This window comes from Anabrus simplex, chromosome 5, assembly GCF_040414725.1.
Source record: "Anabrus simplex isolate iqAnaSimp1 chromosome 5, ASM4041472v1, whole genome shotgun sequence".
In the NCBI taxonomy this organism is placed as follows: domain Eukaryota; kingdom Metazoa; phylum Arthropoda; class Insecta; order Orthoptera; family Tettigoniidae; genus Anabrus; species Anabrus simplex.
The window spans coordinates 332951711-333023799 of NC_090269.1; positions in this window are offsets into that span (position 1 = coordinate 332951711).

Sequence of the window (72089 nt, forward strand, 5' to 3'; positions counted from 1 at the left end):
CAATATGAAGGTGAAATATGGAATTCAAGAGGACAAATTGGGGAAAACATTAATTTATAGGAAGGGTAGTTAGGGATTGGTATAACTCCAAGGGAGATGTTCAGTAAATTTCCAATCTCATTGAAAGCATTTTAGCAAAGGCTGGGAAAACAACAGATAGGGAATCTGCCACCTGGTTGACTGCCCTAAATGCAGATCAGTATTGATTGTTTGATTGATTGACAAATGTTTTTCCTAATGAAGACTGAACCATCTCGATACAGTTTTCATACTCCCTCACACGAAATACCCGAATGTGTTTTTCTCATTGTAGCTCACCATTACGAGCTTGTTCGTGAACAATATCAAGTCCATAAATCGCGTACAGTGAGCACAGTGATACGAGTTGTAATTAGATTCCTTAATATTTATTATTATTGCATTCATAAAAGGAAATTTGTTAATAGGCGTAGCATATTTCCATATTACTGATATAATAAAATAGGTCGAAATTATCTATGTTACTGGTATTCAGCCGATATAAATAAGGCTGTCATTCACGCTCAGTTTGCTCATTACAAAATGAAGTTCTTCATTGCTGTCGTATTGCTAGCTGCTGTCGTCTCCAGCTCAGATGCTTGTAAGTAAAACAGTGTCTAATTTGAAAAATAATACCTAATGTTTTAAACTAACGTTGGGTATCATTTACATAGATAGAATCAATTGTGGTCAACGAATGCACAAGCAACATAACATTTTTTGTACTCAGATTTACACCTGTTTATTACATGCACGCCAAAGTATTTTAAACCTCAGTTTTCTCACTTGTCGTCCTTCTGCCGAGATTATCCTTCTAGGGATTATCACTCACTTCTAAAAATTTCTTTCATAGAAACAATTCTGTCTTGAATTCACTCACCCCGAGGAAAAATCAGATGTCATTTCCTCGTTTTATTTATATTTTTGCGGTAACCTACTATAGCTACTCTCTATTCTTTGACACTAACAACAGTACTCATTTCGTCATAATATTGAAGACATTGCCAAAATTTAATTCCTGATTATATATAAAAGGCTAACTCCGACTGACTGTGATCAACGCCCAGCCTAAACTACTCGATATAGGGAAATGAAATTTTGGGGATACATTTTTGTTAAGTGTAGTTGCTCACTAAGGGGGGATTTGGGGGCATTCCGTCGCTAATGGGGTAAAAAGGGGTCTGAATTGTTAAAATGATTAGGCTACTTGTATATCTGAAATACTAACAGTTTACAGACGTAATAGTTGTTATTTGGAACCTTATTTAAAAATATAGAAAATTCTTTTAAGAGCTACGAAAACTGTTGAAAAAGGGGTGAATTATTTTTATTAGGATACTGATATCTAAAAAACTGAAGGTTTCAGGCGTCAAAAATTGGACTTTGGCATCTCCTTTAAAAATAAATTAACACGTATTCCTTTGTTTTCAGAAAAGCCACTTGCAGGGGTGGGTTAAGGAAAGTAAAAATTGACTTGACTATTTTTATTTTGAATCTTCTATAAAAATTCAGACACGTATTTTTGTATCGGAAAAATACGTTGATCGGTATGGAGTCTTGAAGAGAAGCGAAATATGGGCTTAAGTACCTTTAATACGATACGTATCTACATAAATAAAGTCGCGAAGACCATGTGTCTGTACGTTGACTATTTTGGCGAAATTTTCGTACCCTTACCCGTTTCAGGTGTAATAATGACCATCTGCATATATTTTAGCTTTCGTTTCCTGAAGGACCTCATTTTTTATCAATCTCTCCTAAACCATGATGGCGGCACGATCTGCCCGACGAGGTAGAAAATTTCAATTTGTCAGAATTATTAGTTTTAGCCTGTAACCGACGAAAAATTTCGGAGATGTTTATATTTTCCACTTTTCCCCGGGAAATTATTGAAATATGGAGGTAATTTTAGTGACGGTGCGGACCTTCGTTTCGATGTATTTTGTGGCTAAACGGTAAGCCGTACAACGAAACGGGTGGCACAATCTCGTTTTAATTTAGAGTGATCTAAAACTTTGGTCCTAAGGCATTTTGTCGTATCTCTATTAATTATGCATTAGACTTGTCTGTGTTTTTTGACTGTACGTAAATTTTGCAATTTTTACACGTATTTTTCATAGTTTGACACACCTATAGGAAAGAGAGAATCATCAAAATTTGGCATGAATATTGGTCCTCCCAGTAGCTGTATGTGAGCCAAATTCTATGTTTCTATCTGTCACAGAAGTATCCAGAAAGTAAAGCAGTAAAATTATCCCTGTTCAAAGTTTCTAACTGAAACTAAAATATAAACAGAGAAGATACGAGAAAATGTCATAGGATCAACCAATTAGACTGGTAAAAGAAGCGTCTTATGATGAAATCCGTTTGTCGATTTCATGTAGCCTATCGTTTAGCAGCAGTTAATCTGTAAATGAAGGTCTGGAATAATGTAATCGTGCATATACTTTTGGATGTCGATCTATTTTTATTAATTGAAGTCGATTTGTAGCGACGTAGAAGAGGTGTGTTTGCAATTATAATTTATACTTTGCAAATCGATAATGACTTTCAGCAGAAGGATGTCTGCTATTGCAATAAATACCTCCCCACATTGACTTGACTGGCAGTAGGAATGGGGCCCTTCACCAACTCCTGTGTAACTGACATTAGTAAGGAGGACCTACGATTGTAATGAATAATTCCCTTCTGGATTTAACTGGCATAAAGTAAGGGAGCATGCAGTTTCTTTCAAAACTTCCCTACACGATTGTATCTGGAAGGAGGAAGAGGGGGATTCAATAGTAACGAAAATTCCCCAATTCGATCCTGACCACACGGGGTGCAAGCGAGCCTGCCGCTATCGTCACAACTCCGAAACACGCACTTTACATTTAAAACAGCGCCAAGAGACGTGACCAATCAATCAATCAATCAATCAATCAATCAATCAATCAATCAATCAATCAATCAATCAATCGATCGATCGATCGATCGATCAATCAATCAATCAATCAATCAATCAATCAATCGATCAATCAATCAATTACTACTGATCTGCATTTAGGGCGGCCACCCAGGTGGCAGATTTCCTATCTGTTGTTTTCCTAGACTTTTCTAAAATGATCGCAAATAAATTGGAAATTTATTGAACATCTCCGTGGGCAAGGTATTTCAATCACTAACTCCCCTTTCTATAAACGAATATTTGCCCCATTTTTCCTCTTGAATTCCAACTTTACCTTCATATCCTGATCTTTCCTACTTTTAAAGACATCACTCAAACTTATTCGTCTACTGATGTCATTCCACGCCATCCCTCCACTGTCAGCTCGGAACACATCAGTTAGACGAGCTGCTCGTCTCCTTTCTCCCAAGTTTTCCCAGCCCAAACTTTGCAACATTTTTGTAACGCTACCCTTTTGTCGGAAATCACACAGAACAAATCGAGCTGCTTTTCTTTGGATTTCTTCCAGTTCTTGGATCAAGTAATCCTGGTGAGGGTCCCATGCACTGGAACCATGCTCTAGTTGGGGTCTTTCCAGAAACTTATATACCCTATCATTTAAATCCTTACTACAACCCCCAAATACCCTCACAACCATGTGCAGAGATCTGTACCCTTTATTTACAATCAGATTTTTGTGGTTACCCCCATGAAGATCTTTCCTGATATTAACACCTAGGTACTCACAATGATCCCCAAAGGGAACTTTCAACCCATCAACGCAGTAATTAAAACTGAGAGAACTTTTCCTATTTGTGAAACTCACAACCTGACTTTTAACCTCGTTTTTCACCATACCATTGCCTACTGTCCATCTCACGACATTACCGACGAGATTTTGCAGTTGTTCAAAATCTCGTAACGTATTTATTACTCTGTAGAGAATAACATCATCTGCAAAAAACTTATCGCTGATTCTACTTCTTTACACATATCATTCATATATACATATAAGAAAACATAAAGGTAAAATAATACTGCCTTGAGGAATTTATTCTCCTCTTAATTATTACAGGGTCAGATAAAGCTCGCCTACTCTAATTCTCTGGTATCTACTTTCTAGAAATAATGCAACTCATTCCGTCACTCTTTCATCTAGCCAAATAGCACTCATTTTTGCCAGTAGTCTCCCTTGATTCACCCTATCAAATGCATCAGGCCCATCAATCGCGATACAGTCCATTTGACCTCCTGAATCTAAGATATTTGCTATATCTTGCTGGATTTCCACAAGTTGAGCTTCAGTAGAACAACCTTTCCTAAAACCGAACTGCCTTCTATCGAACCAGTTATTAATTTCGCAAGCATGTCTAATATAATCAGAAAGAATGCTTTCCCAAACCTTACATACAATGCATTTGAAATTGACTGGTCTGAGCTTTATGTCTATCACCCTTTCCTTTACACACAGGGGCCACAGGCAACTCTCCATTCATTTGGTATTCTGCCCGGTTAAGCCACGACCAGTTACACAAGAAACACAAGGCACACTCAGGGGTGCTCCGTACGGGATTTGACATGTTCCAAAAAAATTGTGTGGATCAAAGGAAATGGGCAGATATCGGCAAATAACAAATCTTAAAGTGCAAATCAATGGTAGATGATTTATTACAAATGTTACGTCATCCTGAGCACTATGATTATGAACAATGATTACTAAAATTTTAAATTTCACTATCATTCTTGATGTACCGGTACATCCAAAACAAAAACAAATGGGATGGTGCATATTAATAAATACCTACTAATTCTGACAAAATTTTACGTTAAACTTCAATTTCGATTTCCATGACTGTTAAATTTTTAAGAGAATGATGCTCGTGCCCATATCATATCATGCCGGAAAATCTGGAACAAGACTTTTAATGTTTAAGTTACATGACTGGTCAAAATATAAAGAAACGAAAATACAAAGTTTTAAATTTATGTTCCACTCAATAATGCTTGATTAAACCACTCTCAATTTTAACTCGACATTTCAGTTATTATCTTTTCAGCGTAACCTCAGAATACACGTAACTTCAAGTGACAAAGGTAGAAAAGTAAAAATTGAAATAAATCTTTAACCATGTGTAATGACCTTGACACAACGCTGAAACTTAAGGCAACGATGGTGACACACACATCAAAAAATTTCAAAAAAAAAATAGCACTCAACCTGTGGAAGAAAAATAACAATAAAAATACGCAAGTAAGAAATATTCCGTTACCATCATCTACCGAGGAAAGGAATGCAACCAACTACGACGACAAAATACTATTTTACAAATATAGAACACGTGTCCACACGTGTTTCATCCACTTTGCTGGAGATAAATAATCCCAAAAATGATTACTTAATACTGCACCCGCTCACCTCCTGAGTCCCAGGCTAGCCTTAATCTCAGGGGTGATCAGTTCGTAAAAGATAAAAAAAATTAATAAAAACTATCAAAATATATATCGGCGCACCAAATGAACACAGGGATGAACGGGGCATGTAAATTAAGGTACCGGAGGACGGCTCATTCATGGATATAAATTATAGACTCCACAATAGGACTGGGAAGTGACAACTTAAATTTCATGGGCATACTGGACTAACAACAAAAAAAAGATATGGAAACTGTTTCGTATTGAAATTGCAATGAGGAGCAATTTATTGACTTATTTTGCAAACTGCACATTATGACAATTATTACATTGGAACACTTCCATCCTGAAAAAGAAATGACATAATACTTGGATTCACCTCACTACTCTGATAGTGTACAATATTTGGTGAATTCGCCCCATTGGTTATTGGGGATCGAATCCACATCCGTATGAGTGGACGTTTCATCGAGGCATGAGAGTAACTATTTACTGTCATTTCCTCGTTCCGTTTGGACATGAGACAATTCCGGTATGTACATTCTGTTGAGCCGGACCCCCACCGTGGAAATGTTGTCGTATTTAAATACGGGAACTTATGGTACGGACAAACTGTAGCCTATTATTTCCAGATTCACAAACATGCCAGGTATAGCCTATTGGCTCAAAGCTTAACTCAATATTTACTTTTGTCAATACGACAAGACGTACGGAAAGGTTCATTACTATGCTCTGACAATGAAGACATATGCCGTCCGTGGGTTATTTCGCATCTACCGCAAAAAATCTCCCACGTGGAAACCCAACATCTGGTTCGAACCCGTTCGACACATGACGACTATCCCGATCATATCTTCCTATGATTATTAAATAATATCATTATCATTCTTTACCTGATCATTATCATATTCTGTGATTACCATCAATTATTTTATTATTATCATTAATTTCAATTACAATCCTGTATTTGATTATTATCATTTGTCATCCGGGATGATAATATGCCAACCCTTGCCGACGTTTCAAATGAAGGGTCGTTCTTCCTCTTTATTTATCCGCACAAATTAATGATCAGTTTCCTAGTAAATTATGATGATGATGATGATTATTATTATTATTATTATTATTATTATTATTATTATTATTATTATTATTATTATTATTATTATTATTATTATTATAATATTCGTAACAATGAATCATCGTCCATAAAATATCTCAATTTCCTTTCATCAATTATTATTATTCTCAAAATACTATTGCAAGTTCTTCTTCTACTTCAATTTTTCATTATTATTATTATTATTATTATTATTATTATTATTATTATTATTATTATTATTATTATTTATTAATATCTATTATCAGTGGAGATTATCATAATCGTATCACTTATTCATCATGGATTTAATATTTTACATTGATCTCACCATAATTATTCTCAAATTACTATTGCAAGATCCTCCTCTTATTCCTCTTCTTTTTCCTATTGTTATTATTATTATTATGTAACTTTATTTCACGTGTTACACTACCGTTAGCGATATTTATGGTTAATGCATAAGCTTTTACAATTTCGGTCTACTTTGGCACTAAGCACTTGATTTAAGACCAGATTCACTTGGATTACTATTATTATTAAAAATGGAAAGTTTGATATTTTAATTTCCACTATTTAGAATTCGGTCACATATGTTAAATCCCGTTATGAACCACCAAGATCTGTTTTATATCGGTCGGGACAACACGGTATTCGGGATCGCACCTCCAGTTTCGTACTGCCGTTAATTTATATGGGGACACACGTCCTCCCAAGACACATTTCAGAACCTATGGCACATCGCGGCTGGGGAAATACCTCCAATGCCGGCGATTGCTAAACTATTCCTTCCAATTCATTTGAAGTCCTTCTTTTTTCCATTGGAACTCTTCAAACATTTAACTCGTAAATTAATCCTCGGTGCGTGGATTCTGCCACTCATAACACCAGAGTCGGCATTTTATATCATCTTAGGCCTTGAGATTCATCTATTTCATTATTACAAACAGTACGGCTCAATTTTATTGAAATATTTATTACAGGCTCTGAACACTGCCTTCAAAAAGTATTATCGTCGTTCCTGTCGGTCCTTTAAATTCCGACACATGAAATGTTGAGAAATATATTATTTTCACGTACAGTGATATTGATAATTTAAACTCGATATTCGGAATAATTATCAACGTTCGTCTTCACCTTCATAACTACTAACTTACTTTCAACTCTAACAGAATCTATAATGCGTTTTCTGGTACTGAGTTACAGTCACCGTGTCAGCGTATCAAATTATTTCAAACGACTGGTTGATGTGAAGCTCGACTGGTAACAACTGGTGACTGGTAACAACTGGTGGTTATTTATGGACGATATGTTTCCCCGCTGGGGTCATCCGTGGTCATATTAGAGGGAGGGGGTTGGTTATCCTAAATCGGCACTTGCAGGTGGATTTGGGTCAGTGAATTTATCCCACTTAATAAACTGGCGATACACATTCACGTGTCATATTCTGAACTCATATTGTTCAGCGATCACGGAGATATCACTTGATTTCTGTCCTCCACTTTTTGCGCGCTAAGTTGGCGGCCCTGATGGCGTGATCGTCTTGACCAATGGCGAACTAGCGTGGGGCATTTCAAAGAATTCTTTACTTTAATTTATTACAATTACAATTAATCAACATCGGGGTGATATCAAAAAATCCCATCTGTTCAATTCTGTGGTTGGAATAATTTAATTACTTTTATCGGAGAAGCTAACTGGAGTTAGCCTCGGTTTCTCTTAAGTTGGTGCGAGCCTCTGATAAATTTTGTCAATAGCTACCACCGTAGCGGTTAGTTTGAATATCTCTTTCTTGCAACCTGACGACAAAATGCCTCGAGGCGTTGGAAAACCTATTTCGTCATCTTCTTCGTATTTGGTGACAAACCGGCTGCAACTTGTTCAGAAATAAATGCTCTCTCACTTCCTTGCTTCAATTAGGACTGTTGTTGTGAGTTCTAGATTTAATCCTCTTAGCTTATGACCAAGAAATATTCTCCCCATTATGACCGGCTAAACTGTGACGACAGATTGTCGCGATCCCGTCTGACTATGTTGAAACATCTTCCTTCCACACAAAACTAACACTGTACATAATTTAAAATTCCCATATGTCTGCATTTATATTATAATCCTGGTACATTTTCCTGTTGCTCGGTAAAAAATCTTGTGATAATCATGAGATTTTTTGCTATATCCGCATCATACTTTCATCATGATTTGATTACTACTCCATTCCCTTTCGATGGTGACTGATCTCGTCCCGCAGATTCTGGTTATTGAGTCTCAATTCTCCATTCTCTCGTTGAATCAGTTGGATAATGTTAATAAAATCTTGGATATCGCTGTCAGGCTCTCCACATTCTGGGCATGGTCTTGCTTCTATTTGCCTATGGATCAGTTGAACTTCTTCTTCTCTTCCGTCTTCTTCTTCATCATCCTCTCCTTCGTCCTCATCTTCTACTTGGTCGTCCTCAGCCTCGTTTTGCGCATTCTCAGCCTCTCTCTGATCTGTCGGTGTGTGGTACAGCTTCAAATTGGCTGCGTTATACACGTTTTCTGTTCTACCATCCAAGCTCTGGACCTCATATGAATTATTCTCATAAGTATGTATGATCTTGTAAGGCCCCTACAAATAACTGGCAAAACTTGTGGTACACCTTGCGTTCAGGATTAGAAACGGCAGGTGTCTTAACTAGAACCAGCTCGCCAACTCTCAATGGACGGTGGAAATGCTTATTCCTGAGTCTCCTTAATCTGCGCTCGGCTTGTGCTTCCAGGTGTTCTCGCGTTTTCCTGACACAGATTTCGTTTGAATCCCGGGGGTCTGTGGGACTTGCAACCGCGTCATGCCATGGCCTGGTCAGATATCTATTGAAATATATCACTTCAGGATTCTGACCCGTCGCTTCGGGGATCGTGGTGTTAATGCACTCAGCTATGATAAGCGCCACGTCAATCCATCGCCAGTGTGCTTCTGAGAAATACATTCGGCAGAACTTAGCGATCTCTCTCATAATCCTTTCTGATGGGTTTCATTCGGGATGGCGATTAGAACTTAGCACGTGTTTAATGTCTAGTCGTTGCAACTGATTTGCAAACGCAGCAGATGTGAACTGACTTCCATGATCAGTGAGGATGAATTTGTGCTTCCCCATTCGCGGTATTATGTGTGACGTTATTCCTCTCAAAACGGTTTTGGAATTAGCTTTCTGCAGTGGATACAGTGCTACAAATTTCGAAAATAGTCTAAACTGACGAGAATGAACTGGTTTCCCCTGCAGGCTTTCGGTAAAGGCCCATATAGGTCCATTGCGAAGGTTTCCCGTGGCTCCATGGGTAGCAAAGGGCGTGGAGATTGCTTGAGTAGATACGGGTACGGTTTTATACTTTGACAGATATCACAAGTCCGTAGTTCATCTCGAACGGTTTGATTCATTTTGGTTCACACGGAAGTCTCCTGAAGGGTAGCCAAGACCTTCCCTATACCTCCATGTCCAATGACACGATGTACATGGCTTACTAACGGTACTTGCACGTCTGATTGTACTACGATCCGAAGTTTCGTGTGATCATCATCCAAGAACTTGTGTAGGATTCCGTTTAGGTAGTGGTAATTAGCTGACAACTTGTTCGCCCTCGCGAACTCTGGACTGTCTGGTGGTAATTTCTTGGTGAAGAAATCGATCATCATGTTGTCGAACCCATCTCTCTTTTGCATTTGCCCTATCTACCTCAGATTTCTTAAACTTCCTTTTCTCCCTCTATCAACTCAATCCGGTAGATCAGAATCTCCTCCGGGTTCGGATTTCGGCTCAATGTGTCTGCCAAGATAGTGAGCTTCCCGGGGCAGTGTTCAACTGTCAAGTCGAATTGTTGAACGAATAAAGCCCAACGGCTGACCATTTCGCTTGCCTTCTTAGTTTTTATTATAAATGTCAGCGCTTTGTGATCGGTGCGGATAATAATCTGAAAACCGTACACAATCTTCTACCAATATTGCAAAGCGCTGACGATAGACAACATCTCTAATTCAGTGATGGTATACTTCACTTCATTTTTCCGCAATTTCCGGCTCATGAACGCGATATACGTTTTCTTACTCGAGTCATTAGGATCTTCCTGGAGTAGGACGGCTCCTATGCCTATGGTAGAGGGGTCCGTTTGAATAATGAACTTGATGTTGAAGTCGGGATATCCTAGTTTTACATTTTGTAATAATCGCTGTTTTGTTTTCGCAAAGGCTTCTTCACATGACTGGTCCCACTTCTAGCGATTATTCTTTCTAAGGAGATCTTGTAACGGTGCGGCGACTGTAGTATAATCTGGACAATGGTCGGCAAAGAAGTGACACATTCCGAGAAATTGCCGAACATGTTTGATCTTCGTAGGCTTCGGAAACATCCTAATCGCCTCAATTTTCAACGGGTTTGGCCGCACACCCTCTCCATCTACGAGGTGACACAAAAACAAGACTTCTTTCTGACAGAAATTTGATTTCGGTAAGTTGACCTTAAAGTTATGGTTTCCTAAATCCGTGAGAACTTCATTGATGTTTTCCAGGTGTTCTGAAAGCGTCTCCGTAGCTACCAAGATATCGTCCACATATCTTATAGTTGCTTCTTTGACCTTCGGACTAAGATTCCTGTCGAGAGCTCGGATAAGTACTGATCCTGCATTTTTAATCCCGAACGGGAGCCGATTAAAAACGGAAGTTTGCTGGTCATATAAGAATCCAGTCAACAATTTCGACTTTTCCTCCAACAATATATGGTGAAAGGATGCTGTCAGATCGAAAGTTGAAAAATATTGCATCCTTCTGAATTTCTACAAGATTACTTTGATTGCCGGAGCTTGTTCATACTCCGGAACCAATCTCTCATTGATGGCCCGCGCATCTAGACAAATGCGCATGGAATCGTCAAGTTTCTTGATCACTACCAGTGGGTTTAAAATGGCGTCGGTAATTTTGAAATTAACCTACTCTCCTCCGTATCTCTAATGGCTTCTCTAACTTACGTATAAAATTTCTCAGCAATTGGATAAACTTTTTTCTTGTATGGAGACCAGTCATTTACATTTAATTCATAGGTAAAATTTTGAATTTTTCCCGGTTTTGTGCCGAACGTATCCCGATGTTTCTCTAAGATCTCGCTTAAGATTTTTTCTCATTTGGATCAATAATTGCTTCGTTAACCTTAGCTGCGATGACACTTTCACAACTTCGATCTTGTTCTTGCGAATCTGCGGCAAATAATTCGTGATCATCTGGCGTCGCATCAACTTCCAATTCCTTTATAGGGCTCAAGGGTTTCCCTCCCAGATTTTCTTTAATGACTTTGGTGTTTCAGACTTCTTCACCTTCTTCCCTTTCTATCTCTGGATTCATAATGGTATCCTCAACACCTTCTTCGTGCCTAAATCTAACGGAGTTATCTTCCATGTCGATTACAGCGTGGTATTCAGTCATGAAGTCAGCCCCTATGATCAGGTTATAATTTATTTTATTCATGATAATGAAAGAATGTGCGAAAGTAGATTGACCGATTTCTATATCCAACAAAGCCTGATTTTTGCACACCACGGATTTATCTGGGATTATACCACGAATTTTGAGGTTAGAAACCGGAATGATAGGAATATTTACAGTTGATTGTAATTCGTTTATCAGGATTTGCGAAACTAAAGATTCGCTCGCTCCAGTGTCAATGAGTGAGCGTACTCTTAAGTGGATAATCCTAGTGTAAATCACCGGTACGTGCTTCACTCCTTTACAACTCCGGGTTTCAGGGTCATTGATCAATTCATCGGAAGTCACGATCATTGTACCGACTTCTGCGATGGTCCAATTATCGGTTAAAATTTGTCGTTTTTTCGCCCCAAGCACTCGTTCTGAATTGAACGTAGGTCATTCGGGTTCAAATTCCCACCATCATTCCTTGCCTGTTGCAGTGGCAAGCTTTCTGCGCCGGCAACTTCCTCTTCACGGCTTCGATTCTGGATGGCGTCCTTCCATCTTCTCTTGTTTAATTCCGCGAGGTACTGCTGGGTTTCTTGGTGCCGATCCTCCATAGCCCTACCGGATTCCTCCGAGTAACGCCTTCGATTATTCTGATTCCTTCCGTTGTATGGCTGAGTTTCGCTCCTTCCTCTTCGATATCCACGGTATCCCCTTTCGCCTCAGAATTTATCATGATTCGTTAGCCGGTTGCCTTCCACAAATCGTCCTCGATTATTCCATTGTCGAGGTCTCCATCCCTGATCACACAACCTCTTGGGCTCTGGATCGATTATTGTTCCCTGATTTCTGGTACTGATGGTCCTGGATTCCGTCTCCCTTTCAACGTTATGATCTGTTGCTCTCTATGCCTGGGTTACCTTTGTTAGAGTGATACATGGTCTGATCTAACTGACGCAACAGAGCTTTTGCTTGTACTGCCGTCCGAATACTCGACGCAATCATCATCCGCAGGACCTCAAATGGCAGCTGTTTCCCAATAGCGCTAATGAGTTCTGTCTCACTGACCGGATTCTCTAGTTCGCACATCTTGTGAAATTGTACCACGAAATACTCTGAATATTTAGTTCGGGACGATGTTGAATAACGTCTGGAGTACAACTCCAACCTTAGATCTTATTGTTCCTCGATACTCCAATATTTCTGTAAAAACGCTTGTCGGAATCCCATAAAATCCTCGAATGTGTATAAGAAAGCCCTGAACGACATTGCAGGTGCTCCGTCCAAAAACTTCTCTACAGTTCGTAATTGCCGCTCCGCCGGAATCTTATTCTCACTAATATAGTTAGTGATCTCGCGGATGTAGCCTTTCGGGGTTATATGTCCTCGAGCGTCTTATCTAGGTTGTTTGTCGTCTGACATTTTGATGACGTGGACCACAGATGTCGGAAGGGCATTTGATGATGATGACGATCCGTCTCCTACTTCAAACTTAAGTCCGGTCGTATCAGCTTGTGACATCCCTTCCTTTTTATGAAATCCCTGATTGTCTATGTTCTCGAAATCTCGGTACTGGAGATGGAAGTCCTGAACTGACCCTGGCTGTTCTAACTTGGCCTTGACCTCTTCCAGATATTTTCTAATTTCATCCAGCTTTTCGATATTACTGTCTGACATTTGCTTGTACACTGAATTCTGCCCCGTGTGAACCTTAATTTGTTCCACTCTTCTGACCTCTGTGTAAGCGATCGTCTGGCTTTGTTCCGCCAACCCTCCAGTTTTTCTGAACAATGCTATATTTGCCTCCTCACACTGTGTGAGTCTCCGGCTACGATCTTCCGAATTCGTCTTTATATCCTCAATTTCATTTCTGAGACCGGCTACTAGTACTAGGGTACGAACAGTTTCACCCCGTAACTCATCGATTCCCTTTTCGTGCCTGTCCAAAGTACCTGCAGTATGTGCACCTTTACTTTCCACTTGGCTCGGATGATATCATTTTGCTTGCGACATTCATCCCTCACCTCTTCGATGTGCGCCTTCAAATCTTCGTGGTCTACCAACCTCTGAGCTGAGAGCTCCTGCATACTGGCCTTTAATTTCTCCTTAATTTCGTTACGTTCTTGTAACGCCTCATCCCTGAATCGATCAACTTTTGCATTGACACTAATAGTACAAGAGTCGATATGTCCTTTCAATTCGTTCTTAGCGAAATGACGCGTCTCCTGGACTTGGGTCATTTGGTTCCGTAATTCCTGTCCCAGTGAAATACTGGCGGCATGATCCTCGCCTATTTGTTCCGTGAGTTTCATTTTATTGACTTCACACGCGGCCTGTACCATATCGACTTTATTTTCTAACGAAATATTAGCGGCATGTATTTGTTCTGTCAGTTACTGTCTATTAGAAACACTAGCGGCATGAACTATAGACGTAAGTTCCTGTTTAGTAGAAACACTAGCGGCATGAACCTTGTCCACTTTATTTTCTAGGGCAACACTAGCGGCATAGACGGTTGATATTTGTTCGGTATTTATAGCCAAAGCTCGCGTTACATCTTCCAATGTGATAGCTTTCACTTCTCCCTGTCCTTCTAACTGTTCACCTTGGGGACGCTCCCCACCTTCGTTTGGCATCATATCAAATGAGAAAAGAGGGCTGATCAGCCTCTCATCCTATCGCACATGATTACGACAATTTTGGGTCTAGGCCCTATCGTACGGTTATATCCTCGTTAATATTTTCTAAAATTTAAATTTCCAAATTCAAAACCAAAACAATATTTTTCGCTTTCACATAGTGAATTTCTCAGATAATGTATATCAAATTTGCCTATTAATTGCCCTCACGTGCTTATTATACCTGAAATTCATATCATCATTCACTCCAGACTATAACAAAAACAACAATCGATAATACAACGATGAAGAACTTGAAGTCACCTGTCTTGAAATAATTTAAATTTCACTTACACAGTTCCACTATCCTTTTATTAATACTTGTATCTGGCGCGCAATCACATTTTTACCAAATATAGTATTTCTAACAAATTTTGCCTATATGAAATTCCTGCCCATCGATAGTTACATTTAGGTGGAGTCTCATTAAATCACAATAAAATTTTAGTTTCATAAAAAAGGAATTATTAAATTAATGAGCCTTTATAGCAATGAACTACTATTGTATAATTATCAAGTCTAGCCCCGTTCGGAACTAACCTTACTTTAACATGAATTACTACTTGACACATCAGATGTAAATCCACTATTGAACTTAACCGTGATGCGGTCAACATTTAATTAAATATTCCGATTTGGTTTACTTTTAAGTTAAATAACTGGGCCTATCTATAATGCAATCAGGCACTGAGTTGGTCGCTCCTGATATCGTCGCTAATACAACAAAGTTCGGTTTTTTGATGCGTCAAAATATAAAGTCACACGTTGCTCAAGCATGACGCAATCGGCCTTTTACTTTGGGCACCATGATGCACCCGTTCACCTTCTGAGTCCCAGACTAGCCTTAATCTCAGGGGTGATCAGTTCGTAAAAGATAAAAAAAATTAATAAAAACTAACAAAATATATATAGGCGCACCAAATGAACACAGGGATGAACGGGGCATACAAATTAAGGTAACGGTGGACGGCTCATTCATGAATATAAATTATAGAGTCCACAATAGGACTGGGAAGTGACAACTTAAATTTCATGGGCATACTGGACTAACTACAATAACAAGATATGGAAACTGTGGAGTAGGTAGAACAGCATCTATTTTACACACCTGGGCTGGTCAGTTTCTCCATACTGTGATTGTGGGGAGGTTCGACAAACAATGAAACATGTAGTGCAGGAATGTCCACTCCGTGCTTTCACTGGCACCATGGAAGACCTCAACTCAGCAACACCCGAAGCAGTGAAGTGGGTGGCGAGTTTGGACATTCACATTTAGTGACAGCGATGTATATATATTGTGTTTTTTCTTGTACTTTCAAACTTTGTAAATTGCTTTCTTTGACTGTATAGATATGATAATTTGTATTTACTTCGTACTCATCTTTCACTGGTTGTGTAAATAGTTTATAGGTTGTCATTATTCATCATACGCCAAATAAATAAATAATTGAAATTGCAATGAGGAGCAATTTATTGACTTATTTTGCAAACTGCACATTATGACAATTATTACATTGGAGACTTCCGTCCTGAAAAAGAAATGACATAATACTTGGATTCACCTCACTACTCTGGTAGTGTACAATATTCGGTGAATTCGCCCCACTGGTTATCGGGGATCGAATCCACATCCGTATGAGTGGACGTTTCACCGCTGGATATCTTCTTTCGGAGACGAAGGCATGAGAGTAACTATTTACTGTCATCTCCTCGTTTCGTTTGGACATCAGACACTTCCGGTATGTACATTCTGGTGAGCCGTGGAAATGTTATCGTATTTAAAACGGAAATTTATAGTACGGACAAACTCTAGCTTATTATTTCCAGATTCACAAACATGCCAGGTATAGCCCATTAACTCAAAGCTTAACTCAATATTTACTTTTGTCAATATGACAAGACGTACGGAAAGGTTCATTACTATGCTCTGACAATGAAGACATATGCCGTCCGTGGGTTATTTCGCATCTACCGCTAACAATCTCCCACGTGGAAACCCAACATCTGGTTCGGACCAGTTCGATTCATGACGACTGTCCCGATCATATCTTCCTATGATTATTAAATAATATCATTATCATTCTTTATCTGATCATTGTCATATTCTGTGATTACCATCAATTATTTTATTATCATTAATTTCAATTACAGTCCTATATTTGATTATTATCATTTGTCATCCGGGATGATTATATGCCAACCCTTGCAGACGTTTCAAACGAAGGGTCGTTCTTCCTCTTTATTTATCCGCACAAATTAATGATCAGTTTCCTAATAGATTATTATTATTATTATTATAATTATTATTATTATTATTATTATTATTATTATATTCCTAACAATGAATCATCGTCCATAAAATATCTTAATTTCCTTTCATCAATTATTATTATTCTCAAAATACTATTGCAAGTTCTTCTTCTTCTTCATCTTTTCATTATTATTATTATTATTATTATTATTATTTATTAATATTTATCATCAGTGGAGATTATCATTATCGTATCACTTATTCATCATGGATTTAATATTTTACATTGATTTCACCATAATTATTCTCAAATTACTGTTGCAAGTTCCTCCTGTTATTCCACTTCTTCATCCTATTGTTAATATTATTATGGAAAGTTTATTTCACGTGTTACACTACCGTTAGCGATATGTATGGTTAATGCATAAGCTTTTACAATTCCGGTATACTTTGGCACTAAGCAATTGATTTAAGACAAGATTCACTTGGATTATTATTATTATTATTATTATTATTATTATTATTATTATTATTATTGTTATTATTATTATTATTAAAAATGGAAAGTTTGATATTTTAATTTCCACTCTTTAGAATTCGGTCACATAAGTTAAATCCCTTTATGAACCACCAAGATCTGCTTTATATCGGTCGGGACAACACGGAATTCGGGATCGCACCTCCAGTTTCATACTGCCGTTAATTAATATGGGGACACACGTCCTCCCAAGACACATCTCACAACCTATGGCACATCGCGGCTGGGCAAATACCTCCAATGCCGGCGATTGCTAAACTATTCCTTCCAATTCATTTCAAGTCCATCTTTTCCATTGGAACTCTTCAAACATTTAATTCGTAAATTAACCCTTAATTAACTTCTCATCACTATGAAAATGACGATATTTGAGTATATTAAATAAACGGAAATCACTCGATGGAAATTAAAATGATTGTTAATATAAATATGTTACCTAGCAACCGTGCATGCTGTGATGTGAAGTACTGAAGGGTGGTCATAACATACAGATCCACAGCCTGTGCAGCTCTCTTTATATAGATCCATGGTATGTGCAGATCTCAAGGTACTGTTGCTAGATAACATCGCTTCATACATTTTGTTACATGGCACTATTACGTTACAAAAATTTTCGAATGATCCCCAGCTGCAACGCATACTTATATAAAAATGTTCAGCTCTTTAGACCTGTTCAATCGTGAAATTAACAGCGTTTCGCCCCTTTGTAGCAGTGGGATCATCAGTTGGATTTCAACCCCTTTCGAAGACGCTAGCGGCTGGTTGACCGTAGAGACACCTGTGCAAGCCTCTTATGTAGGACAAGGAACTGACTGTGCATGACGGGAAGTGTGCGCGTCCACTTGTATAAATACATGAAATTTTCTTCTGGGAACTGAATTTTTGACATATTTTTGCCAATAAGAAATACACACATTTAATATTATTTGCGTACCGAACGAAATGAATTGCAAATGATTGCCAAGGAAGAAACCACTAGCTGCAAACGGATTAAACTCTCTCAGTCGTTATAACAACACTTGCGATTCAACTCGGCCAACTTTCGCCATGGCTCGCGGACACCAGGCAACGAATGACCTGCCACTCCGCGTTCCATTCCGCAAATTCCACCTTCCCCTCATCCCTTCCCTCTCTTATCAGTTTGGTAGGGATGGATGGATACAAGCTTTTGAATGCCTTCGTCCCTATTGAATTGATTGATATTACATCACAAACTGTTGTGGGGTGTCACGTTGTCCAGGATCAACATCGTACTGTGGACCTATCAGATTCGTTTTCTCTGAAGAATCGTCGGAGTTGGATTTTCGGGAAGAATCTGACATGAAAACTCGTTTAGTACCTTGACCCGTGGTGACTGTATACAACGTGTTAGATGTAAATTTCGTTTTGCATTTAACTGTGGTACATGGCGCCGTGTGTAATATTCGAATTGACAAGCACAACCTCAAAATGATTCATTTAGGTGCGAGGGCACCATAAATGATAAGCCTGGAGACGAAGCTTTAATTTCAATTGGACTATCTTCCGTTCACGCCATGATAAGGGTAAGGACTTCCGAATGTGTATTACCTGTTACTTATCGTCTATCCTTCTAACCTTAGCATGTTAGAGTTACAGGAAGAAAGGAAGTTTTGCGGATGAAAAAATGAGGATCCAGAATGATTTTAAAGAGAAAATGGGTCTGATTTTTTATAAACCCGAACAAGGCTTTAGTACTCAAACGATGCCAAAACGGCCAGAAGTTACTTCGCTGAACTTAAGAAGGCTTCTGAAATGATAGGCGTTGTTGGAACTCCTATTATAGACTTATCTGTGATATAAAGGCTAGTTGCTAGTGGTAGAGTCATCGATGCAGACTAGTTAAAAGTGATTTTTTGAGAAGCCAAAGAATTGTACCTAAGGTTATACAAGTGGGATTTCATACTGCACCTGCCCCGGGATCTACAGGGCATAGTTAAATTAACTCAATTTCACAAATGGATATTTGAATGGGAGTCTTTTGATGAGAAACTTCGGAAATCACTTCCCAGGCGTCGAAGTCCCATTTCCCTACTTTCACTGTTTCAACAGCTAAGCTCAAGAGCATATGGGTCAATGGTCTTTTCGCTATAAAAAATGGGCACTTAATTTAAAAATACTGAATGTAGGGTGTTCTAAGAAATGAAAGGAATACTCTAACTACTGAAAGGAGAAAATCTTTGTTCCCAATAAAAACACAGATATTTAAATATCTGCTAGAGCCACAAGCTAAATAACATACATGAGATAATATCATCTGGTCACATCAAAATCATTTTTTGACGAAGACCTTTATGGCCTGTCAGTCTGTAATATATCTTACTCGCATTACACTTCTAACACATATTATAAACACGATTCTTATAAATTTACGTATCTCCGAATAAGGGCGTCCGCTATCTATACAGGCGAGACTCGCTGGTACCTCTTACACGGTTTCAGTACCAAGTAGTTAACACAAGTTACTACTCCTTGTGATATATATTACGGTCTTTTGAGTTACTCCTAAGAAATTCATTGCAGGAGTCATTAGAAGCCCTCCACAACTCTTTTGCAACACAACGCTCAATCGTACTCGGAAAACTTGTCGATCGAATATTTGATTAGACCTGATGACGCACAGGCTTGTTGAATCCCATCCAATCCTCAAAGACAAACATTTACGTAAAATAGTATTAGGACGACAGATACGGATGTTTAAAGCTATTTTAATAAACAATGCAGGACAGCTCTCTGTGAAACGATTATTTCTGTTATGGTAATGATTGATCTGAGAAAATGTAGAAGTTTCAAAGTCATTTCATTAATTGATTTTCATTCTTTTATAGTGGTATCTGTCTACATTTGATTAGTCGTTGTTTATGTCTACAAGTGCCATGAAAAGTTTGAATTGATAACAGAATTTATTTTCCATACTATGATGTAATTGTCTTCTTTCAGTACTCAAAAGAGTGTGGAAAAAGAGACACTTTACCGTACTGTAATTACTTTCCGCACGGTTTATATGGAAAAACAGACACGATTCGTACTGTAATTACTTTCCGCTTTTTTTTCTCTGATTTGTTGAACTCCGCTTCACAGCAATGTAAACGCGGGTATTCAGAGATATTATGAATCAGAGAAATCTAACTTAACCTTGCTGAATGGTTTCTTCACCTTCTAGCAGCACCGTACTCATCCACAACAAAAAAGGCGTCTCTGCGCTCTCGGACCACGTGATCTGCAGCCATCACATGTTTCCAATGTATGGGTTAATCCATTTCCGACAGATAAATATTGCTCATATCACAATGTATCATCAAGTTCGTATTACCTTCATCCATCCACGTCCGGATGGCCATGTTTACACTCTGGTAGCTTACTGGACTGTTCACGGCTTCAAATAACATTAAGTTTGACTTTTATTAACACACAATTTTATACGCACACCTCTCATATCTTTCGTAGCACAGGGATGTGGGTGTATGTGTCGTCCTCACAATAATTTCACCTTCAGCACGACTCACAGGTCACCTACGGGCGTCATATCAAAAGACCTGCACCTGGCGAGCTGAACAGGTCCTCGCCATTTCATTCGGTGGGACGTAATATAGAACAATAACATAAGCAATCACCGCCAACTTCTTCGGCGTAATATATCGATTTTTAATAATAAAGATAAAAATGAGGCATTTAATCATTCCCATAAAAATGCCAAAACACAAATCCGAGTGTTCATCGATGTTAAACAGAACATGGTTGAATTTTATATCACAAGACAATAGAAGAAAAGGACATGGAATGCTTTTTTCTGATTGGAGAGAAAAGAGGATGTTGGACAAGACGAATCGACATGATTGCATTCAAACCCGGGAGCAAAAAAAAAAAAAACCTTTCATTCTTGACCCGACTGTCCGATTTGAAGCAGATGCACTGCAGCCCGTTGACGTCGATGAAGGAAAAGGGAGGATGTATTCACCAACTATTCTATATTACTTCAATAAGTACACCCTTCAGGACACCGAAATCATAGGTCTCATGCTGGGTGCATGGGGCACCATTCCTAAACTACTGGTCACCTACTCACGATTCTTTAGTGCACCGAATGAGACCATCGTGAGCGGAGGAATACAAACATTGAAAGAGTCGATAGCTATTTTGAGGCATCACCTCTAAGTTTCATCCCCTTAATTACATCAATTAAAGTAATTAATCTGCCACTTCTTTTTCCTGTACATAATCAACAGAATGATGGCTTTTTACTCTGTACTCTGTACAAAATTTATATTTTATAATATGCTTTGTCGGTTTGGCAACCCTAGTCATTTGAGGAAGAATAAATATTATTATCATTATCCTTCTTCAGGACTGCGAAGCAACACTTAAAAGGGTATCAATCATCAAGCTTGGGTTTCCGAAGGGAATATGGAAAACTGCAGTGAACAAGGATGAAGATTGTGAGATCTTGGCCAGACAAATTCAGAAACTGCTTAGCCGTGAAGAGTCCAAAGACAAAGGGCCTAAAAAAATCCGTAAAAAAGAAACAAACATTCAGTCCCACCATACGAAACAGAACTTCATAAAGTAATTGCGGAACTGAAGACTAACAAAGCTGCAGGTAAAGACACAGTCATTGTAGAGATGCTGGAAGAGTGGTGGAGAAATCGCAATTAAAACTTGAAGGCAAGAAATAGGTCTGAGAGACTGAAGAACCCCTGTTGATTGGAAAATTGTTCTGATTCATCCTTTACATAATGAAGGTGGCAGAATGGGTCCTAAAACCTATCGTGGCATTTCCATTGTCTCGTAATGTACGAAGGGCGTATTATATTGTATGACACTTTATATTTTTCCACTCAGATGAAGTACATTGTTATGTTCACCTTCTCAACCTAATCTTCTTGTAACTCTATACACTTTTGCCATCGATGTGCCAGTCTTTACAGACCTTCCTGAAACCATTCTTTCGGAGCGCTTCGTACCCATGCCTTGACAGCTGCGCCCAGTTCTGCAAAATCCACAAAACGGCCACTACGCAGAGATTTCTTCATGTCCCCAAACAGGTCATTATCACATTTCTTTGGCGGTAGACTGCCCCTATGCTTCCATTGCATCGATTGTTGTTTCGTCTGTGGCTCATGGTAATGGAGCCATGTCTCACCATCAGTCACAAGTCTAGCCATGAAGTCGGCTGGATCTTGATCATGGCGTTGCAAAAGTTCTCTGCACACGTCCACACGCCTCTGGTTTTCGACTTCAGACAAGAGTCTACGTATCCACGTACATGACACCTTCCCCAACTGTAAGTGATCGTGCACGATCCGCTGCATGGTGTTTCGGCTAATTCCCGTGGCTGCCTCCATTTCCGTAAATGTGATGCATTTGTTTCCTTGAATGTCGTGTTCGACCCGGGCAATGTTGGCTGGTGTACACACTCTCACATTCCTTCCATAACTAGTTCCGCTGTCCACCGATGTGCCCCATGTTTCCCAACCTTCCGCCCAGTTGTAAACTGTTCTCCGTGACGGCGCATGTTCTCCACAGACTGCCACTAAGCGCCGATTAATTTCTGCAGTGGTCACGCCTTCTTTCCACAGCAACCAAGTCGTATAGCGCTGTTCCTGACGGTTGGTTTCCATGTTGTCTGCTCCTATACTGACAGTGTTGTTATGAAATGGATACGGCGAGTGCATTCGTTGGCCCCTGTGCGTGTGCTGCCACCACACGGAGGAACAAGACACTAGTTATACGTCGCCACCTTAAAAAGTGAAAAGTGAACCATACCCGGACGTACAAAAAGTAATGCGAACAAAAATATAATACGCCCGTCCTATAAGGCAATATCCAAAGCTCTCCAGACAAGGCTACTGGAGCAACTAGATCATCATCTTGGTGAATATCAAGCGGGCTTCAGTAAAAAGAAAAATCATGCGTGGAGCAGACATGGACCCCGGAAAGGGTGCTGGAAAACTACATCTCTAAAAATTTGGTATTCGTTTTTAAAAAGCAAATGATTTGTTTGACAGGAAGTGTTGTTCGACATATTGGTAGAATTTGAAGTCGACGCCAAAACAACTGAAATTATTAAGCAGACAATATAGGACACTCGTTCAAAAGTAAAATTCATTGGGGAACTCTGAAAAGAGTTTTAAATAAGAAACGGGGCCAGGCAAGGCGATGGGCTATCTGCGGTTCACTTCAACTGTGTTTTGGAGATCGTCCGCGAATGGCAAAAACATCTAGTTAGGAAAGGACTGCTCAACCAAGTGTATATTGGAGGATCAAAAACGGCATCAAGATCAACTGCCTCTAGAAAATTTATATAGGTACAGAGCAGATAAGTATACTGAAGCAGGAAGCAGATAAAGTAGGACTTCAAATTTCCTTTGAAAAAGGAAAAGAAATATATGACCAGTATCATCACGTGAAGACAGATCAAGGTAACTTAGAAATAACTGACAGCATCAAGTACCTCGGAGAAAACTAGCGGGGGATATGCCAAACACCAGGCGACAGAAGATAGCCGCTGCTTTCCGTAGGACACAAGCTCTATACAAGAGGAAAGACATCTCAAGTCGAGCGTAAGTAAGTCACTACAATACAGCAATGATGCCAAATGAAATGGCGTATGGCTCTTAGTGTCGGGAGTGTCAGATTTGTACGATCTGATTTGTAGTGTCCGAGGACAAGTTCTGCTCGATAGATACAGGTCTTTTGATATGACACCCGTAGGCGACCTGCGCGCGTGATGATAATGAATACAATACATACACCCAGATCCCGCGCCAGCGAAATTAACCAATTATGGTTTAAATTCCCGACCCCGCCATGAATCGAACTCGGGATCCCTGTGACCAAATGCCAGGAGGCTAACCATTTAGCCATGGAGATAGATTGTATTCTAGTGAATACCTCCGAATGACAGGAATGTCGGGACTAAGAGAAGCCGAGAACTTTAACACGAAGGTCCTCCGCAAGATAATTGGTCCAAAAACCGTATATGGCCAGTATAGGTTACGAGGAAGGGGAGTGATATACCAAGAAAATGGAAGATTGTTAGAGTCAGTGAAGGAAAGAAGACGAGAAGTGGTTGACAAAACAGATTTTTAAAACAGAGTAGACCTAAAATAATCCGGCAAATGTTCAGGGCGGTAAGAAAAGATCATGAGCAGTGTGGATAAATCGGGAAGTCATCGTAAACAAAACAAAGTATACATCAGTGATCGACAGCTTCAGAGGTTTCCATGACGAAAAGAAAATGAATTAGGGTTTGAGAGAGGAAAGATTATAACCTGCCAGTGAATGATTGCAAAGATTTTAATCGTCGCCATAAGACCTATCTGTGTCGGTGCGACGTAAAACAACTAACAAAAAAAAAGAAAAACTAGCAAAGATTTTAGGCAGCAAAGAAGGCTTCAATTAATTTGTGAAAATTTCGTAACGTGACATCTAAAGGCAATAGACGAATATAATAATAATAATAATAATAATAATAATAATAATAATAATAATAATAATAATAATAATAATCATAATAATAATAATAATAATAATAATCAGCATCATCATCATCATTAGTAATCTGTTTACCCTTCAGGGTCGGTTTTTCCCTCCGACTCAGCTTGGGATACCACCTCTACCGCCTCAAGGGCAGTGTCCTGGAGATTCAGACGTCGGTCGGGGATACAACTGGGGAGAATGAACAGTACCTCGCCACACCTGCTATGCTGAACAGGGGCCTTGTGGAGGAATGGGAAGGTTGGATGGGACAGGCAAGGAAGAGGGAAGGAAGCGGCGTGCCCTTAAGTTAGGTAGCATCCCGGTATTTGCCTGGAAGAGAAGTGGGAAACCACGGAAAACCACTTCCAGGATGGCTGAGGTAGGAATCGAACCCACCTCTACTCAGTTGACCTCCCGAGGCTGAGTGGACCCCGTTTCAGTCCTCGTACCACTTTTCAAATTTCGTGGCAGAGCCGGGAATTCAACCCGGACCTCCGGTGGTGGCAGCTAATCACGCTGACCACTACACCACAGAGGCGGACATAATAATAATAATAATAATAATAATAATAATAATAATAATAATAATAATAATAATAATAATAATAATAACTTAATAATATATTATTAATATATTATATTATATTACTTATATTATATTATATTATATTATATTATATTATATTATATTATATTATATTATATTATATTATATATTATGTATATTCTATATATTCTATATATATTATATTATATTATATTATTATTATTATTATTATTATTATTATTATTATTATTATTATTATTATTCATACTGTATATATCATACAACTATATCGTTTCCAGTTACTTCATAACGTAAGAATTTTTCTTTTTTTTTTTCAGCGCTGGAAGAAGATTGTCCTCATGGCATAATTTACTTGGAGGATACTAATACTGCCTGCTTGTGTCCAGAAATAATCTCTTTGTCTGTGGGAAATTGTATCGAGTGGACTATTGTTGATAAGGAATCATCACGTAGGAGGTAGGCTTATATATAGCTAAATTTCTATTTTAGTGTAATTTCCATTCGCAAATTAGAAATGATTATTACCAGTAGTAGAGGCAATGTATGTTCTAGAACAATTGGTACTGAATCAGCACATTTCACGCTTTTGCGGGAATTTTGAATTCTTGCGAGTCAGCATTTTATATTGGAGGCAGGGATTTTTACCTCTAACTGAGGTTAGAACGACATAATAACTTCAAAACCTTACCACGGGAGCAAACCTAACCTAACGGTTCTACCATTGGAGGAGCCCTTCCTGTTAGCTGGCTCGTAGGTGAGGTTAGGACGTCATCATAACGCCATAACCTAAACTTTTCCCCACGAATACAAAACTAACGTCACACAGGCTTCTTATGCAGAAGACTTACCGGTAGGTTAGAGACCGGGATTCTTTTGGATAGAATTTGCTCTCCCCCTCTTTGGTCATATTTCAACCCGTCCCAAAAATGGGGAAGGGAGAGTGGGAACTCCCTCTCTCCAGAGTCTTTTCCCGACCCGTCTAAAAACATTTGCTGGCTCCCTTGCTGCTGGAAAACAAGTAGTAGCCACTCTTCCCCGCAGGGAAGATCTGCGACAATATCTGATTTATTCATAGGATTTCATTCTCCTGCTCGACGAGGAGGAACGGGCCACTTAGAAGGTGCCGCCTTCTCTCTGGCCAGGAGATTTGGCGGCTTTGGAGTTTACTGGAGTAGGGTAATGGTGTGGTTTAAGTTGGTAGAGGAGGGCGTGGTGGGGATTTTTGACCTCTCATTGCTTCATTTTCTTACAGTTGGTTACAGCATTGATATTTACATTGTCCGTACTCTGTCATGACGTTTAGATACAGTGAGTGTTGATTACAATACTGAGATACATGGTGTTGTTACAATGTACAGTAGTAATGTAGGGGATGAGTTATATACAGGATTCATTACATTCTACACATTATGTTTACAAAGTAAATTACAGCATTTACATGGGTTACTATATTCTAATGCAAATGATTCAAAAATTATTCATGTTATGTTTTACACCGGTATTTGTTGAATATGTACAGTCTTGATGAAAACAATGAAATGGCGTATGGCTTTTAGTGCCGGGAGTGTCCGAGGACAAGTTCGGCTTGCCAGATGCAGGTCTTTCGATTTGACACCCATAGGCGACCTGCGCGTCATGATGAGGATGAAATGATGATGAAGACGACACATACACCCAGCCCCCGGGCCAGCGAAATTTACCAATTAAGGTTACATTTCCCGACCCTGCCGGGAATCGAACCCGGGACCCCTGTGACCAAAGACCAGCACGCTAACCATTTAGCCATGGAGCAGGACACAGTCTTGATTATAATACACAATTATGAAAATGTAAAGGTGTTCCTATTCTTTACCACCATTGATTAGACATACATTACCAATATTTACAGTTATCTTACATATTGGGTGTTAGTTACAGTGAAGTTACGTACAGGACGGGCTATATATCTGCTTCCGGGTTGAAACATTCGAATGTTAACTATATGGACCAACTCCACATGGGACTGTAAGGTACTTCGTTTTGCCGTAACTACATCACAATATTACAAGTACTGAAGAACGTTATGATTAACTAGTGGAATTATTGGAAGCATGGCAATTAAATCATATTTAGCTTTTGCCAACTTAATGGGCTCTCTACGCAGGACTCAGTTCCCACGGTGAAAGTACTGAAGTTGTTACCTTTACATATGGCCTTCACTTACGAGAAGGTGAAATATCAGGGATTTCCATTCTTCCATTTCGTTGAGGGTGTACCCGAACTTAATCTTAAGAGGTGAATTAGACAGGAAACGTAACCACCTAATTTTGAGCCACTGAACCTTCTCCCCATCTACTGTTTCCTTATGAATCACATACTTTCTGAGGGCTCCTTAAGTTCACAAAATCTTTCTGTTCCAATTTCTTCACACTAAAGGCTTTACTTTGCCTACAATCTTCTACCGTGAACAGTGATTTTTCTTAACATTTTGAAGTTTCGACGGTACTAACATTTCTGTCATTAGGCAAACATGAGGTATATACGGATGGGCCAATTATAGGAACTTAAGATCAATTGGGAATATTGAACTAATGTGGCCCACAATGATACAATACAGTAAAACCTCGTTTATCCGGACTAACTGAGACCAAAGGCAATCCGGAAAAATCTGGATAATCCGGGTTGTACGGGTAATAAGCAAAACAAAATTTTTAAATCCTTAAATAAGCGGACTTGCCCTTCATGACGATAAAAACTAGCCGGTCTTGTAATAAAATTATGTACTCTACATAGTATTGTTTACAAGACTTTAAAAAAGTATAACATCTTAATTACCCTACTGTACATAAAATCACATCATTTCTTAACAAAGAATTGTTCCACAGTCCTCTGTTTTAAACACGTGTGGCGTTTGAACGAAGCACGGTCACGCAAACGCTGTATCACTAGTAGTTGGCAGGAGTGGTGTCGGGCTGACGCTCCAAGTACGTCATAATGTTTGTCAGCTGGTGCGCAGCTGTTGCGGTGTGATCGGTCTCCCCTCGTTCACGTCATCTCCTCTCCCACTGTCCCTGTAGATGTCTATGCCGCTACATTTTTTTCTTCTGACATAGTGCCGTAGCCTCCGTCATTATTGTCTTTCAGCCACTCACTGACGTCTTCCTTATCAGCATATGAGCACCCACTTATTGTTCCTATCATTTGCATAAGGTCGTCTGTAGCCACTTGCACCAAATCATCGGTTGCCATTTCATTTGTAGCACAAATAGCATGCCACAGTTTTTTCATGACTATTTCAAAGAGTCTTTTGTAATGCAATCCCAAGCTCAGCAACCGTGTAAATAACGTCTTTGATGTTGGTTTATTTCAACAAATCAACCACATCCCTCTTCCTCTTCAATTATTTTACCAAACGGTTATTTTCGGTAAAGTTTTTTGATGTTTTCAAAGACTCCCTGGTCATTAGGCTACAGCAGTGGGGTTACGTTTGGTGGAAGAAATTTAACTTTAATTCCCCCACTCACGAGTTTTTCTTCTCCCGGATGAGACGGAGCATTGTCGATCAGTAAAATTGCTTTTTCTGGTAAACTATTTTCTTTCAGGAATTTTCGAACTTCAGGAACAAAGTTATCAAAAAACCAGTTCTTAAACAAAAATCTGCCAATCCACGCACTTTTTGTGATCGTAAACCACTGGCATTGAATTGTGGTTCACATTTCTTAACGTTCGGGGATTCTTTGATTTCCCTACAACGACAAGGGGAAGCTTATGATTCCCTGATGGATTGCTGCAAGCCATAGCACGTATCGTATCTTTGCTTTTCTTGTATCCCTTAGCCGAATCTTCAAGCTTTGATGCTAACGTTTTGCCCGGAAGTATACGGTAAAAGAAAGCCCATTTTCGTCAGCATTATAAATTTGATCGGGTGTCAATTTCTCAGATGCAACAAATTGTTCGAAGCGCGTTTTAAAATTTTCAGCACAAGCAACATCACTAGACAAGCTCTATCCAGTCACAGTAAGTTGACGAATGCTGTGTCGGTTTTTACAACTCTATCCACGGCTGGTTAGCAGTGAAATTTAGGTCAGGATTCGGTAAAATTTTGTTTAAGCTCAAAGCTTTCTGGGCCAAAACCGGCCCAGATATAGCCAAACCACGTTCTCGCTGAACACGGTATCACGTGAATAGTGCGTTATCTAACGTTGCATTCTTTACTTCTTGCCATTCCTCTGCCTTCCAAGCTGTCATTACATATCATTTTAGGACGAAAATGTTCAGTATCTTTTCTTTGCTTCTTCCTGTCGAACACTGGTGAAGTCCCAACTCCCAATTCACCGGCTATTTTCTTCAATGTTTCTCCTTTATCGATTCGATTAATAGCATCCAATTTTTTATCCATTGAAACCACATCCTCCTTTCGCTTTGATGTCATTTTAAACTTGTACAGTACACTGAATTTCACTCCCAAACACTTTGGAAAGAAACAAAAACATTCCGGTTGAAACACACACGATAAACTTAATGACCCGTGCCGTTTGAAAATTGTATGAAAACTGAGGAGATAGAGGTAAGCGTAGTGACGCGTAGGGTTCAAGATCAACGCTCTCCCCCGGCGTTATTTGTAACTGGTGAGGCGTACTGCGTCAGCGCCGTGTGACACACTACTAAATCTTTCTTCAATCAACAGGTAGCATTTTACAGTAGGCCTACGTATTACAGTACCATAATTAATTGCACAGTATACGCAGGAACCGTACATTGAATCCAACTATAAAGCGAATATTTGGCGTACTTATAGTTATGTTCCTGCTATCACGCACACACGCTTAAAGTCATTGAATAAAACTACTGTGGAATGCTTATCTTTACTGGGGAGGTCTTGATTAGAAGAGCCGTTACATAATAAAACTGCATTATGTAATTCCTGATTAATGACCTGTGTGGACGGTGTCTTGAGAGACTATTACAAGTCGCAGACGTTCTATAATTAGGTTAGAAAGGGATAACGACCAGTTAGTAAATCGCTGTTGGAAAGATTGGTTGTACACAAAATGGTTAAAGAACGATATTCGAAAATTATGAAGAATAAACAAAAGCTCTGGGAGAGGAAGCAGTTATAAAATCAGCTCAAAAATCTATTCGAGGGGAATACAATTCGGAGCTAGCTATCATTAGAGCCCTACGCTCAGGCAGAGCAAACATTTTCCCTATGAGTAAAACAATGTTTTGCATACGTGCACGAATTATTCCCGTACGTAAATCGGTGGAATCCTTCCATCACTGTTAACATGGTCGTTGTACACATGTAGCTTGTTGAGTTCACATTGTCTAAAAAGCACAATAATATTAGCATTGTCTGGTATCAATTGCTTAGGAACACGATAATAGTTCTGTCATAATTTGATCTATATATTTATGACGTCCCATATTAAAGTATCCGTTCTGTATCAACATCATCAAAGACCATAAGAGAATTAGGAAGCACATCATCTAGAGGCAGTACTTGCTCAAGCACACTAATGTGAAAAATACTTCAAAACGACTTTAACCAAAACCTGCATAATAAGTTGTAGAAGCGTGTACAGTAGTTCATAGAGTGACTTCGCAGAAATGTAGATTTTCTAGAGGCCTATGCCATTCGAAGTGGTAATAAGTGTAAGATATTTGTCTTTCTCACATGCTGATGACCCAGTAATGATACAACGAATTGTAGAAGAAAACAATGTTCCATGTCGACCTTAATTACTTGTAACATAACTAGGTCACTATCAGGTATTGTGTCAGTGTGTCTTGCTGCTTTATAATCTTCATACTAACTGAATGAAGAAGTCGAATATGATAGGAATATATGTATAATTAATGAAGAAAGGGATAACTATCAGTTCGTAAATCTCGGTTGGAAAGAATGGTCGTACAAAAATGGTTGCTAGTAGTTGCTTTTATGTCGCACCGACACAGACAGGTCTTATGGCGACGATGGGACAGGAAAGGGCTAGGAGTGGGAAGGAAGCGGCCGTGGCCTTAATTAAAGTACAGCCCCGGCATTTGCCTGGTGTGAAAATGGGAAACCACGGAAAACCATTTTCAGGGCTGTCGACAGTGGGGTTCGAACCTACTATCTCCCGAATACGGATACTGGCCGCACTTAAGCGACTGCAGCTATCGAGCTCGGTCAAAAATGGTTGAAGAACGATATTCGAACGTTATAAAGAATAAACGAAGACTCTGGGATAGTATGCAATTGTAAAATAAGCGCAAAAGTCTATTCTAGGAAAATACAATTCGGAGCTAGCTATCATTACAGTTCTACGCGCAGGCAGAGCAAACATCTTCCCTAAGAGTAAAACAATATCTTACAAACGTGCACGAATTATTCTCGTACCTAAAGGGGTGGAATACTTCCAGTGCTATTTTCTGGACTAGTGGCTCTCGTATTTCTGCTAGGTGGAAATTGTGCTGTGGAAAAAACTGTTAAGGCTGTAGAAGGGGCAAAGCAGCAGTTAAAAGAAAGTGAACTCCATAAAAATACCATGGAGATAAAAGTGTACACATGAAATGTGTACCATCATCAAATGGTAATATGTATATACACTATCCCATGAACGCTATGTATTATTTTTATTTTATTTATTTCGTATGGCGTATAGAGGGTACAGAGAAACTATATATATACACTTAAAACTATATACACTTAAATCATATAGAACAACAATCGGACAAAGGATCAATGGATGGTAATTAAAATTTAATGTCCAGAGAATTTAGCCAATTCACTGCATCTTCACTTGCCGCGTGAAGTTTATGGTATCCTCCCTGGAAGCTCCGAAGTGGGCACATCATTACAACATGGTGGACTGTCTGAGCCGCGTCGCCGCAGTCGTAATGAGGGCTGGAAATTTTTCCCCACTTGTAGAGCCAGAAGTTGCATCTTCCAAGACTGGTCCGCACCCTGTTCAACGAAGCCCAGATTCTTCTTGGCAAGTTGAACCCAGCAAGTTTCCTACAAGGGTCAGGTATCAACCCTAGCTGGTCAGGGTTTGAAGCAGCCCACTCTTCCCTCCAGGCATTGTTCATGTTGTACTGTGATTCAACCAGCCTATTTCCTAGTTGTCATGATGGATGTCGAGATTTTAATCTTCCTTGCTTCTGAGGGTTGCAGTCCTGATGAATCGCCAAGAGTGTATTTGCAGTACACTTTAACCATTCCTTCTTCAGAGCAGTTAGCCTTCGAATGTGATGAGGATGTTAGCTAATACTGGCAGCCATTTAAGTGGTGTAGATTTGAGTGTGCCAAACACTGTCCTCATGGTATCATTCAGCTGGACATGAACTTTTCCTGTAAGCTATACTTTAATGGACGCTTACACAAGGTGGACGGAAGTGATGTGAGTAGGTCAAAATGAAACAATCATGAAATCTCTCGCTCTTGTCTGAACCGCGTTATGAAGTAAACCAGGTAGAAATAAATCGAAGAACGTTGGTATTACAAGTGCAATGAAATTCTACCTTTGTTTTACTGCTGAATAAAGTAATCTCTTACGGATCAGGATGGTATCCAAAAGCTACCAACAACTGGATGATCAATGATGATGGATACTTGTAAAGGTATTTAATCATTAAAACGTGCTTTCGCAGAAATTTATAGACATATTATAAGAAAGGCAAAACAAGAGCTTATTCTAATCTGCGATCGAATCAATTATAATGCTCTTAAAGCAGCAGCTACATCTGTAGGTTACTAGTTTAACATTCTAAGTCCAGCATTATCGTATAAAACTTCATACACAACTTAAGTACCGTATTGTACGCGCACTTTTTAGTGATAGATATTTGTACTCGGTTGAGGAGTAAGAAGGGAGCACTGCCAGTTCCGGTAATACTGCCATCTGAATGGTAATGAAATCTGAATTGAATCGATAATATGATCGATCGATATGAATTTTCTAAACCTTTATTATCTTATGCCAACAACTGTGTAATACACACAATATATAATACTATATAACATTTCCCGATGCGAAACGTGTTCCTAGCATGAATTCTATAGTTTGGCTTTGCTGTGTAAACAACAACGGTACGAGTACTTAAAGTATACGCCAGATGTCGCACAGCGATGATAAGCGATTCTTAGTTTGTGTTTCAAAGTTTGCCAATACGAATCTCGAAGATAACCAAAGTCGACCGATTCAGCACTAGGGGATTAATATATCGCTGAAAAGTGCGCAGATAATATATCCAGTGCTTAACATCACGGCTTAAAATACTATAGGTTGAGCTTACTACTATCTTAACATTACATTCCAACTATAATAAATCATTAATTCTTAGCCAACAAAGTTGAAAATTTCTTCCAATCTCTCGCAGGATTTGAATTAAGCCTTCCTGTTTAAATATCTTCACCACTCTTCATATTTCGCATGATTTCGAAGAATACGAGCCTTTCATTGCGTCAAATAATTTTACCCAAGCCTTGATTCTGGACATCGTAAATGTCTGTATTCTTGTTCAAACGGTGGACGTATGCCCATGGCCTGCACGTTGGTAGCCAAAAATATGATAGACTCTGTAACCGTTCGTGGGTGGTTTGACTAAGGTTTCGAAATATTGAAGATACGCCTCTGAACATAATTCTCCGAAAGCAATGGGGTTCTGACCTTATGAATTTACGCATTCATCCAATTTCTATCAACATTTCTGTTCAAATGAGCGAGTTGTCTCGGCCTACAGACATAGCTGGACGTGTAACACCTGGGCGTATGCTTCCGTATAATTTCCGTTGATTTCCTCGTTGTCATAACTTTCAATGGTTCCTCTATCCCTGATCCGGAGACCAGTAGAATGTTATAATATCCTTGAACTGCTTGGCTGACCACGATTTGCTCCGTGAATATCTTCTAACCATAAGACTACAACCACGGATGAAAGCTTGGAGAACTGAATTCCGTGCCCTGTGCAAGTGACAGCAAAGCGTTTTCATGTCTTCTATCTCTTCTGGATCCAGTAATTTTCCGTTCCATGTTTTAGTCCCTTTCAGGTTCCTGAATTTTCCAAAACTTTGAGCACTTTTAGACTCTATAACGTACACACTTTTACATGTCTCCTCCCGTGTTTTTCATATTCTAATGGATTTGTCAATATCGCTTTCACTACAGTCTACATTAACTTTCTTCCTGATCAACAATGTTACTTTGTTTATCATCTCAATAAAATACCATGAATTGGAATATTCCAGGCCATATATTACTACATTTCTTTTCCTATCCTCCCTGTCTCGTGATAGCTCCTTCATTTGAAGTCTCATGACCCATACTTCTATGTCCATCATTCGATTCTTAATAACCTCCAGGTTGGACTTATTTTGATTCAGGCTCACTTTTCTATCCCTTAACTCCGCTTGTATATAACTCTGCAAGTCTCTAAGCTAGTTGCTCTGGTCCAATGATATTTCCCTTGTCTTGTCCACTCGACACGCCATTTTCATGATTTATTTTAGCTATTCAGCGTCCTCCCAAGTTAGTCCAGGGCCAGGATTCAATTCAACACCACCAATCTCTAGCAGAGTCATAACCACCAGTGACGTCTACATCACTACATTAAGGGGACTGTCGACTTCCTGGATGTATTTTATTTTTATTCTGCAATGCCACCTCCCCATAGCGTACCTGTGTTGTTCAATGGATACTCCCATTCCTGCATTTCACACGCACGCACTATTACCTCGCTATACGTCCGTACACCTCGCCGGTTGAATTGCTACTGTTTTAATTTTTCTATATTCAATTTTCCACATTTTTAAAGATAAAAACAGTTTGCTACTTTTCGGTGTAATACTATTAATTTATTAATACCTCGTTAATTACAACACCTAGGCTAGTCGCTGACGTGCAGTAAAGAATGGCATCTTTATTTAGCATAACACAAGGCGCGTATTTAAGTTTTAGTAAATTAAAATCCCGTGGATGTAATGAAGAGCACCTATGCACAAGGGGTTAATAATTAAGACAAAGAAATCTGCACGAAATTCGCAAATTATTGTAGTCCATTTTTGAAACTCCGAGTGTTCTAGGACTGATTCACAGTCGGGTCTGATTAATTCTTGTTACTCGGAGACAATATTTACAGCGTGTAACAATAAGTTTCAGACTAACGTTCGAGACACATTCCTCGCAGTTTGACGAAGAAAATATGATACCATATTTCAAATGAAATATAAAAATTGTGTTTGGCAACGTCATTAAAATTGCTCACAGTCTGGGTGAAACCAAGGACACATTGTCCCCACTTTTACATCCTGGGGTATACGAAATTCCCTGTACTTGCGGTAAGGTATACATTGGCGAAACATGCCGCTCCATTGGTACTCGTATCAAGGAACATGAACGAAATATTCGTCTCAACCAGCCAGACAAATCAACAGGCTGAGTACGCTCTATCATCGGGGCATGATGTCGTGTTCCAAGATGCTCGAGCTCTTATCTACACTAGACACGACAGGTGCAGGATTATACGGGAAGCTGTGGAAATACCACGAATTGCTAACAATTTCAACAGGGCACTGGCTATCAATTAAGTAATACGTGATTGCCAGTCATTAAGGATTTACGTAGCTAGTCCCCTTTCAAGTCCCTTCACTACTGTTATTTCATTTCAGTGTTTTCCAAATTCGTAAGTTCCTCATCGCCAGATGTTTCATTCCAGGCTTGTGTAGCGCTGTACCGCGTCCGGGAAGCCATCTGGTGACGAATGAACATACCCCTCCCACCTCTATTATAACGTCTAAAATTGAACCTCATTTTTTGAGAAAACTTGGTCGTGGATAGTCGAGATTTTCTTCTGAAGATGCAGAGCAAATTTCTCTGCGAAACGTAAAGAATTTCACCTTATTTTCTTGACACGGCATAAGACAAAAAGCCTATATCATGTCTATAAGTGAAAGCATCAATGGCAACATATACAGTACATAGTAAATTAACCACGAAAAACACACAGGAACAGAACGAACCAGCGTACCACATGAAATGTTGAAAATGCCGTTCGATAGATTTGATCCCACCGTCTCAATGAATCCCGAATACGCTGGTGTAACTCTAGAGAACTATGTACGGTCTCTTGGGTACGTTCGGTTTACCGCCAGTGCTTGGTGTTCTATTTGACCTATGATGACTTGACATGCGACTCACATCATTGCCCCTTCAATTAAACATTGTCTAAGTAATATGCAATACATTCCTCCACACAGGACTAGTTTCAAGAAGGATTAATGCACATGTAGCGCCGACTCCAGGTAACTAGAGACGAGATCGAGAAAGAAGAAAGTGTGATTTTCCTACTAACTGCTCAGGGTTCGATGCCGATCACTTCTAAGGAGAATTTAAATCATGGAATAAACTTTATAAATTTCCTGCACTGAACCTTTTGAGGATCCTTAAATACGAAAACAGGTATTAAATGAGTCCCAGTAACCTTAAAACATCTAGTGTAAGATCAAACTTCAGAACGCATTCCTTCCTTCCTGACAACAAAACTTCACCTCATACACATCAAGTGCTTTGTCTTTGTTTGGCTAATTGCAAATTGGTTTACGGTTATAGTTAAATTTAGGGACAATTGTATTAACAAACTACTAGCAGTTGCCCACTGGCTCCGCCCGCAATGTACAAAGTATGGTGTTGTTCGTTACTATCCACATGGATGTATTTGCAAAGTTTCGAGTTAATGAAATAAAGCACATGATATTATGTCAACAAAACACTTGCAAATACATCACACAAAGAAATTGGAACAACACTACGCGCCGAATTGTTAAAAAGTCCTTCAAAGATCTTCGTTATGGAGACAAATGTACTCACAACTTTCACAGTCGATTGGAGCCCTGCAAACGAAGCAGACGTGTGTGCGGAGTGCTGAGTGTTGTGGCGTAAGCATAATGGGAATAAGCATAGAACTCTATCGAGCGGTCATCGGCCGATGGAACAATCGAATAAAATATCAGGTATGTGGTTTAAATTGTGATATAAAATACTCTGAAATTGTGCTGGCAACGTTAGTGATTGCTGCATTATTAGTAATTGGAGGAGTGGAAAGCAACCCTGGGCCACTGAATTGGGAAGATATAGCTAAGATCAAGGAGGTGATAAAAGAGGGCAGCCAAACAGACACAACGAGGGAGCTCATTATGGCACAGAATAAAGATATTCAGGATATGAAAGACAGCCTTCGGGGTGATATGGCAGGTATAAAAGAATCTCTAGATAAATACCAGGAAGAAATGAAAATTGCTAAGGAACACCGACTGGTATTGGAGCAGCGCACACGGGAGCTGGAGATGCAGGTCCGGAGTTCAGTGCTTGCCCAACGTAGCAAATGTCTGGTCATACATGGGATTAAGGACAATAGAAGCGAGGACAAACTGGCGTTACTAGATGCTGTGTTGGAAGTGTTCACACAAGGAGTGAAAGTAAATTGCACGGAATCCGATGTGGACGACGTGCAGAGAATAGGAAGGATCCAAGGGAACAGGCCGATTAAAGTACAATTGGTATCTGGAATGAAAACCCACCAAATTCTCCGGAATGCCAGGAATTTAAAAGGGACGGAAGTCTGGATCCAGAGAGACCTGGGAGTTGAAGAAAGGAAAGAGATGAAAATACTACGATTTCACTTGGGAAGAGCAAGAAGGGAGGGCCTTACAGCGTTTATTAGAGGCAAGAGACTATTCATCACAGGCGATGGTTGGAGAAAGAACTACACGCCATCCCAGCTGGAATCCCTGGCGCGAGGAGGAAGTGCGGTACCGGCGCAACACGGAAGAAAGAATGATGACGTGCAGGAAACAGGAGCAGAGCTCGTGTCGCCAAGGTTGCTGACACCTACTGACAGTGAGGGCGTTGCCACTACTACGGAGAGACGACCTGTAAGTAAATGTTTAACACCTGATGAGGAACCGGGTAATAGCTCGTGTACTACTCCGGTAGCTGAAAAAAGCAGCTGCAGGACAGAGGACGATAAGAAAAAGAAGCAGGGACAGAGCTTGAAGGACTTATGGGCTAAGAAGGGAGTGTTCTCAGATGGAAAATGTAATAAACGGGAAGGAAAGAAGTTAGGGGAAATTTATAGTTCCCCTCATGGAAGTATAGTACAAATTGATAAAACAATAAACACACGTAGTAAAACAGGTAGTGTCTCAGATAATAGGAAAGTGAAATAACTAGCATTGAAAATTGGTTTTGTAAATATAGAAGGCATATTAAGTAAACTGGGGAATGATGGAGTGTCTGAGCTTGTGGAAAATTTTGAGATATTTGCTTTCTTAGAAACATGGATGCCGGAAGGAAAGATTTTAACATGGAAGGGCTCTGTTACGAGAAGTGTAATAAAAAGAAAACGAGGGACTCGAGGGAGAATTCCGGGAGGAATAACACTTCTGATAAAGGAAGAGTTTAGTAGTCAGATAGAAGAATTGCCTAACGATATGCAAGATGTAATTTGGATCAAACTTAAACTGGAAGGGAGTAAACAGAGAGACATATGCTTAGCCTTTATATATAACCATCCGATGGGGTCACCATATACCAATGTGAACTTTTTTGAGGATTTAATAGAGGAGATTAACCTAATGAGAGGTAAATATGAAGAAGCAGGAATCATTATGTTGGGGGATTGGAACGCACGAATTGGAGAGTCAATTCCAGCATATAGTAAAGAAGGAATAGAGCCAGTGAGAGGTAGCAGAAACAGTTGGGATAAGGAACGTAATGTATATGGGGATAAACTACTAGAACTATGTACCGCAGAGAATTTATATATTCTAAATGGATGGTGGCGGGGAGATGAAACGGGAATGCTAACATATATTACAGCGCAGGGAGGTAGTGTAATTGATTTGGTTGTGTGTACGGGAGATATTTTAGAGATGGTAAAGGAAATAGAGGTATTAGAATGGGCCGAATCACATCATTCCCCGGTATCTGTTACCCTAGAAGTGTATGAGAAATAACAGGAGGAACGTAACACTGTAACAGAAAAAGATAATATTAGGATAATCAATAAATACAAGTGGTGCGAGAATACCCCAAAAAGAGTAGAGTCATATTTAAAGGAAGAAGAATTCCAGATAATTAAGAGTGGAATAGAGGTTGCGTTACTGAGTAGTAAGGTGGACTTAGCGGTAGAACTGGTAGAGAAACCCTTTAAAACTATAGCTCATGTGAAAAGGAAACAGAATAATAATAGTAAAGATAAAAGGAAAGGATGGTACAATGATGTGTGTAAAACAAAGAAAATGGAGGTGATTAGAGCCCTAAAGGCATATAGAAAAGAGAGGGACCCTAAGGTTCGGGCACACTATTGTAAACTAAGAAAAGAATATAAAGTGTTGTTAGTAGAGCAAAAGAGGATATGGCAACAGGAGGAGGCAAAATTAATAAACATAGACTGTAAGAATAATCAAAGTGATAAGGTATGGAATAGAATTAACAAAATAAGTAGAGGTGAGAGAGGATATGCCAATGTTAAAATTGAGAATGGAGTCTGGATTGATTATTTTAATAGATTGCTAGGAGGACAGGATACTTGGATAAATAATAGAACATGTATGGATATCTCGAGGGGCTTAGAGATTTGTATCCCCTGCTTAGATGAAGAAATAACAGAATGTGAGGTTTTAGAAATGATTAGAAAGGTCAAATGTAGGAAAGCGGGTGGCTTCAGTGGTATAACTAATGAATTTTGGAGAGAAGCAGTAAAAAGTCAACAAATGCTGGAAATATTAGTAAAATTGTTCAATAGGATATTTGATTCTTTGGAGTTTCCTAAGGGATGGCAGACAGGTATAATATGTCCAATTTACAAGAAGCGTGGGGAGAGAAGTAATCCAAACAACTACAGAGGTATAACACTATTGGACTCCCTAAGTAAATTATATACAGGAATTCTGGCAAATAGACTGATGAAATGGGCGGAAGAATTCTCCATCCTCCCGAAATATCAAAGTGGTTTCAGAAAACGCAGAAGAACAATAGATAACATCATGATTGTAAAAACAATAATAGATAAGTATATAAAACCGAAAGCAGGAAAATTATATATATCGGCTATAGATTTTGAAAAGGCCTTTGACACAGTCAGCAGGGGTGCATTGTTCGCAAAATTACGCCTATTAGGGGTATCTAGTAAGATGGTACAAGCATTGGAGGCAGTTTACCGAAGGGTGCAATGCAGTATAAGGGTAGGTGACGGGGTAGCATGTGGTCAAATAGATTCTTTATTGGGTTTGAAACAAGGATGTAAGCTATCTCCTATTTTATTTCTGTTATTTATAAACGATATATTAAACGGACATGGAGGTGATAACTGGATGAGTCCAGTTTTAGTAAATCAAGAAATACCAGGCCTAATTTTCGCGGACGATGTCCTGCTGATGACGTTAACGGCCGGAGGCATGCAAAAAAGCATTAATGCTGTGACAGAGTATGCTAAAATGTGGTCATTAAAAATCAACATTTCCAAGACGAAAGTTCTGATCTGTAAGAAAGGCTGTAAACGAGCGAAGAATGAACAATGGACGATTGATGGTTGTCAAGTGGAGGTCACAAATAGATTAGAGTACCTGGGAATATATATAGTAAACAACGGGAAGTGGATCCATCAAATAAAACAAGCCAAATGGAAAGGTCTTGCAGCATTATCAGTAATTAGAATTCTTGAAAATAAATTCCCAAATATAGACTATAAGATTCAGAGAAATGTCCTGCAAGCCGTAGTTAAAAATCGAATGCTTTATGGAGCTGAGCTATGGGGTGTAGAGAAAGAGTGTGAGATGCTGAATCAGGTTATAAGTAAGTTCTGTAAAATTGTAATGGGGTTACCAAATTGTACAGCAAATTGTGGAGTAAGATTAATATGTGAAGAAAATATCCAAGTAGATGTTCTTAAGAGAGTTCTGAAATATCTGTTGAGATTGAAAGGAAGAGAGGGTGGCGAGCTTCTGCAGATCGCATATCAACATCAGAGAGATAATATCCAGGGAGAGTATTGGTTAACGAAAATCAGAAGTATATTAGATAGGTTGGGATATGGAAGTTATTGGGAGAGGTTGGAAAGATCAACGAATAAACTAATCTTTAGACGACTCAGAGATATTCAAAGACAGTGGTTGGTATCCGAGTGTAGAAGCAAGGCGACCCTCTCAGAGTTTATTAGGATAAGGCAGGATATGAACATAAATACTGTGAGTGTAAATAGAAGAGAAATCAGGGGTTTGATATGGTGGTTAATGGGAATTTACAAGAATAGGGGATGGATTAAAGTGAAAGATGCAACAAGGTGCCTTCTCTGTGGTGAAAACAGAGAAGAATTTCACATGTTGAAATCATGTAAAGAAACCATAGCGGTGAGAAGGAAATTTTTGAATAACAAGGAACAATATATGATAAATGAGGATGAGAATGGCTATAGGATTATTAAGATGATAAGCAAAGAATGGTATAAACCTGGTAATCTCAGTAAATTGTTAATTGTAATTAGAAATTCATGTAGAAGAGTGTTGAAAGAGCCTACAATGAGGGTAGGTCATATTACGGATGGATGATTGTGTTGCGAACCGATTAGTTAAGAAATTGCCATAGGGCTATGTAGTAAAAGGAATATTAGTATATATAGCACTGTAAAGTCGATATGTTAGTAAGCCATAACGTAATTAACTGTCAAACTGTTTGTAATGAGACAGGGCCCAATGGATATGTTTCATCCTCAGCTGCTGGTGATCCGTGGCTGTAGGTTGATAACATTCACTCATTCATTCACTACTCATTCCACATATATTATTCATTCAATCATTTATTTAATTCATAATAAGGGCTCTCTCCCCAGTTACTGGTTATCCGTACTGGGAGGGATGAGTATTTTTTCCTAACATGCATGCATGAATATCCATATACCCATTCATAAATCCATCCATACATGTTTTCTCAATACAGTTAGGGAATTGGTAATTAATTAATTAATTCATTTATTCATACACTCATGTAGATAATCGTAGGCATGGCCCTTGCATGTGGAATGGCGATCCGCCTGTGCAAAGGGCACTATTTTAGATAGGGAATCATAGCCAATTAATTAATTCATTCATTAATTCATACACTTATGTAAGGCTATAACCGAAGTAGGACGGGATAGGACGGGCCTATCCCAATCGAATATGTAGAGTGATCTAAATGCAACAGAGAAAGAAGAATAGGGAGGGGGGCACATGGGGTGCGGGATTTCCGTTTACGTGTGCCTCGCAGAAATTAGGGAATGGTGAGAAATTAGTGTTTGACAGCTATTAGATCAGGTGGGGTCTTCCGTTTGGGCCTCAAGGGAAAGGGCCGGACGTGTTATCCTTGGGAAGGTGGCTCCTTTTTCTCACCAGGGGTGGATAACACGACCGGGCAGTAGTCATGCATAATCCCATCCATGCATTTATCCTGCCAACCGAATGCTCTCTCCTCAGTTGGTGGCTATCCGTGACTGGGAGAGAAGTGTTTATTCATTTATTCATGCATGCATGACAATATTACTCGGTCATGGAATCATTAAAAAAAACTCATTCATGCATTTATGTACACCCATGTATAGTGTCTGTGAAAATGGAGGAGAACTCTGTACAGACTTATGATAAATAAGTATATTAGATAGGTTGGGATATGGAAGTTATTGGGAGAGGTTGGAAAGATCAACGAATAAACTAATCTTTAGACGACTCAGAGATATTCAAAGACAGTGGTTTTCTCAGAATCTACCAATTTAAGTAATTATTACCTCACAAAAAAGCGCTTGATCAACTGAGTGTTTTTAGACCAAAACGAACTGCGTACCTCAATTAGAACGAAAGATATGATTGCTTCAATGAGAAAAAATGTTGAAAAAATGAGACGTCACATTGAATGTGCACTGATAACTTTCCTCAGAATCCACTAATATGAATAGTTAAGAGCTGAAATGAAAGAGCGTGATCCGCTGAGTGTTCTTAGGCCAGAACGAACTCCATACCTCAATTAGAACAAAAGATATGATTGCTACAAGTAGACAAAAATTGAAAAAACAAATAACTTGACGAAGGCGGAAGTGATCTATAATACCTTGTAACTGTTCCCTCTCGTCATCAAAACACTTGGGGAGATGAAAGTTATTATCCTGGGACACATGAATAACAAATAAAATATATGTGGCTTGCCCGCAAATTGCCACGCAAATAGAAACAATTAACATTCCATGGTTTCCCATTTCTCTATGTAATGTTTGGGCGCCAGGGTTACAGTTTTAAACAAAACTGTAAAACAAAATTTATATTTACTAGCATAGAGACTTATATCACAGGGGTAGGATTTTAAATAATTAACCAATTAAGTATCGCTTAAGAAAGAAAATTAACGCAATATAAAATACAAATGAATTTATTATACAAAAAATGAGATGAATCGGAAAAGTTCCTTAAAGCGTGGAGGAATTTAGAATTTACTTTACTGAATTTAATATTGCTTGCTTTATCTAGTTGAAGCTCACCAATTGCAGCTTCCGTTGAAGTCATCTGGTTTCCGTGGTTACTCGTTCTCTTCTTCTTGATGTAGAATTTGCTGCGTGGGCATCCTTCCTTCCTTCTCTGATGTAGTATGGGCTATCTGGACTAGCACTCCATATTTGTCTTTAAATTAGACATTGGCCCTATACTTGTAAAAACTGATCAGCGTTGATCGTATGAGGAGAAAATTCAGAGATATGAATTTTTCCATATTAGTAGAAATCTCAAACCAACTGAGCTATACTATTTATACGGTTCAGACTTATACCAAAATTCCGTAGACTTGAACTAAACATAGTTCTTCGTCCAGAATATATACTGAAAATATCACAAGCCGTAAGCTTGTTTCGTCTCACGCAGATCCGATAACATTACCTCAACTAAGTACTGTATCGAAGCGACAACACATTGTACAAAAAAACTATGTCGCGGAGCGACCACACACTGTTTCACAAATCAAATAACGTCGTTCAAAGTAGATGTTCACAGTAGAAGTAGTAGTGATGGAGTATCTGTAAATATCTCGCTCCGCACTTGATGATATCACCAGAGTCCCCCACTCTTGGTAGCAGCTCAATCTCAGATCTCTATATAACGAAACATCTGATTCGTAGATCGCATTATCATCTCCCCTTCTCTTCTTTATTGTCGAGTGCAGTAGGCGTGGGGATGATGTACTCTGCTGGTATGCAAGCCTCGCGCACGGGTCACTGTTTACTGCCTTCCCCAAACCCATGAGTCACGCAAAATCCCCAGCTTTAAGAATAACCCTCCGTATACACAAATATGAGATGAAATGAAAACAACTATGCTTCAACATATTGACCGTATTTACAACATAATGAATTCCTATCCTACATAATATAATAATTTAATTTAAATAATAAAACGATGTTATCATATATACAATATGTTTCCTAAACGTCTTGATTACAAATGATTGACGTTGAATAAATATGGTATTACGAATAATTGCCGATGGCGGATAAACTTGATATCAAATGATATCGCGTGAAATAATATTATATTAAATTAGTAGGGCTGGAGAAGCCTGGACGGTTACAACCTGATGATAAATCTGTGCATGAATACCTTTCAGATTAAGAAAACATGAAGGAAATCGACCGGATAGAATGGCCGGACTGACTGACTTAATTTTTCATATTTTTTTTTAATACATAGATGCCAACACAATTAGCTGCAGAAATTCAGAGGAAACCTAAAATTTCTGTCTATGTCTGTAGAGAGTAGCCATATTTCACAAAAAGATGTGTGAAAAACATTTTTGGTGAAGAATGATGGCGAGGTTGAATTTGACTGAAGCTAATAGAAGTCTTTATAGAGCTCATGAATTAATTCTTAACTTATTTCCAATTATTTTTGAATGTATTTATGCATCCGTATGTACTGAAGTTTGTTAGTTATGTTTCAACTAAGAACGTGTTTCATTTGTTTCAGAATGCTTTGGTAAGAAGACAATGAGCTACTGAAATAAAAGCTGAAGTCTGTTTAGAATGAGTGTATTCATTTCGACTTCCGGAATCTCCTTATGTCTGTCCTTCCTGTTGTAGTTCACCTGAGAATAAGAGTCCTAATGTCTTATCCTGTCCTGGACGTTCGATATCTCATCGGTAGACCTCAGAATTTTAGGCTGGAAGTATCAAAATATTATTATTATTATTATTATTATTATTATTATTATTATTACTATTATTATTTACACTTTGTCTGACATCGCACCGGCACAGATAGGTCTTATTGTGAAGATGGCATAGGAAAGGGCTATCATTGTGAAGCAAGCGACAATGGCCTTCATTAAAGTACAGCACCAGCAATTGCCTGGTATGAAAATGGGAAAGCACACTGGGTTCAAACCCGCTATCTCCAGAATGCAAGCTCATGGCTATGGGATTGAAACCGCTCGGCCACTTGCATTGAAATATCATCTTTGAAATGCCTGAACATGGCTACAAAAATACTATGTCAGGCCATAAAAACGGTAAGTATCTTTACAAATTCACATTACAAATTATATTTTTCGGCATTAAAACATAGTTTAATTCATTATATTAGAAGCACAATAAATCTGGAACGTACGAAAATTAGATTCACAGAAGAATGTACTGAATGCAAATTATAAATTCTTAACGAAGATGAAAGACTCCATGGCCTCGAATGTTCTAATACCGTTGCGGTCATATAAGAACAGGAGCTGACGTAGGGAGGTCGGATAGCATAGATGAAAATGAGGATTCTGGCACAAGTAAGTTGAAGCAATGCCAGGACACAGCTCAGGGCCCACAGGTCACCAACTCACTCTCCCTAGTTCATAGCCCTCCCAACACATGTTTACTGCCGGTTTTCTGTTCATAACTCTCCAGCGAATGCAAAATGAAGAACCCGGCTTCAAGGTGCATGTAGACGCCCTTCCACCTATGTTAAAAATTTCAGACCACTGAGTGCCGTAGATTTGGCTCGGCACACATACTGACACACACAACTGCGTTTTATTATTATAAATAGATTCCACTTTACCAGCTCCAACACGACAGGAAGGAAAAACAATTTACATTCTTATTCTTCTACCACTTTTCCCACACTTGTGGGGTCGTGCTTCCGAACTATGTCGCATGTGTGGATTTGGCCCTGTTTTACGGCCGGATACCATTCATGACGCCAACTCTGTGAAAAGAGATTAATTTACTATTGCGTGTTTCTTTGGTGGTTGACAGTGCGGTGTGATCTCTGAATATGAATGAGAAAAACACAAATACCCAGTCCCCAAGTCAGAAGATTTTCTGGATGTGAGCTTCCATCCGGGAGATAGTGAGTTCGAATCCCACTGCCGACAGTCCTCAAGGTTTTCCGTGGTTTCCCATTTTCACACCAGGCAAATGCTGGGGCTGTACCTTAATTATGGCCACGGCCGCTTCCTTCCAACTCACAGGCCTTTCTTATCCCATCATCACCATATGACCTATCTATGTCGGTGCGACGTAAAGCCACTAGCAAAAAAATAATAAACGTAGGAGAAGGGTAGCGGCTAACTACTACGAATGAGAGTCCAAGTATCTGCCAAAATAAAAGTTTATTAACTCTTGGTGAAACTCTGAAACAAATTCAATTCATATAAATACATATCAAATAATATAATAATGAGGCAATATAATATTTGATCTGGATGTTTATGAAGGAAACGTTGTGAGTTGTGCTGTCGAGGGTAAGACGTAATACACCTGTAAAAGAATGTTCTTATCATGGTGATTAGCGTGTGAAAACAAGTTGCCGACAATTAACAGTTGGATTTATCACAAAACAATAAGGACATCTCATTGGAGCCTATGCTATCGCACGTCTTTCCCTCTGGACTAAACTACAATATCCCTAAACGAACAACATGAAATTACCAAAATGTCCTAGATCGTGAATGGATTCAGGATATGAAAAACACATTAAAAGAGACCACAAAGCAGAAATTGTGTCACCCATAACCACAATTATCACACATCAAACAAAACACACTCGAATCTGGAAATATTACTGTGTCTATTTCCTACAATAAAACGTGAAATCGAAATTAAACAACATGTTCGAATAAGTTAATCTATTCCTTGTCACAATTTAAACACATTCGCTGAAGTTCGCTAAATAAAAATAAACTCAAATCTCGTTTGATATTACGTGATATCACTGAAAGCAATAATCACAACCACCACGATATTCACGGCATAACTCGAGTGTGAGGCTTCAACTGACCTGCCATGTGAACACTCCAAACAACTATCACCGTGAACTGTCCAGTAAAGTAACTTCTCATCATCTATGCAAGCTATACTCAGAATGTAATATAATTCCTTTCTTTCGCACCCGCAATGTTTCCAGTCAGCGATGTTTCGTCTCGTGACGATACAGAATAGAATTCAATTTACAATACTTAAGTATTATCTTGACCATTTGTCAGAAATATATTTTATTCGTGAGGTCGGCTATCACAAAATGCACTTCGCTGGTATCAAATAGGATCGTCATCTAGACTTAACTGCAGTTACCTTATATAAAATGGTAATCATGGGAGAAAATCAACTTGTACTCACTTGAATTAGAAAAACCCTTACTTTCTTCAATCGTCTGGATTGTTACAGGATATCGCTCCTCTAATACAGCCTGTCTCATAAGTATTACACATCAACTTATACATCATATCACAATCCATTTTCTCCTTGCTTAAAGCTTTTTTTAAATTATAAGCGATTCCATGGACAAACAACTTTACAATGATCTGACAATTAACTTCTTGAATTTCTTCCGGACATCAGGAGCTAAATACCATGCCGTGATTTTCTATATCACAAATACACGGTGTCACAAAATTTAAATTTCCCCCAAAATGCCAACTTTATCATACTCCACTGGATATCGATATTAACCACAAATCTCGCCTACCTAACTGCTGAACACATTATTATTATTATCATATCAATTTTTAACCTAATGTGAAATTATTATTTCTTATTATTGGATGCGTTGTTACTTGACGTTATCACACTCATAACGGTTATTTTATGTTATCATTATTGTAAATTTTACCGGCTCGAAAATTATATAATTGATTTTCATTGTAATATTTAACTTCATATTTGTTTTATTTTTAATAAATTTCAACGCAATTTAACGTCTCGCGCGCTGACATAAATAACAGACAATTCGCCTCTAAAATGGAATAATGGCAAAATAGATCATCGTCATCGCAACATACATAATTCTACACACGCCACATATACAACGCGATGCTAGGATTTATTAATTAATCAATTTAAAGGGACAAGCATTTACGTTTTTAACTACAGAAACATAATATTTGAATTAGACAGACCTGTGATTGTGCAGCGTGGCGTGGAATAATCTTGGCTTCATCTCGCGCCAGCCACCGTTGAACTTGTAAGTGTATGTCCAGTCTTCAGCCCTAAGGCTGGTTGGATCCTCAACAGCTCTGCCATCAGCTGTCATAGATGGCCTAAGCATCACTGAAGACACGTACTATGGAAATGAGGAGTGAGGTAGTTTCCCGTTGCTTTCCTCACTGACGCAGAAGTTGCTATTACATATTAGTCTGCCAAGCCCACTGAAATACATGCACCAACCGACTCTATGAGCAACGTTTTCACACCATTCATAGTAGGGACTGGCTGCACAAGGAACCGCATTACTAGCATCGCTCATACCTCAGTCACTTTCATATTGTCAAAACCAAGGATAAGACAGAGACAGATCAATGAGAGTAACAAAATTGCTCTAGCCCATACCAGAAGACATAGTGCACTGTAAACACTAGGTCCTACCAGCAAAGGCTTAGCCCCTCATAATGGCAAGAGGCACTCTTCTCTTAAAGACTGCCATGTAACTACACTGATTCTGTACTCGTCTTGAAGCAACTCACATTGATTTACTTTATGAGTTTTCACAATACGTTGTATTCTGTACACATATACAACAATTAAACCGTCCAGCCTCGTGTCGAGAATTCAACTGATGCTGTTTTGGAAGGTTTCCAACTCCTTTTCCTCCATGTGTCTCACAGATGCGAATGACCGTGAGACAAAGGCTTATCTCTGCCAGACTTTAACAGTCCTCCCTTTCTCATTATCAAAATAACCTTGCCCGCAGTAATTCACAAGAGCTGTCTATGAATCTGTTGTCTCCCTATTCAGAAGTTCAGGAATCCTATAATTATTAACTTATGATCTTTCCCTCGACCGGGATGGATGTCGTAAATACAATGTTTCAATATTTAAGTTGTCTTCACTCACCATTACCACTTGGTAAAATATTCATCCATCAAGCCAACTGGCTTTAGAGATTCTCCAAGTCTACTTCGCATACTTTAAGTCCTCTTCTTAATATCCTTTGACTTATATTCACCCTCTCGGACAACTGAACGATGACTGACTCTCTTTCTTGAGGGGGGGTATTTATGCATTCTCTACAGACGCTCTGTGTGGCGTTATCTACTGTTGTGCAATCATTCCATTTGATGTCAACTAGACCGATTTCTTTGAAACTCACCCCAGAGATTCCACCTATTTTTCCAGTCGAGACGGTGTTGTTCACTTATTTTACCTGTTTCTTTAACGGGCGTAATTAATTAATTTCGTGCAGCATGGTTCCCACGCATTTTAACCGTATATCCTTGACACGTGTGTTCCACTTAGTCAGGATAATTGCTAACATCTCTTCGAGCCTATTTAAATACATTTTCACCCTGTGAAATTTAGCTACATAAAATATTTACCAAAATTCATAATTACTTATTTATTTGTTAATGAGAGTGCCGAAATCTCTCACAATGGGGTTTATTGGCGAGAATTTTATTATTAATTACCCGAGGTCTTCCGAAATGGACCGACCTCGTTCGATGTTTTGGGGGGTGAACTTCCACTATGAGTTGGCGCTCCGCGGAACGGGTGAGCTTGCAATGAAAATATGGATGCACTCCATCTTGTAGTTGAAATTCAGCAAGGTAGAATTATGGCCTCAATGTCTGACCATCAACACGATGTTACCACTTCGATGGCCTTCAACTTGTCTGAGAAGGTAGTAGCGATAATATTCCCCCAAAATTCCTGGTATGCATTATATATATGATGAGTAGAGATAACGAAAATCACAAGGTATTGCGTTAAGAGCACTTACTAACGTAAAAGTTACTTGGTAATACGATGATATTCACCTGTTGAACCTGCTACTTTCACATACGAGATTGTTGAACACACCTAAGAAATATGCAGTCTTGAAAATTTCATAAATGTTTCTTGTAAAAGGGATGCTCCAAGGTAGGTGATCCCACTCATCCTAATTTTTCCAGAACAATTATTGTGGTAGTGAAACAAGCCAGTCCTGGACCAAGTAACATTACCTCATTAATATTGCCGATGCAATTAAGTTCCGTTAAGGCCATTGTCCTTCGATTTGGCGTTATAAATGACGTCGCTTTGACGTTATATGTAATGATTTTTTACTGGACGGTTTTGCTTCAGACTTACCGTAGCTCGAAACATTCACCGGCTTTATACGAAAGGGATTAAAAGCAAATTTTCTTCTGCTAATAATAATTCCTTTGTAAAATTTTCATTATAAACAATCCAAGTACTTCAGACAAACTTGTGACATGCTCATCTCACCTAAATACTTTTGTATAGTTCGATACATCGATCCTTCTTTTCTGAACAGCCATCAGTAAATCGCTCCTTAAAATTTACGTAACGGAAAGAATATTGTATTTCATCCAGCAAACTGAGAATCTCTAATGGGTATTGTGAACTTCAGCACTGCATTTTAATGTGAAATTTCATCAAAATGGATTACTTAAACCGGTTTAAGGCAGTCATTAGCGTATGCAGGCTAGGTACTATGCCTTAATTCTAACGAAGAGTTAATACATATATGATTAAGCTGTCAGTAGTAACCAATCCCAATATAATATTGATGTGGTTAAAAATAACATGTTTCGCTATCATAATGGAATAAAACATGACTTTTCAAATACAATAACTGTGATTCTCAGTTTGCTTGATGAAATAAAATATTCTTTCCGCATATGAATGTCAGTACGCGAGTGTTGCCTATTTTCTATTGCTACTTAACAAGTGCTAAAAGATAAATTCTAGGAATTTACATAAACTTTTTACCTCACCATTTATCAACCTCGTACAATTTCTTCTATTACTGTCATGTCACAATATTTTCTATGTAAGCATATCTTCTGTAATTTGGAACTCTCGTAGGACCTCTTCAGTTTTCTTCAAATAGTACTCTTTTGTTTCCTTATTGCAGAAATTATCGAAGATGCTTTCAGTTATCCTTTTCGGGTCCATTCTTATGATATGGACATAGAAGTCAATTCTCCTTTCCCATATTGCGTCGGTAATCTTTTCTGTTTTTCTGTACAGTATTTCATTGTTGATGTGTGGAAGTTCGTTATTATGGAATCTGTGGCCTATAATTTCTGTTTTGGAGGTATTTTAATGTTGGTTATTATTTTGGTCTTTCCAAATGCGATTTTGAGACCTATATTCTCTGCTTGCTTCAGCAGTCCTATGGACTGCGCCTTGGCTGCCTCCCATGTCTTAGCTAGTAAGGCCATGACGTCTGCGAAACTTAAACATTTGATCATGATACCCTTGTTTACCGATCCCAATCCATTTCCACCACTGGTTGTCTTATCCCATTCTCTGACTACCTTCTCAAAAGCTCAGCTGAATAGTATAGGGGACAGTCCACCACACTCTCGGACATCAGTCTTGGTCTCAAAAGGAGCCGACAATTCCACCTTGAATTTGACTTTGGAAAATGTATTAGTGAGAATTTCCCTAATTAGGTTAGTTGTTTTGTTGTCCAGATCGAATCATTTGAGTACAGATACGAGATTTTTCCGGTCTAGTGAGTCATACGCCCTTTGGAAGTAAATAAAGGTGATGACATACTTTTTTCCCTAGATTTCTGGTATGCTATAAGATTTTTAAGGTTCAAGATTTGCTCCGGACAGGATCTCCCCTTTCTGAATCTCGCCTGATATTCTCCCAGTTAATTATCAAACTAGGGTTCCGTTTTGTTAAGTAAAACCTTTGAAAATATCTTATATGTAATATCCAAAATTGATATGCCTCTATAGTTTTGGGGGTTCATTTTATACCCCTTCTTGTGGATTGGGTGGATAAGGGCCATCCTCCATTCTTCTGAAATTCATTCTTTGACCCAGATTTCATCAAAAAACTTTTAGGGGTTCTGTTGCTTCTTTGTTGGTCATATTCCAAAGTTCGGCTGTGATCTGGTTTTTTCCGATGCTTTGTTGATTTTAAGTCTCGATATGATCTTTACTAGTTCCTCGAAGGTTGGCGACTGTGAGTCTGGATTAGTATTTTTTGGAACGTTAAATGTAATTTTTTCAACTCGCGTTTCAACTCGTCTAGTATCCTGCAGTTATCCCTGTTGATATGTGCTATATTTTCGACCCTGTCCCGTAACTGTTGAGTCGGTGGTTTATACTTCGTTGTTCTCTGTTTCAAGATTTTGCACCGAGCTCGATAGCTGCAGTCGCTTAAGTGCGGCCAGTATCCAGTATTCGGGAAATAGTAGGTTCGAATCCCACTGTCGGCAGCCCTGAAAAAGGGTTTCCGTGGTTTCCCATTTTCACACCAGGCAAATGCTGTGGCTGTACCTTAATTAAGGCGACGGGCGCTTTCTTTCCACTCCTAGCCCTTTCTGTCCCACCGTCGCCATAAGACGTATCTATGTAGGTGCGACGTAAAGCAACTAGCAAAAAAAATTGCAGAAACTTCTTGTCTTGTTTTTATGAAGTCCACATCTATTTGAATAAGCATCTGGTTTTCATAGGCCTTTTTAATTTTTCTGATACTTTTATTGACCCTGATATTCAAGTATTGTTGTCTATTGCTTTCAGTTCTTTGCGAATTCCATTTGTGCCACGCTTGCTTCCTTTGTTTTAATAGATTGCTGCATTCTTACGACCACCAAGCACATTTTCGATTTTTGTTATAGGGGCTAATTGTTGGGCTTTTTGTAATAAGTTCCGTTTTATTTGATCCCAATCTTGTTTGTGTATATCCTTTGTCGCCAGATGGTATTCTTTGAATTTAAGATTTTCTCCGGGTCATATAGTTTACTTGTGTGTTCAAGGCTCTTGTCTCTCCTTCTAGGGATGATTTTGATACTTATCTTCGTCAGGTAATGGTGCGATTCTAAATTAGCCCCCCTGAGGACATTGACATTTTGTATCTCCCTGTTGAACTTCCGTCTAATAGCCACATGGTCCAGTTGAAATTCGCCCAAGTTAGGGTTTGGTTAGATCCACGTTTTGTGTTTTCTAGGAAGCGTTTTAATAGCTGTGAATTTCAGTATCGTAATCTGGGCTTGGCGTGGCAAAACTCTATAAATCTGACACCATTTTGATTGGGGATTTCCCAACTACATGTTGATACTTTCTCTCCTTCCCTATCTAGGCGTTGAAGTCTCCCATTAGTATGATGTTGTGTTTTTCAGGTACCCTTTGAATGACATCGTACAACTAATCCCAAAAGAGTTCCACTTTCTCCTTGTTCCTTCTATTTTCCTCATTTATGTTGGCATGGGCATAACAACAGTCTATATTCGATTGGTATATTTGAAAGCCAAAGTTGATAGTCTTTCACATTGAGATTCAAACTGGACTATGGAATCCAGGACCTTCTTGTTTGTTATGAAGCCAATTCCTACGTGTGGCATGTTTTTCATGACTATTTGACCAACTTTACCTGTATATATCTTGAACCCTTCAGAGTCAAAGTTGTTTTCATCTATATATCTGGTCTCCTGAAGTGCCGTTATGATAGGTAATTCGATTATTTCTGAGAATGTCTGTAAGGTCTGGAAACAGTTTTAAGAAGAGAATCAGCATTGAAGGTGGCTATGAAATTCGTGCATTTGCATTTGATTTTGTTTCAATTTCCAAGACGCTCCTATTCGTCTCTGTGTAACTCTGCAGACCCCTCAGAATCCGACTGTCTGCTTTTGCACGACGGTGCACCTGAGGTAATATATTTCACATTACATTTTCCCATGAACGATAAACATGAGTTTTTGGTGACTGCTTGAGTCACATTTTTCAACCAAGGTTCTGATCCCTAGAGGTTTCTTCCAGCCGCCCCTAACCTGGGGTACAAAAGCTGATCTAAGGCCGTCCAATCTGGGAACAGATGCCTGGGGAATTTTATGTTCTTCAACCAAGATTCAATTCTTCCTCTTCATACCATCTATATTTATTATTATTATTATTATTATTATTATTATTATTATTATTATTATTATTATTATTATTGTTGTATCTTCGGCCTTTGCTGGCTGTGGACTACGCTAAAGTAACTTTATTATTTTAAAGATAATATCATTGTTTTTAAAAACAACTAACTGCTTTTTCGGTTGTCGGAGAAGTCGAGATGCCGAAAGTTCATCCCGCGGGTGTTCCTTGACGTGCCAATACATCTACCGATGCGAAGATGACGCGCTTTAGCATCCTCAAATACCACCGGACTGAGCCAGGTTCGAACCTTCCAAGTTTGGCTCAGAAGCCCAGCGCTCTACCGCCTGAGCTACTCAGCCCGCCTTTATGATTTTCTTCCTTTCCTTTCCGTCCTTTATTTCCAGTATTTCTTTTTCTTAATATGTTTTCCCTTCAGGGTTGGCTTTTCCCTCGGACTCAGCGAGGGATTCCACCTCTACCGCCTCAAGGACAGTGTCTTGGTGTGTGTGCGACATTGGGTCGGGAATACAACTGGGGAGGATGGCCAGTACGTCGCCCAGGCGGCCGCACCTGCTATACTGAACAGGAGCCTTGGTGGAGGATGGGATGATTGGAAGGGATAGCCAAGGAAGAGGGAAGGAAGCAGCCGTGGTCTTAAGTTAGGTACTGTGGCGTAATAGGTCAGTATGAGGGCCGCTGAACGCTTGAGGCAAGCAAATATTGTTTCACTGGTGGGAACTTGTTAAACCACTGAAAGGCATATGCCTGACACCTCAATAAACAGTGACAACACCAAGAGAAATTAGTATATCTGGCTTAGCTTTGTCCAATCGACAGAGACAGCGGAAGCTTAGCGGGCTAACCGAGAGGGCTGTCCGTGGTAGGTACCGAATTAAAAAAAAACGAATAAGCAAGGAATGAGAGGACAGAGGATACATACATCAAACCAAATACAAGAGTGAAAAATCAATTTAAAACAAGTTATATTTTGAGCATAAATGACTAGAACAGGTAATATATAAATCGTTTGAAGGATAGGAAATACAAACATATGATAAGGGCTCAGCCCACTTGACGACCAGAATACAATCAAGACAAATAATGATTAAGAATTCTTGGGGTTACCAGTTATAATATTCAGCTAAAGCTGAAGACCCGTATTCAGAAGAGAAAACACAATTAGTACCTAATAGATTACACGACTTCCAATAAAAAGGCGGGGATTAGTACGCTTCAACATACCAATTAAAGGCCACTCTTACAATCTTTATTTGAAACCTCAAAGAGGGAAAGAGAGCTAAAACACATCGGGAGGAAAGAGAATTACATTACTCAATATCGGAATAAACGAAAGAAAAGGGGGACAGAGTGAGTACGAAAAGAAAGAAAGGAAGAGAAGGGGGGGGGGGGGAATCCTTCCAGTCTGCTTAAACACTACTACTAAGGTGATGTAAGCGACCACTTGGGCCTGTAGAAAATGTCCATAAGGTGGCAACACTTCTATCATTCGTCCATGCACAATTAGGCTTTTAAAGTTATGAAATCAATTAAGATTTTCGGTCAGAAGGACTCTTCTACAATGGAGACTGAGAAGCCACAAAATGATCAATCATTCAAAGTTCAATTCTTGATTAAAAGAACGAAGGACCACAACAACTTATAAAATTTTGCTCACCCAGTCTGTTGAAGCACGATGCAGCTATTCACCAATTAAAAGGAAATAAAACATCGCTACGGGCCAGCCGCCAGCGAACAGTTCGCTCTCTCCACTTGAGTTAATGTGCACTAAATGTCTGACCGTCGAAACGAAGGAATGGCTTGCTTATATACGAAGTGAAGAGATTCGAGAAGTTACTCGACGAAGATCACGTAGGTGTGACGTCACAGCCAGGCAGCAAGAGCAGTGCCGGAGAACAAGCCAGTCAGTAAATAGCTGGGCGAGCGAGCAGTAGAATGCAACAGATGGCAGAAGGTAAGATGTCGTAGAACGGTCGTAACAGTACCATCCCGGCATTTGCCTGGAGCAGAAGTGGGAAACCACGGAAAACCACTTCCAGGATGGCTGAGGTGGGAATCGAACCCACCTCTACTCAGTTGACCTCCCGAGGCTGAGTGGACCCCGTTCCAGCCCTCGTACCGCTTTTCAAATTTCGTGGCAGAGCCGGAAATCGAACCCGGACCTCCAGGTGTGGCAGCTACTCACATTAACCACTGCACCACAGAGGCGGACCCTCCAATATTTCTTCACTTGTTAATACGTTTCCCCTTTCTTTACTTCGTACAGACAATTTCCTTCACGTCTTCTCTTCCTCCTGAAGCCCCCATACTGCTTAATCCTCTTTCACCGAAAATGGTTCTATACAATATCTCGTTTCTTATGTTATCTGCTCGGCCATATCTTGTTTGACTTCTATGAACCATCCGATTTGTATTCCGTTATTGTTATAGAAATGGAAAAACTTCGTAACATACAGCGTGATAGAGCGATACGGCGAAACAGAACGCTGCGCTGTTGTGTTCTCCATATTCTTCGATGACTGTGATGCTTGATAACCAAGTCAGGGGAGAAACATTGACGTAGGTTAGGTCGTGTATGAAATTATTGAACTTTTATTTTTCATTTGCGTGTCAAGTATGTTCGGGAAACTTCTAGGTTTGCTTGTGCGAATTCAAGAGAATTCTGGAACAATAATTTTCCAAATACGTCTGTGAATTAATTCTAGAACCTCCTGGCTACCTTGTGCAATGTTGCACTTGAGCAATTTTATAGCTAGTTCTATCTATTTTGCTGCGAAATTCTGAGTTCAGCTGTTAGCTAGATGTTTTGCTATCACCTTCGTTTAGGTGAGCTTTCTTGGCTTTCTCCCATTTTAATACTTTTTATGTTTACTTTTATAAATGGTATTTATTATATTCGCTGCAATTGACACTCGAGACGTACTGTATGTTAACTTACAAGCGACCTTTGACAAAATGGTACAATGATTTAGCGGTTATTAATTGCATCATTCAATACACTCGGGTTTCAACCATTCATAGACGGAAGTGCATTGCATCAACCAGTCCTCGAATCAGAAAATCCTTGAATTCCATCAGTTAGCTTGCTGGCGTTCTGAGAGCCTGAAAATGAGACTACGTTTAAACCAGACCATTTCCTCGCTTTATTTCTATTCAGTCGTGTAAAATGTGGAATTCCTCATAATTTTTGTGCACTTAGGAGTGTGTTAGCATCTAATTCAAGCCAGGAACTGGTTGCAGATATAGGAAATGAGGAACTCACTCTGATAACAGATGCATTGTGAAACTTCTGTTAGTGTGAGTTATTTCAATCACATCAGTAGTATGAGGAGAGCGTATGTTTCAATAATAATGGCATATGGCCTCGGAAGAGGCCTGGTGGAGGTCTTTCGAGTTGACGCCGTATAGGCGACCTGATTCTCTGTGAGGCCATACTTATGACGAATTATAATGATAAAGACGGCACAAATACACAGCTCCCGAGCCATCGGAATTAACCGATGAACGTTAAATCCCCGACTGGGCTGGGAATCGAGCCCGGGACCCACAGGACCAAAGGTCAGCATGCTAACGATTTAGCCATGCAGCATAATTAGGCGAGTTCATCTAGCCTTTTTAAAACAACTTCGTTTACTATGTAGATTAGTATGTATGTGTAATAACGTACGCAATTATACCTAAGTTTAAGAGTGGACTGTGATAGTATTAGATGTACTTTACTGCATCGTTGAACTACTATAACGTCAGTAACTTCAACCATTTTTACCTATAGTTTTAATACAGTTTAGCCACTTTTGTGTTGGTAGTTTTCAACACTTGTTTCGCGGTTAATAAGATTTTATGACAAATCCAGTATTATCAGGACTGAGCTGAATCATGGTAACTTTGGAACTCTGAAAATCCAAGGTCGTCTCTGTATTCTAGAACTTTATGGATATCTTGTGACAAACCGAGAATTATTTGAAAACTTAGTCAGAAATGTATACAAATGGTGGTATAGTCAGTGATAATAATTGCGTTGTTATCAATGTCATGCTGTGATGACTTGTGTACAAGGTAGATGGAGTCGCGTTAGCTGTGTATCTATTCCGTTCGACGGATTAATTGTAGATTAGTATGCATGTGTAATGACGTCTCTGCCCTTCCAGCCTACATATTTGCCACCGGATGCTCATCCCAGGGTCGAAAAGGAGCGTACCCTGGTGATATTTCGAAAATTAAAAAAGAAATTTAATAGGCAAGGAAAGTTTAAGAGTAAAAAAAATTGTTATGAATGAGTACTATTTGCAAAAATAAATGTATTTAAATATTTGGCAGTCCGAAAATAAATAAGGCACTTTAAAAATACATTTTGCCAAAATCACAGAGTCAATTGACATGAAAGTTATACTAATAAAAACACTCGAATATTGAATAATTACGGTATTCCGTTACATCTTCTAAGTCTAATTATTCAATTGAGCACAAATGCATCGCTTATTTGAATATGTTAAAGTCGGTTTTATTTTAATCTCCTTCTCACTCATTAATTCTTTAACACAACTAAACACTCCCTCAAAATCTTGAAGTCTTTAAAAAAATTCCCACTGCATGTTTGAAGGTTTGTTTACATTACTTTTAATGTACATTATCACGGTCTGTTTAAAAAAAATACCGACATAAATCATTACAAATTATTACAGTTTGTTTGCCTTCTTGTTGGGTTTCACGAGTGAAATTAGTAACATTATTACTCCGAAATATAGTTGATCTGTGTTATCTTTGTAAAATTAAATCATTATTTCGCCAAATCATTCCTAAGGTTTATTAATGCGAACCGAACACGGACTGAATGAGTACATACGATTTAATTCACTGACATGAGTAGATATAACTAAAAAAATTCAATAATTTAAACAAACAACATCTAGCTATCTAATAACCCTATTCCAACAACAAGTAAATCTACGTGAAAAACACACGAATAATAAATTCTTGGCGATGGGCCCTGCGTGATATAAATAAATGAAATCCCTACAAAACTTATAACTGCACTGGCTTTACCGCAGTGGGAATTAAACCCCTGCCTCAGAGACATAGCAGCAACATGGAACTGAGTCCACAATCATCAAAATTACCACAACCATAAAATAGAATTTGTGTTGTCAAATACAGTACACATACAAGAAATGTACTCCACACACGTAAGCAAATAAATTCCTGATGACAACTATCAGTGAAAACCCAAATACAGTGGCCCGGTCGAGAATCAAAGCGATGTCCCTCAAGACATCCTATTACAACATACTCGAAATGCCCTGACTTCTAACCAAAAATGATGTTCAGATGACGTTAATCAATTAAATAAACATGCGCTGTGGTCCTACTTTGTCAGTTGGAACTGTTTATGAAAATAACTTATTTAATATTCTTCAATGACCCTATCTCAACATGACATGATCGTTCAAAGTCAGACACGGTCGCGAGGAAGCTCATACACTTAAGAGTAAACATTTATCTTTCAACGCTCTCTTGACATTACCCACACGGCTGTATTTTCTGGCTAGCTTCATAAAAAGGCAAGTACATATTCATTCTTTTTTCAGAATACCTTCTAATTTTAGGCCTATCTCTGTCTCTCTATGAACTTCCACTGGTTCAATATTTTGCCAGGATTAATATAATATTCCTCAAATCACCCTGATCCGAAGGACACAATTTTTGTCTCTAACGTGTCTCATGGTATCTTACCTCTTGTCTCTCATTTATCTGTCGTTCCTTCACTACCGTTCTCTGTTTAAAATAACACTCCTCTCTCACACACCACTAAATAAATTACATAACGAATCGTCGTAGCATGAATTACCTCACAGCACAAATATTTATCTCAACCAAACTCAAATAATCTATTCACATTACGAAGACTCTAAATATAAGCTGTAATAGTCGTTGATGGTAACTAGTTCGAGTCCGCAGAACAACACGGATGTAATTTCCCGAAGAACAAAATCCACACGCAATATGCCAATACATTATATTGCCAGATGCAAACTACTTCAAGTGTACATAATGCCATTTAATCTTTATATCCCCTTGTTTATAACACACGCTCGGGAACATACTGCACTTTGAGGATAAAACTAATATCATTACTCTAGAACTATCTGCACAAAAATAAACTTCCCCAAGGGATTAATACCACAAAACAACTTATTCTAACCTAGCTGATCCTTGCTACATAATTAATTCAAATATATTCAAACGTTACATGCAATAAATAACTATTCACAAAATTACATGAAAACAAGCTGTTATTGTTTATAGACTAAATTAAATCAGATATACTCGTCCTCGTTTACGTCGTTCCATGATTCATAAATGCGCCAATTTATACCATTAGGTCAGCCCAACCATGCAACATTTACACCACCATGATACTGGAACTACCACAATCCTTAGAGTTCTTTTCCTTGGTCAGCTTCCGATGTACACTGTTCCGAAATGACACGAATCACGACACAGTTTGCAGTTCGCACAAGACGAAATACACTGAGCATAGAGTAAACAGACAATGACAATGATCACTCAGCACAGAAAAATACACAATATAATGATCCATTTCACGATCTCCTCTGTGTAATTGTTCAGTCCTCTAGTCTATTCACCACCGAAATCTGGGAGTTTATGTTAGTTCAAACAATTAAGATCTGCATACAAGTACTAATTTAACTCATGACATTGTTGCTTAACAAATTTCACCTTGCTCACACGACAAATCGTTTACTATTCCACACAGCTATTTCCGTATCAGTTTATAAAACCATAAACCATAAATACTTCCCCTATGGGAAACTCCCTGAGGATTAACTTCATTTCTCTAATATTATAGTCATCATCTCTATCTACAGAAATGTTCAGACCTCTGCCTACAGAAATGCTCAGCGCACGAACTCCACGTTTTCAGAAGGCTCGTAAAACGAGACCGACACGTTCAGTTCAAACGGTCAGAATGATCTCTGGTTATCGCGTAGCGTCATCCGCCGCTTTCTTACTTCCTGATGTACACTGACTGACAGAGCAAATGCAACACCAAGAAGGAGTGGTCAGAACTTTATGCCAATTGCAGGGTAGACTGACGTCACTGAGGTGTGCTCATGATGTGAAATGCGCCGCTGTGCTGCGCACGTAGCGAACGATAAATGGGACACGGCGTTGGCGAATGGCCCACTTCGTACCGTGATTTCTCAGCCGACAGTCATTGTAGAACGTGTTGTCGTGTGCCACAGGACACGTGTATAGCTAAGAATGGCAGGCCGCCGACAACGGAGGCATTTCCAGCAGACAGACGACTTTACGAGGGGTATGGTGATCGGGCTGAGAAGGGCAGGTTGGTCGCTTCGTCAAATCGCAGCCGATACCCATAGGGATGTGTCCACGGTGCAGCGCCTGTGGCGAAGATGTTTGGCGCAGGGACATGTGGCACGTGCGAGGGGTCCAGGCGCAGCTCGAGTGACGTCAGCACGCGAGGATCGGCGCATCCGCCGCCAAGCGGTGACAGCCCCGCACGCCACGTCAACCGCCATTCTTCAGCATGTGCAAGACACCCTGGCTGTTCCAATATCGACCAGAACAGTTTCCCGTCGATTGGGTGAAGGAGGTCTGCACTCCCGGCGTCCGCTCAGAAGACTACCATTGACTCCACAGCATAGACGTGCACGCCTGGCATGGTGCCGGGCTAGAGCGACTTGGATGAGGGAATGGCGGAACGTCGTGTTCTCCGATGAGTCACGCTTCTGTTCTGTCAGTGATAGTCACCGCAGACGAGTCAGACGAGTGTGGCGTCGGCGTGGAGAAAGGTCAAATCCGGCAGTAACTGTGGAGCGCCCTACCGCTAGACAACGCGGCATCATGGTTTGGGGCGCTATTGCGTATGATTCCACGTCACCTCTAGTGCGTATTCAAGGCACGTTAAATGCCCACCGCTACGTGCAGCATGTGCTGCGGCCGGTGGCACTCCCGTACCTTCAGGGGCTGCCCAAGGCTCTGTTTCAGCAGGATAATGCCCGCTCACACACTGCTCGCATCTCCCAACAGGCTCTACGAGGTGTACAGATGCTTCCGTGGCCAGCGTACTCTCCGGATCTCTCACCAATCGAACACGTGTGGGATCTCATTGGACACCGTTTGCAAACTCTGCCCCAGCCTCGTATGGACGACCAACTGTGGCAAATGGTTGACAGAGAATGGAGAACCATCCTTCAGGACACCATCCGCACTCTTATTGGCTCTGTACCTCGACGTATTTCTGCGTGCATCGCCGCTCGCGGTGGTCCAACATCCTACTGAGTCGATGCCGTGCGCATTGTGTAACCTGCATATCGGTTTGAAATAAACATCAATTATTCGTCCGTGCCGTCTCTGTTTTTTCCCCAACTTTCATCCCTTTCGAACCACTCCTTCTTGGTGCTGCATTTGCTCTGTCAGTCAGTGTATATATCAGGGCTTCCCCTTTCAATTCACAATACTTCCTATCTCCAGTTATTGTTTCAACTTCACAAGCAGCCAGTATATCTTAATGTGTACATGATTATAAGTGCTTTATTTACATTTTATAATAATTTCTTCTGGACTTCAACCTTCTTTTTCAGTGTTGTTTTTAGTACTACTACTATCACTCCGAGCAGTCACTGACTCGCTGATCTGTTATTCTTTGGTTCAAATTTTCCGCCGCTAGATATCTCTAGCTCTGTCTCATATCGTTCCCAAGCTTCTCTTTCTACTGAACGGGAAGTTCCAGTGATCTATATGTTGCAACATCCGCCAATCCTTTGCACGTGTAGCTCTGGAAACATAGTTTTGTCGGATTTCTGCACACATCCTGTTCCAGTACAAAATATTATTCCCCATTTCTTACTTTCACCATATCTTATTTATTTGCCAATGACATTCAAAGCAGTTGCGTTCAGTACGTATGTACGAGGGGCTATTTTTTTCAACCTCCGCACAGTGAGAATCCGACGAAGCGTTGTGCAGATTACTTGCGCAGTGCCTGATTGTTATCAGTGAAATAGTGTGTAGGAGGGATAGTGACTGGAGGGTGATCTGGGATTTAAATGATTATGGAGTGGATCTGTGGGAAAACGAGTGTGAGGTCTGTTGAGCACAAGGGGCGGGGTTGGGGATTGGTGGGAGATTCGGATCCACGTTCAGATGGCCTTCTTTTAACCGCAATGATACGTATAATTCAGGAAGTTTGTGTACAAGAGTCAAAGGGAGGTACGTTCATGGAAACGGACTGAACTAGGGAGGTAAAAGCCTCGTAAGTTTGACATAAGGTACTAGTGTTAAAATGTAAAAGTATTGTAAATAAAGGAATAGAATAGATAAATATATACAAGACATTGTAATATTAGCTGAATCTTGGCTAAGAAGTGATATATTTGATGCGGAATTCTTCTCAGGAACTGGAGTTTTTATCGTAGGAAAAGGATGGGAACTGCAGGAAGGGGACTAATCGTACTGGTGAGAGAGGAATTTGAAAGCTAAGGAAAAGTCATGGATGAGGAACAAGAAACTCTACGTGTAAGGCACATCTTTAAAGTCAATAGGCAGTTCGATATAAGACTCAATTCTTAAAATAAGAGGCAAATTTGTGATTTTGGCATTTAAAGATCTGGAAAGGGTTGGGCTGGCTCAGACACTGATCCGGAATCATATTGAGAGAAAATCAACTATGTGGGGAACGTTACAGTAAGGAACGTTACCGCAGCCGGTGACTCATTTTACCTTTGTTAACTGAGATGGTAATACTATTGACAGAACGCATGACAAATAACTTATAAATAAGTTAATGTGGGAAAGAGAGCTCAATATGAAAATGATAGCATAGCAGCTGGAAGAAAGAATATCCTAGGCGTAGTGCTGAGAAAATTAGACGAGGTGTATAAAGAAACTGAACAGGTTTGTGGTATGTGTGATCACGAACTTTTCCGTTTTAGTACAGATAGATTTGAACAAAAGGGAAGGTTGTAATTGTAGGGCTAATAGAGAATACCATAAGGCATGGTGGGGGGAGGGTTTAAAAAAGAATAAGACCAGTGGATAATGGTAATTAATAACAAAAATCCCATATAATGGGTTAAAGCAATTGTTTGTGAGAGATAATATAGGTATCTTAAAGGTAGTAAGGAATGAGGAAGGCCCACTATATTATACCAGATAAATAAATAAATGATGAAGGATTGTAGGTTAGAAGGAAATAGATTTTAGTGGTTGTGAAAGTAAGGAGAGATAGAATGAACTTTCCAGGAAACTGTTCAAAACATTCAGCTATGTATAACATGATAATAAACATAATTGGTAGTCATATTAAGGCTGAAACAGGTTCCAGGAAGGGCATATCAGGGATCACTAAGGGCATTTTGCAGATTATGTTATTGTCTATAATTACAGGAGAGTATATGTGACGACTTCCAGAAGATAAGATTATCCAGACAGAAGAATGTAAAGATAGCTGGACGTAACGAAAACATCCAAGTAGAGGAGGCTAGAAATACTGGCGAATTATTGATATTTACCTGTGATAAGAAAGTTATTTAAAAAACGAAAAATTGAAGCCTAGAGAAAGAGCTAGGATTGATAAGAGTTCCGGGGATTTACTAAAGGCAATAAAGGGTTGGAATAGAATGCCTTATCTGAAATATTTCTCAATTACTCTTCGAAAAAAAGAACTATACCTGTTGGGTTGAGAGCTGCTATAATAGCTCTACTGTACTTAGGAAAGGGTTATAATCATAAAGAAGATAATAATAGTCCAGTCATATTGACATGTATTACATGTAAACCTTCGGAGATTGTATTATACACGCTTGCAAAATAACTGTCTTGATAGAAGACAGTTTGGGTAATGGAAACGTTAATCCAGTAAGGCTCGACTGACAGCATTTCAGAAAAATATAGCAGATATTTCAGGCTCAGTAATTCCCTGTATTGCTATCCAAGGCTATTGATATGCTAGATCAATGGAGACACGTACGAACTAGGCTGAATGAGTGGATACATATCTAATAAATAAAACTGAGAGAATTAGAATAGACGAAGGGTTATCTTATCCTGTAACGATTAGTGTCGTGGTGGCACAGGGCAGTAATATTGGATTTATAATTATTTTTAAGTGTATAAATGATAAGCATTTCTACCCTTCTTCGCAAGGGAATTTGCAGTGGATTACACATTACCTTCAGGAATTCATGCGGAGTAACATGGCTCTATTCACACGTGTAATGCGACATGTAAAAATGATATTTTCTTACGAAAGCGGATGGCAGTAACGTGAAATATGATGAAGCTGAACGAAGTCGGGAAGGAATGATGACGATTTCCGAATTTATTGTACGGCAGGGTTCCTGGTCCGAAGTTGTACGAAATTCTCCGTGGTTCTCAGGTTGCATATTGTATCTTTGACCAATGGTGTGACGTTCTGACATTGATGCTACCTCCCTTAATATCTGTCCTATCGAAATGGCATGCCTGAGATGTCCCACAGGACTTGGACTAAGAATCCAATTGTTCGAAATCTTCTGCGTTATTATCCGTCGTATGATAAATACGTACATGGCCTGAAGTAACGGAAATAAAGTATTCCTAAACGTTTGTTGTGTACAGTCTTTTGATAGACCTAACGTTAACGAGAATATTTGGGAATAATATTCCTATAAAATACATACCAAATCCATGTGATTACCATGACTTAATATGCACCGGATACACAAATGCTGAGTGAGAAAAATTCCAGATACGTAGTTCGGATGAAAAAAGTCCAGCAATTTTCCACATTTTGGAATATACAAACAGACTGGTAACCAAATAGACAGACAGACAGACAGACAGACAGACAGACAGAGAGACAGACAGACAGACAGACAGACAGACAGACACTAAAGGGAAATATTCTACTTCATATTTCCTCGGTGTTCAGTTACATGAGGTGGGGTTAATTTTAAAGCCGAGAGAAATATGATGCATCCCCAGATTTTCTCTTGTTATAAGGATCCTTCAAATAACTATACATCTGCGAGGGTGTCCGTTACTGGCTGCAGAGCATGAAGCCCTTAGAAAATAGTAATTTTCTCCATCATTTAAAGAGTAAGCGAAATTATGTACCTTAGAAAAGTGATTTAAAATGAGGGGGCGTTTCACACATAGTTAACATATTTTACTTATAATCAATAGTGTATGTGAAAATTTAAAAACTCTTCTCCTCTTCTTATAAATTCTCAGCATATTCAGTGATTTTGAAATGATACGCATATAAAAACCTGCTCCTGGATGAGTAGACTCTAGATATGAAGTTTGACCGAGAAATAACCAACAGTGTAAGAGAAAACTGAAAAAAAACTCCTCTGGTCTTCTTTTAAACCCTTGGTCTGTTTAGATATTTTTAAATGATTTACATATGGAAACCTGCTTCTAGGTGAGTAGACTATAAATATGAAATTTGGTGGATATATAATCAATAGAGTAAGAGTAAATGGGAAAAAACCTTTTATAATAATAATAATGTTATTGGCTTTACGTCCCACTAACTAATTTTTACGGCTTTCGGAGACGCCGAGGTGCCGGAATTTTGTCCCGCAGGATTTCTTATACGTGTCAGTAAATCTACCGACACGAGGCTGACGTATTTGAGCACCTTCAAATACCACCGGACTGAGCTAGGATCGAACCTGCCAAGTTGGGGTCAGAAGGCCAGCACCTCAAACACTCAGCCCGGCAAAAAGTGGACTTTGTATAAACCCCTCGTCTATTCGGTGATGTTTAAATGATGTGCGTATCGAACCTGCGCTTGGCTGAGTAGACTCTAAATATGTAGTTTAGTGGGGACATAATCAATAGCGTAAAAAAATAGAAAAATACTAATTTGGTCTTTCTATAGACCCTCAGGCTATGAAGTGAATTTTAAATGATAACCATATCCAAACTCGCTCCTGGACGAGTGAACTATACATAATGAAGTTTGGTCGAGATATAATCAGTAGTGTAAGAGAAAATCGAAAAAAGAAACTCTTCTAGTCTTCCATTAAACCCGCAGTCTATTCAGCTATTTTTACATGATATGCATATAGAAACCTGCTCCTGGATGAATAGACTCTAAATATGAAGTTTAATCCAGATATATTCAAGAATGTGAGATAAAATTTGAGGAAATTCTTTTGGTCTTCCTATAAACGTCCAGTCTGTTAAGTTATTTTTAAATGAGCAGACTAAACATGAAGTTTGGTCGAGAACTATTCAGCCTTTTACCCGTGATGGTGGAACAAACAAACTGACAAACAAACAAACAGACATGAAAGCTATAATAGTAATTTCGTGTGGCTATTTCTAGCCGAGTGCAGCCCTTCAGCCATTGGAATTAACCAATAATGGTTAAAATCCCCGACCCGGCCGGGAAACAACTTCTGAACCGAAGGCAAGTACGCTGACCATTCAGCCAACGAGTCGGACACACGAAAGCTAAACAAAATACTGATACGATCTTGAATTGACCTGAAAATGTACACAAATTTGGCGAAATAAATAGCATTGCAGACAAGGGCCCTCTAGAATTTTATTTATAATATACGAATAAAGAACTGGAATCACAGATAAGTCCTTTTACAGATGATGTTAGTTTGTAGAGCAGTCAAAAAGTTGCGGCAATGTGATCGATTGCAGAAAGACATCGACAGTAATGTGAGATGGGCAGCAGACTATGGTATGATGATAAATAGGATGTAAAGCCTGGTTGTAAGCCATACGTTTCTAGAAGTCTTACTGTGATGATGATGTAAAAATACGAATATGAGGCTAGATCGTCATTGGATTAATCGCATTGATGAAACTGTACATAAAAGTTAGAGATATTTTCATATGGTTACAATGGTATTTAGGAGAAGTGGTAAGGATGTAAAAGACAGGGCATATGAAGAGCTCTATGGATCCAGTTTATGTGATTTAAGCCAGGGTTACTTGATACCAGAAATGGAAAAGATCCAAGAGAAACCAGCGCGACTTTTACCGTGGGTGATTTCCAACAAAGGAGTAGTGTTACGGACATGTTGCAAATTTTGGGCTGGGAAGACGTGTCAGTAAGGAGACGATTTGCTCAATAAGCGGTATGTTTTGAACGATGTGTGGAAATCGTAATATGAGGGTGAAATTCGAATTCAAGAGGACAATTTCGGGAAGATATTCATTTATATGTAGTGGAATTTTCCAGCATGAGTAATACAGGCGGTAGAGTGTTCGCCTTAAGCCCAAATTGGCAGTTTCGTGTCGGTTAATTTACTGGCACGTAAAACAACTCCTGCGGGGCAAAATTCTCGCACATCGGCGTCACCAAAAACCATAAAGAAAGCAAAGCTAAAAGCACCATCATTAGGAGCAGGAATTAGTGACTAGTAGAGAAATGTTCCATGAATTTCCAAGTCATTTGAACATATTTAAGAAAATACATGGTAAATAATGTTGTCGGGAATCTGCCTCTTGAGTGACAGTAGCAAATTCTGATCAGTAGTGATTGATTGAGTGTTGCATCTTCCGAAGTCTATGTCTTATTTAAGACTTGGCAGTTTGGATACTGTTGACGTATATCTGGTGCCGAGTAATGACCATCAGATGGAGAGTATTGCAACTAGATATTATGAAAGATGCTACTCATAGAACTAGCTTGTCTACTATAGTATTTTATGGCCCAGTGAGGAAAGCAGTAACAAATAGCCTCACTACACATCGCGCCTTGTTTGTTACATTTTTGGGCAGTATGTCACTTGGTGGTGTTCTTGGACGATCCAACCAGTCTCCAGGCTGTGGAATAAAATGACACATTGCAGCAGAAGTAAAATAAACATTGAAGGTTACAATTTCCCACCCGGACCCTGGCATGCTTACAGCTATGAGCGATATGTCGATGCTGCATCAGGCTTTGAGACGTTGACTTCACGCGAAGTTCCCTAACATAAGCAAGAAGTGCTCACGCTGGGCAATTAGTCCCGCGGGCACACAGCACTGTAAGGGGGCGGGCAGGCAGACGATGAGCGGAAGCTGTTCAGCCACAGTGACGTTTTGGTTACGTCATAGGCCGTGAAGATTGGGCGAAGTTCTCTAGTCACTATCGAACACTGCGGCGATACCCGAGTTTGAAATGGTCGCAGGAAATGATGTAAGAAAGAGGGCAGAAATCCACGTCATTTTCAATTTACGTTGTAAGAAATAAGTTATTTATGTTTATTGCGGATACAATAAAGAGGAACGACTACAACCTCACATATTTTTGTGTTGTACGTAATTAGATTTCACTACTATATTTTAAGAGGTGTTCTAGAAAGATTTCTAATATAATATGGAGTTAGAGGGGATAAAGTGTGGCTAGTGGTTGCTTGGGTTTAAATTATCTGATAAACTCACCAACAATCCAATCATGCTTACCGGGAATGACATCAGTGAGGTTATTTATTTATCTGTTTAGTAAATACTTTTGTTGTTGTACTTTAATTCTAGACAGTAAAAATCTATGATCAGAACGCGATGAAACTCCCCCGCCATTTAAAGAACGCCCGATAAATTTAAAATTAGTTTTTCAGAAATTCCATGAACAGGGAAATTCACACAACACTACAACACTGTGCAAATTCAAGCAGTAACCTTGTTGAATTATGAAAATGTATCACGTTTTGCTGAATGAATAACAGGAAGTTTCCTTTCCTTTTTCCTGTTTGTTTTGTCAATTGTAACACAAATTTATAACGTGTCAGTTGTATTTGAATGTATAAGTATAACAAAATAAAACTGACGGTTTATATTGAGTGCAGTGTAAATCAAGCAGAAATATCCTGAAGAAGTCGGTTTTCTTGCGATTATAGCTTTCCTTAAGTACTGTAGCCCAATCAGCATTTTACTGGATAGTGAGAAGAGCTTCGTTATCACATCGTACGTCACTTCTAACTTACCTGCTTCACTGGCAGGTATTCTTGCTAGGTAAGCCGCCCGCCTTTACGTCAGGCCAGCCCAGCTGCACTGAGCTGTCCTCAACAGGTGCCCAGATGAGCACATCTGACCTAACCTAAGCTAAGCATAACGTAATTGCGTGGCAAAGGGACACTTGAATACGATGAAACTAGAAAATTTGGCGAAATATAATCATTCTTATTTTGAAATTGTAAAGTAACTCAAGGTAGCAGACAGAGGTTCACAACGATTAACGTGAAGTTGACGTAATAGTATCAATTCAAGACACACATGGTTTCAAAAGTTGCAGAAGTAACTTTCAGAAGTGAGCGGTAATCCTGAGAAGAGGCCAGTTAAACCGCGAAATATCTCGGCGGTAAAATGACACAAACAGAAGACTGAGTTTGATAAGACTTTTGGCGTGCATTTAATAAAAAGGCTTACGCGTGAGTACATAAAGGGCATAAAATTCGTGTATTCGTTGCCGATATTAGTATCTGCCAATGTAAATTATAAGCATAATAGAACACTCCAAGTATAGTTTAAAATTTACCTGATTACTTGTTCAAATTAATATTGTTTTACTTACAAGAAACTGAGCTGGAGACGACGAGAGCCAGCAATACGGCAGCAACGAAGAACTTCATTTTGTATGCAGTACTGAGTAAACTGAACACATCCCAAGGTATGACAACCCTATTTATATCAGCTGAATAGCAGTAACAAAAATAATATCGATCAATATTGTTATATCTATAGTGAAACATCTTACATCCATTACTTCCTATCCATTTAAGAATGCATTCATAAATATTAATGAGTCTAATTAGAATTCTTCAGTTTGCCCCATTGTTGAGGCTTATTATCACAAGGCTCCTTGGATGAACTGTTGGCGTGGAGGCCTTGGGTTCTAATAGTATCGTGTTCGAATCCCGGCCGGGTGGGGGATTTCAACTATGTCTGGTTTAACTCCTTTGACTCATTCCCCTATTGATGGGTGTGGTAGTACCTAATCCACGGTATCCCCTGTCTGTCGTAGGTGGTAGCTAAAAGTGGCCCCCAGGGCTCCTACTCTGGGAGACTGGGTAGGCCAATATGGGGCGATTAGCTTATTCCTGGGAATGTATCCAATTACTTGCGCAGGCTCCTCAATTTCATCTACCCTATCCGACATCCCTTCGTCAAATCTTGGTCGTATGGCCTAGGGTATATTTCATTTTCGCGCCCTTCGTGGCCCTTTTCCTTCTTTGGTCGATAGAATCAATTTTCGAAGTGTTGGACTCCTTCCATTGTTTTCACTCTGATTAATGTTAATAGAGGATGGTTGCCTACTTCCTCTTAAAACAACAATCAG